Here is a 72089-nt window from a genome sequence, read left to right on the forward strand (position 1 = left end):
TAACATAAGATAATCGTTTAGCATACAATCCTGCACACAGAAAAGTGCTTAATAGTTCATAATAACCATTACTAATAGTATTTCTACAATGAAAATAAGCAGATATTATGGTTTATTGTCTCAGGAATAAAGTTAGATATGAATTTTAATATTGTCTCTTAGTTGTCTATATAGCTTTAATATAATTACTGACTAGATCAAATTACAAATCTACCTACTAGAGAGATTTCACTTCATAGAATCAAATTATAAGGTAAAGCACTTCATAAATACAAAAATGTTATATAGATGATCTCATTTTATTTCTATAACAGCTTTGTGAGGCCAAAACTTTATCATCCATCTTTTATAGATGAGAAAGCAAATGTTCAGAGAAAGTAAGTAGATTTGCCCAAAGTTAACAGTAGGTGAGGGTACTCAAACTTCAATCACTCAGCTACGGGCAGTGCTCTTTCCACTATCCATGAAGAAAAGAGGTTTGATTCAGAGAAAACATTTGCATAATTCAGAGAAGCCATTTTCATTCTGAGGATCTTTAAATTTTGTCTCTTGATTCATCTTTTTCAAGAATTCATCTCTGATTATTTTATCCAGTACTTTTTCTGTATGCCTTAAGCACTTCTGTATGTAACTTGTAAAACAATTTATACAATTGTAAAATACACTTACTACCATTATCTGTATGGGACATTTTATTCCTAATTCTTAACTATAATTGCAAGGGCAAACAGTTATCTGGGGCTTTTCAAGGCAAAAGTATTAAGGATGATAAAAGTTTCAGTAATTAAAAAATTTTTCAACTGTTTAGCACAAAATGTGTATGCTAGTCATTCAGTTGTGTCTGACTCTTTTCACCCCATAGACTGTAGCCCACCAGGCTCCTCTGTCTATGGAATTCTCCAAGCAAGAATACTGAAGTGGATAGCCATTCCCTTCTCCAGGGGATCTTCCTGATCCAGGAATTGAATCCAGGTCTCCTGCATTGTAGGTGGATTCTTTACCATTTGAGCAATCACATAGGACAAAGTATTTTCCTATGTAAAATACTTTGGATTGTATTGTATTCTATCCAGTACACAGGGCAAAGTATTTCTCTGTATAGTTTGATGCATTCCTTACTGGCAAGTGAAGCTGAACTTCTTTATGCAGGTCAAAGATTAGGATTCAAACTCTTCCAAAGTAAATTTACAAGCGTAGGTTGTTGGTGAGCCAGGGAGTCAATGTATATGTTGTTCTCAGTCACTAAAAATCATTTCATTTTTAATTGCACTGAAACTTCCAACCTAATTTAGAAACTAGAAACTGAGTCATTCTCACTTGACTAAATAGAATGTTATTCTTTTAAAGTTGATCTGTATATATTATATTAAAAGGTTCATTTAGGAATTTTAGACATCAAATCTAAAATGCTAACTCCTTGCTTGTATCTTTAGCCTCAAAAATTAATTTATCCATTTAATACTTAAAGTGTTTTCATACCAAAGAGAATTTCTGATGTGGGAGTGGGCAGTGTGAGATCAGAGAGAGAGAGACTGAGAGAGAGGGACAATATGATTATGAAGGAAAACAATTGGGAGAAAGGAACTGTAGGTCTAAGCATAATAGAAAATCAAATGGGAGTCAATAATGTGGTAAGAAAAAATATCCATGAACTATACTCAAGAAATATTAATATTTTCCTCTGCTATATTTAACATCACTTGGTGGCTCAGATGGTAAAGCGTCTGTCTACAATGAGGGAGACCCAGGTTCGATCCCTGGGTCGAGAAGATCCCCTGGAGAAGGAAATGGCAATCCACTCAAGTACTATTGCCTGGAAAATCCCATGGACAGAGGAGCCTGGTAGGCTACAGTCCATGGGGTCGCAAAAAGTCCGATACTACTGAGGGACTTCAATTTCACTTTCTTTCACTTTCAAATGTTTTCAGAAGGCTGCTCCTGTTAGGCTTTACTCGCTTACAATGGTTTATAACATTTATTTTTGCAGAGAACCAGAGCCACTCAACCAGTTCTGCCTGGATCTCCATGGAAGTAGTCAACAATGTTACCGAGTTTATATTTTTAGGACTTTCCCAAGATCCTGGAATGCAACTGATACTCTTTGCTCTATTCCTCCTCTTCTACATGGTGATCCTGGGGGGAAACCTGCTCATTTTGCTCATGGTTTTTTCTGATCCCCGGCTTCACACACCCATGTATTTCTTCCTCAGTAACTTGTCCTTTGTGGACATTGCCTATTCCTCAGCCACAGCACCCAAGATGATTGCAGACTTTGTTTCTGAGAAAAAGATTATTTCCTATTGGGGCTGTGTAACTCAGATGTTTACCTTCCACTTTTTTGGTTGTGCTGAGATTTTTGTTTTGACCGTCATGGCTTTTGACCGTTATGCCGCCATCTGCCAACCGCTCCGTTATACCACCATCATGAGTACCACCGCTTGCACCCTGCTGGCATCACTGTCCTGGCTGGGAGCCCTGGCTCACTCCTCTGTTCAGACCCTCCTGACCTTTCAGTTACCCTTCTGCAGCTCTCAGATCATTGACCACTATTTTTGCGATGTCCACCCAGTTCTAAAACTTGCCTGCGCTGACACAACCCTAGTAAACATGTTGGTGATTGCCAACAGTGGTCTCATCTCCCTGGGGTGTTTCCTCATTCTTCTTGCCTCCTACACAGTCATTTTAGTCAGTCTTCGGAAGCAGTCTGCTGAGGGCCGGCACAAGGCTCTCTCTACCTGTGGATCTCACTTCACTGTAGTAACTTTCTTCTTTGTCCCTTGTATCTTTATTTACCTCCGTTCATCCACCACTTTCCCACTGGATAAGGCTGTGTCTGTGTTCTATACCACCATCACCCCAATGCTAAACCCACTCATCTACACTCTGAGGAATAAGGATGTAAAGAATGCCATGAATCGGGTGTGGAATCACAAAATCTCCTTGAAGGAAAAGCAGAAGGCATAGTTTGTTAGAATTACAAAATTAAAATTAGTTCATACCTTCCAAGGCCCTTAACTTATTAATAATTTTAAGGAATAGTCTCTAACATTCAACTATGTCATGGGGAGGGAAGAGGGAGGAGGGTTCAGGATGGGGAACACATGTATACCTGTGGTGGATTCATTTTGATATTTGGCAAATCTAATACAGTTATGTAAAGTTTAAAAATAAAATAAAATTAAAAAAAACAAAAAAAACAAAAAACAAAAAAAAAAAAAAAAAAAAATAAAAGGGAATAATTTGAGGCTATTTCCTCTTTCTGCTTCTAGGTGAGCAAAACTTAAACCTTTCCATACTGGCTAGGCTTATCCTCGCTTATTTCTAGAGTGGAAGAGTAAACACTTCCACTCATATCTCATTTAAGTACCTTAGATCCCTCAGTTCAAATCCAACACTCTTAAGATATAATTCAATAGTTTAGAATGGAGTTACAAGAAAAAGTTACCTCTGAGGAACTGGATAATTTCTCCTTAAAAAAGTCCATCTTCCTAGGAGCTGCCTTCCTTATCCCCTTCTCTCTCTCCCTCCTCCTTCCCTGCTGTTTTCCCTTCCCTCCTGCCTTCCTTTATCTGACCCTCCTTTGTTTCCCAAAATCAGGCAGTAAACCTCCCATGTGGAGGTAGGACAACCTTACTGCCAGAGATGGGAATCCAGGTGAGAAACCTGTGTAAACAAACCTGATTACTTTAATTGAGTATCCCAAGTCCAGACTAAATTTAGATATTTCACTAACTAAACACCCAGAGTCTATATATATATATATATATATATATATATATATTTGTCCTGTTAATTCCTCATGAATGTGTTTCTTTGTTCAAAAAGTATAAAGGATGCTGGCCTTGGCCACTTTTTTAGGTTCCATTTCTATGAGACCTCCATGTGCATGAATTAAAATGTTTCTTTTTCTCCTGTTAATCTGTCTTGTGTCAATTTTATTATTAGTCCAGCCACAAGAATTTAAGACAGGTAGAAGGGTAAAGGGGGAAATATCCCCCTTTCTGACAATTTGTCATTGAGTTGCTAAGTCATGTCTGACTCTTTGCAACCCCATGGGCTGTCCCTCACAATATTTAGGATTAACTTTAACCATGAAAGATCTGTACACTGCAAAGTATATGACATTAGTGAAAGATATTGAAGAAGATACAATTAAATGGAAAAATAATTCCATATTCATAGATCAGAAGACTAAAATGTCTTTACCATATTGTTAAGATATCCATATTACCCAAAGTGATCTACAGATTCAACACAATCCCTATCAAAATTCCAGTGGCATTTTTTTTTTTTTTTACAGAAATAGAAAACACAAGTCTAAAATGCTTTTGGAATCTTGAGAGAGAGTGAATAGTTAAAAAACCTCCAGAAAGAAGAAACTGGCAGCCTCATACTTCCTGATTGCAAACTATATACCAAACTATGGTAATCATAACAATATGATATTGATACAAAAACAGAAACAGATCAATGGAATAGAACAGAAAGCCCAGAAACAAACCCATGTATATATGATTAATGGATTTTTGAAAAAGCACCAAGAATATATAATGAAAAAAGAATAGTGTCTTCAGTAAATGGTGCTGGGAAAACCTGGATAATCCACATTTAAAGGAATGAAACTGGGCCCCTGTTTTATAAAACTTAGAGTTTAGTGTTTAAGCTCTTAGGTGAAGCTACCAATGGTGCACTGTATTATCAGTATTAGGGGTTCTGGAGTCAAGGGGAATTATACTTTTAGTTGTGAAATTGTGGTTTATAATGGAAAATATATATTTGGTCTTTGTCTTTACTTCTGACACAGAGCTCCTAAAACCCTTGGAATTTCCTGGTTTTGAAAGCTATAAAAGTGTTTTTGTTATGCTAATGAAATATGATGATATAACATTTAATGAGCTGATTTTTGTAAAGCACCCATGGACAGGATGGGGCTGATTGCCAGGAGAACCAACCTTGTGATGAAAGGGCTGGAACTTTCATGTCTTACTCCTTGGCCTCGGATAGGGGAGAGGTCTGGAGGCTGACTCAGTCAACAATGGTCAATTATTTAATAAATCATGACTATGTAATGAAGCCTCCATAAAAGCCCAAAAGGATTAGATTCAGAGAGCTTATAGGTTGGTGAACATGCAGCGGTGCTGGAAGAGGGGCTCTCTGTGGAGGCCATGAAAAGTCTGCTTCCTTTCCCCCTAGCCTATCATATGTATCTCTCCTATCTGGTTGCTCCTAAGTTATAACTTTTATAAATAAGCCATAAACCAGTGTCAGTAAAGTCAGTTTTTTTGAGTACTGTGGGTCACTCCAGCAAATTAACTGAAACCAGGGAGGGGGTCAAGGGAACCTTTAATTTCTTGCTGGTTGGTCAGAAGCACAGGTTACACTCAATTGACATCTGAGCTGTGTGTGTGTGGGAAGATCAGCCTTGTTAAGACAAAACCCTTAACCTGTGGGATATGCCTTCTCAGGGTAAATAGTGTCTGAACTGAGTTAAATTGTAGGGACACTCAGCTGGTTTTCAGAGCACTGTGTGTTGAATATGTAGGGGTGAACCTCCTCCACACACAAATATCAGAATTTGGTGATCAGGACAGCAAAAGAGTAATGCTGTATGTTGTCACCTTCCTTCCAATTAGATTTTATGTCCTTGAATAATTAAATCAGGTGTATGTGCATGCTCAGTTGTGTCCAACTCTTTGTGACCCCACAGACTGTAGCTGGCCACTCTCCTCTGTCCTTGGAATTTTTCAAATACTGGAGTGGGTTGCCATTTCCTACTCCAGGGGATTTTCCTGACCCAGGAATTGAACCCTCAGTCTCCTGCGTCTCCAACTTTGCGGGCAGATTCTTTTACAGCTGAGCCACCAAGGAAGCCTAATAAAATTAGAAGCATAAGCTAAACCTCAGTGTATGTATGTATGGTATGTCTACTTAAGCTTTAGCCTACTTGAAATGTTTGTAGTTTCTCAACACATTTTTAAAAATTTTGAGTTTGTCTTTTTTTAGTGCTTTAAAGTGCTTCTTTAACTTAATAAAATATAACTCTTTTAAAATTTATGTAGGTATAAGGTATAAAGGGCTTCCCCTGTGGCTCAGCAGTAAAGAATCTGCCTGCAGTGCAGAAGCCTCAGGTTCCATCCCTGGGTGGGGAAGATCCCCTGGAGGAGGGCATGGCAGCATACTGCAGTATTCTTGCCTGGAGAATTCCGTGGACAGAGAAACCTAGTGGGCTACAGTCCATAGGGTCACAGAGTTGGGCAAGACTAAAGTGACTGAGCAGGGACACATAAGGCACAAAATCTAATTTTACTTTTTCAAAAGTAGTCAGCAAGTTGTTTCAAGTTATTAAATTATTTATTATCTCCAACTTAATTTGAGGCCAAAATCTATTGTGCTGACTACTGAATTTTATTATTTCTCAGATATGTTACTGTATTTATTCCTTTAATAGTTCTTTTTACTTGGATGACAATGCCACATGATGGTTTATTTTTGGCATATTACAAAATATCTTGATTTTTTAGTATATTTTTTTTCAGATTTGAAATTTGGAATAATTCTTTTAGTATCCCCAAAATATGTTCAATATGCTTTGTACTAAGTTTATATATTAAGAAAAATTATTATTTTTCAGTATTATTTTTGTCTATTCAAGACTATGTTATCTCTTTCTATTTATGGGAATTATTCATGTATTCTAGCAGAAATTGTCATTTAGTCATATAAGTCCTTTGTGCTTTTTAAATTGGGCATACATTTTGTTTATTAATTTTCATGCTAAAGTTGGCTAAAATATTGCAAATTTTAGAGTCTACAAATATAATTAGAAATGAAAATGGATATCTACTCTCATGTTTGTCAGTCAAACTTTGTATGAATATTTAGCCAAAGCAATAACTTAAAAGATACTATTTGCAAAAGCAGGAATTAAATTATTTGTATAATGATGTAAACCTAAAGCTTTCTTTTTAATAAAAAAATTGTTTAGAGCATTTTTCCACATGTATTGTCTTTTGTTTAAACTTTCACACTTTTCCTTTCCATTGTTTCTAATTGCTTTTCTATTAATCTCATACTACTTATTTTATTTTAATTCAATCTCAAACAAGGACTTAAGTACTTAGACTCTATATCCTGCTTGGATGTCTCTATAATCTCTTCAAAAATATACCTGAAGAACAAATTTTAGCAACTAGTCCAGTTTCCAGGGACTGACATGATTTAAATTTGCGCACTCCTACTTTGTTATTGATCTTTCTCTTACCTTAACTGCTGAACTCATTGCTAAGCAAATCTGACACAAGAACGATGAGTCTTCCAGCCTGCCTTCCTGTCACAATCCTTCCTCCCTCAACTTGCATTTATGGCACCATACCTGTACAGACTAGGTATGATCTACCTCTGCTGCTGCTGCTGCTAAGTTGCTTCAGTCGTGTCCGACTGTGCAACCCCATAGACGGCAGCCCACCAGGCTCCCCCGTCCCTGGGATTCTCCAGGCAAGAACACTGGAGTGGGTTGCCATTTCCTTCTCCAATGCATGAAAGTGAAAAGTGAAAGTGAAGTTGCTCAGTCGAGTCGGACTCTTAGCAACCCCATGGACTGCAGCCTACCACGCTCCTCTGCCCATGGGATTTTCCAGGCAAGAGTACTGGAGTGGGGTGCCATTGCCTTCTCCGGATCTACCTCTAACTTTTCCTAATTTGTCACTAGAATTACATCGCTGTGACTGTTTTTCCTTCAAAGAACATTTGGAAGGGAAAGAGGATGGTGATTCAGGTTCTCTGGTCCAGGGCAACTGCCATGAACTCTTCAACTGGTCTCTATTTCATGAAGCAGTCCTAGGGCATGCCACATGCTAAAATTTAGGTAGATTTTTAACACAGTCAATTTGGCAATGTTTTCTTGTTCATCAATGTTTATTCTCACTTGAATTGGGATACATTATCTATTAGTCTTATTGACACTCTCATTATTTCTTTTGTTTTTTCATTGTCATGGTTACAATTTATGCCTCTAATGTGCACCAGACTCTGTGCTGGACTGGTCACATATGGCTTTTCAATTTTACTTCATAGCAATTTTATATGTTCTTAGCATCTCTAGTTCCCAGATAAGAAAAATTAAGTTCTAAGAGATAGTAACTTGCCCAATGAAATGGAGTTAGGAAGTCTTCTAAAAAAAAAAAAAAAAAAAGATGGTAAGAAGCATGTTATTTTTTCTACTATTTTAGTGGTCATTTATTTTTGTCAGAATTTATAGGTAACCTGACACTTGTATTATTTCGTATCTTCATGTACCTTTACTAAAAACTTGGAAGAAAGTGAAGTGGTTTTCAACTATTTAAAACAAAGTTTTTGAAAATTTCTGTGTTTAACCTCGGACACGACTGAGCGACTTCACTTTCACTTTTCACTTTCATGCACTGGAGAAGGAAATGGCAACCCACTCCAGTGTTCTTGCCTGGAGAATTCCAGGGATGGGGGAGCCTGGTGGGCTGCCGTCTATGGGGTCACACAGAGCTGGACACGACTGAAGTGACTTAGCAGCAATAATGGTTTGGACAGGTCCCTGTTTTCCTAATGATCCAGTATCTCTAAGTGATATAGTTCTATAGGATAGTAAAATTAGAAATGAATGTCATACTCTAGAAGGCATATCACACATCACAACATTTTCCACCTCTGATCCTTAGCCATTTTACTTGGTGTGGGCAATTCAGAAGTTGTGTTTCCATGCTCTTTGGGTGAAATACACATCAACTTTTAAATTGTTCCCTCAGGGTTTTGATTCCTAGCTGGCTGGCCCTGGCCTCCTGAGAATCAGTTTTCTTAGTCACAACCTGCAGTGATAGTTAGCTCATTGTTACATCAGGGAAGGAACTGACATACACCAAAATATAGAAGACAAAGCTTTCTGTTGTGGATGGGAAAAGAGGCACCTTCTCCCCCATCTGTAGTTCCTGACTACACCAAGACTGGCATCTCTGATTGGTAGGTAGAAAAATGGTGCTGGAATAATTGCATAAACCACTATATTTTTGAGACACTGGGGTGAATATATTGGTGGGGATGATTAAGTAAAATACTCAGAGAACAGTGGTAAGAAGCAGAAAGCCTCAGATAATGAAATATCTTAGGGAAAACATGGTGGTCATATAGACTAGATCTTAAGCATGGACTTGGGCAAACAATGTCTTTTGCTTGATCTCCATAACTAAAGGCTCAGTGGGGCACTGAGAAGACACTTTGGTCATCTCCTACCTACAGGATCAATCATTCTTACTTTCAGAGAAGATTCTCAGAGATGAATTCTTTTGAGATTCTTAATCTCAAAAGAAGACTCCAGGAAACAAAGCCAGGAATCATGAAGCAGAATCAAAAAACACCAAATGAGTTAATAAAACAATTAGATTTGGAAGTATTTGACAATTTTTCTTAATAAGTCATTGATGTATTCACTTAAAATTGATTTAATCATTCATTTATTTATTCAATAAACATTTATTAAAGACCTTAGTGTGCTAGGAGTAATCTAAAGCACTAGAGAGATGTATAATGAGACACGCTTCATGACCTCAAGAGGATCAGAGTTTCTGTTTACTTTGGCCAAAATACAAGTTGAAAATTACAAGGCAATGGATAAATTGTTATTAGAGATATGAACAGAGTACTCCTATAGAAGCCCAAATTTCTATGGTGCTTCTTAGAAATTATTCATGCAAACTTCCAGGTGTTTTGGAAAGAAGGCCTTCTGAGAATAGCTGGTAGATTTAGTAGTAGTGATGTATCAACAGTCACATAGGACTGTAGTCTGGGGAAAGCAGGAGGAGATGGTAGCGTCTAGAAATCGGATGGTCTTGTCCTCCTCTCTAAGCTATTTCCTAGACTTGATCTTAGTCTTCCAGGCCCAAGGATGGTAGCTGGCAATAGAGAAGTATAAACAGATGTTAAGGATAATACTTCAGGAATCATACATTAGGAGGATAATTTCTCTACTGAACTTGCTATTTTTCTAGGGAAATATAACAATGACAGCAACAGCAATAATGATAATAATTTGAGAAAGTGTGAGCTATTTGCCTGACATTTTTCTGAGTTTTGTATACATTAGCTCATTAATCCCTACAATAATACTTATGAGCAAGATATGATTATTATCTCCATTGCACCATTGGGCATTTCAGGCAGAGTGAAGTGAGTCATTCAGGATCACAGGAGCTACAGGAGCTAGTAAGTGGTCAGCTGTGTTTCAAACCAGGGCACTGATGCTCCGTATCTAAGTCTATTATACGAGAAATGCTCAAGCAGCAAATAATCCTCAAAACACTCATACTGAGATCAGCCATTCTCTGATTCTAAGGCTTTCTTCTTCCTTAGTTTACTGTGGGCAACAGAGTATATAGGAAATAGAGAGAAGTACATCTTGTTATTTTCTGCTACTGGTTTAATTATGAGACTCAGGGAACTTGGTCTCCACATACCCATTCTATGGGGAAATTTTTTCATATACTACCTCTTCACTATCTTATAGAAGAAGATAGTTGAGCTTGATATCTGGGAAATAGGAGAAATCAATTCAGATTTCTTTTATATGTGGATATGTTCAGAAAGATTACATTACTGTCCCTCCAAAGTGCCAACCACAAAAAGTTGTTAATTAACTTTTCTGGGACCTTTACTTTCAATCTACTTTTATTTTCAGAGAATCTTAAGATTATAGAGCTAGAAGATTTCTTAAAATTCTACTGTTAAAATCCATTATGTTGTTAGGAAGAAACTGACATAGTGGGAGGTCAATGACCTTTCCAACATCACACAGATTTTGGTGGCTGATCTCTAATGAGAAGCCAAGTCTCTCAATTATTGCTCAGTGCTCTTTACAGCTGCTTTTCAAACTGGAGTGAGTGTCAGTTAAGACCCTACACATTTGTATAAGAGGCTCTACTACTACTACTACTACTAAGTCGCTTCAGTCGTGTCCGATTCTGTGTGACCCCATAGACGGCAGCCCACCAGGCTCCCCTGTCCCTGGGATTCTCCAGGCAAGAACACTGGAGTGGGTTGCCATTTCCTTCTCCAGTGCATGAATGTGAAAAGTGAAAGTGAAGTTGCTCAGTCGTGTCCAACTCTTAGCGACCCCATGGACTGCAGCCTACCAGGCTCCTCTGTCCATGGGATTTTCCAGGCAAAAGTACTGAAGTGGGGTGCCATTGCCTTCTCCGATAAGAGGCTCTAGGTTATGGCAAAAACCAACACAACATTGTAAAGCAATTTTCCTCCAATTAAAAAAAAATTAAATCAAAAAAAGATCCTACACTTTCTAAAATGTGATTCTTTGTGAAGATTTTGGAGAATTTTAAAAAAAATATTGAACTTGTATGCAGCATTAGAAGAGTTATAAAGATAAAAGCCTTTAAATAATGACTTGATTCCTCATTCCATTGTTATAAAAAATGTATTTTTTGAATGTTGTGCTCTGACACAGATCTTACTCAGGTGGAATACGCTCTAAAAATAAACATCCTATATCTTTAAAGTTTCTAAATATCTAGTACCTTCCTGCTGTACCTACCTTCATGCCCTCCACACCCCCTAGTCTCCATTTCTGTGTTTTCTTTGCTCTTCTTGCCCATAGCTCAGTAAAGTGAAAGCTCTACTCCACAACCTGTACCATATTCCCCTAATCAGCAAGTTTGAGAGGCTTTTTTTTTTTTCCAGTTTTTTTTTAAATTTTATTTTATTTAACTTTACAATATTGTATTGGTTTTGCCATATATCAAAATGAATCTGCCACAGGTATACATGTGTTCACCATCCTGAACCCTCCTCCCTCCTCCCTCCCCACACCATCCCTCTGGGTCGTCCCAGTGCACCAGCCCCAAGCATCCAGTATTGTGCATCGAACCTGGACTGGCGACTCGTTTCATATATGATATTATACATGTTTCAATGCCATTCTCCCAAATCATCCCACACTCTCCCTCTCCCACAGAGTCCAAAAGACTGTTCTATACATCAGTGTCTCTTTTGCTGTCTCGTATACAGGGTTATTGTTACCATCTTTCTAAATTCCATATATATGTGTTAGTATACTGTATTGGTGTTTTTCTTTCTGGCTTACTTCACTCTGTATAATAGGCGCCAGTTTCATCCACCTCATTAGAACTGATTCAAATGTATTCTTTTTAATGGCTGAGTAATACTCCATTGTGTATATGTACCACAGCTTTCTTATCCCTTCATCTGCTGATGGACATCTAGGTTGCTTCCATGTCCTGGCTATTATAAACAGTGCTGCGATGAACATTGGGGTACACGTGTCTCTTTCCCTTCTGGTTTCCTCAGTGTGTATGCCCAGCAGTGGGATTGCTGGATCATAAGGCAGTTCTATTTCCAGTTTTTTTAAGGAATCTCCACCCTGTTCTCCATAGTGGCTGTACTAGTACCTTTTTTCTCTATAAAATGGTTTTCAATTAATCATAACTTGAAATTTTATAAATAGTTTTCTTTTTTAAAATTGTTTTGTTTCTTTTTAATGAACATTCCACTGGTGGCAGTGTAAGCCATAAAGATGTGCTGTTTTCATCTGCAGAAGAAATACAGGATAATAAGTTCCTCTTTCTTTTACAGCTTCCTTTCATCTCATCAATATAACCTTTCCTTCTCTTCCATTTTCACCCATTTCTCAGTGACAGCATAATCCTTCTACTCAATGTTATTGAAGTACAATCTGAAAGCATTTCTTTCAGTTGTGAGTTTTTTGTTTTTGGTTACCAAGATGGACTAGGATAGGTAACTTTTACTCACAGAGATACTACTTTCTTCATTCACATCCTCATCTAAGCAAAGAGAATGGACAATGATTGTACATGATAGCTAATTGCATTTAGGCCTCTAGTATGAGTGTAACTTAGTTATTAAATCTTTTGCTATTTCAAGATCTATGTGAAAGCCTCCCTAAGTTACTTAAATTGACAAGACAGCTATTCTCCATGTGGCTATAGAGAGCTTGGCTAGGTACATGAATGAACATTATATTGTTAGTAACAAAGAAATTCTTCACAGATGATTGTTTTTCCCCAAAGCATTTGCTCCCTTGAGGAGAGTTCACAGTTCACCCACTGATAGGGAGGGCCTCTGTACCCCTAGGTATCTCCAAAGTCATCCTCCAGATACTTCATCCCTGCAGAGTAAACACAGAATGGAAATTCACAAGATACTGTTAAAGGAGGAGCAGACTTTTTAAAGATTCTACAGATAAGATTATGCAATCTTTTTTTCTGTGTTTCTCTGGCTTATGTTCTTTAGCATAACATCCTCCAGTTTCATCCTTTTTTTTTTTTTTTTTTTGCAAAATAAATGGTAGGATCTCCTTTTTTTAACACTGAATAATATGTGTGTATAGATGTATATGCACAAATCATAATTTCTTTATCCATTTAAAAATAGTATGGTAGTTATCAGAGGTAGGCAGGTGGGGGAAATAGGGAGATACTGGTCAAAATGTACAAAGTTGCAGTTATGTAGAATGAATAAATAAGTCTAGAGATCCAATGTACAAGATGATTATAGTTAATACTGCTATATTGGGGTATTGGAAATTTGCTAACATAATAGATTTCAGGTGCTCCCATCATAGGAAAAAATGCTAACTATGTGGAAGTGATTATGTATTTAATAGCTTGAAAATAGTTATCATTTCACTGTGTATATGTATATCAAATCATCATGTAGGACACCTTAATGTATCAAATTTTTATCTTAAAAAAAGCCCCTCCCCCCACCCCAACCCCCCAGAAAAAACAAGCAGGCTTGCATCCAGAAGCTTAGGAGGTACAGGTGGGTGAACGCAGAATGAAATAAAACCCTCTTGACCAACTGCTCTGAGTAAGAACTTCTTGGCTTGGAATTATTAACCCCTCTTAAATGGTGGCTTTAGAAAGAAATGTCCTTACTCAATCTCCATGGATTACCCTAAGAATTTCCCTTCAAGAATTCCCCACAAACATAATTCCTTGTTCTGGGTTTTATTGGCACAATCCCAAGATTTTTTAGAGTGTGACACAACACTTCTAAGTATTTTTGGCAGACAGTCAAATTTTATTAAGAACCTAGAATGTGCTAGATGAATCTCATTTCAGACATAAAAGACATAAAGATACATTTATTTATTTTATTTTATTTTTTTGTTCTTCAATTTTATTTTATTTTTAAACTTTACATAATTGTAAAAAAGTTTGTCATTATGGTGCTCACATTCTAGTTGACTTTGGTGGTGTGGCAATAACATACAATTGAACATTAAATCCTGCCAGTTGCCTATCCTAAATATTTTCTGAAGAGGCAATTCATTTCTCTAAATAGCTGTTGAAGATTAAAGTTAGAGATTAAACCACAACGTTTCTCCTGCATGTAATTCCACTTCAATTTACTCACATAGCAATCAGCCATTCTCTAGATTTTACTCTAAAATATATTGGAAGCTGCTCAAATCCAATTCCTTAACAAGGGCTCAAATGCTTGGTCTTTGTCTAGTCTCTTTATTCTGTTTGTACTCCGATCAGTCACAGGTCTTCTAGAGTCCATAGAAACTCTTTTTTTTTTGCCACATTCTTTATACGTGTTGTTCTCTATCCCTAAAATACTTTTCTCCTGAATTTCAAATTTAATTGAAATGCCACCAATTCAGAGAATCTTTCCTAAAGAAAGCCACCACTACACCTTACCACATGCCTCCATCATTTATTTAACCACAATTCCCCTTTTTATTTACTTCTTTTATCAATAGTGATATTTTATTTTTACTTATTTATATTTCTTTCATTTACTCATTGTTCACTAATTTATCTGTATATATTTCTAAAATGGAAGCTCAATGAGTCAGAAAGGCTCCTTTGTTCACTGTTGTCTTCTCATTTGTTAACAAGTAGTCAGATCAGATCAGTCGCTCAGTCGTGTCCGACTCTTTGCGACCCATGAATCGCAGCACGCCAGGCTTCCCTGTCCACCACCAACTCCCGGATTTCACTCAGACTCACGTCCATCGAGTCAGTGATGCCATCCAGCCATCTCATCCTCTGTCGTCCCCTTCTCCTCCTGCCCCCAATCCCTCCCAGCATCAGAGTCTTTTCCAATGAGTCAACTCTTCGCATGAGGTGGCCAAAGTACTGGAGTTTCAGCCTCAGCATCATTCAGTATTCCCTAAATATTTGTTGGGTAAACAAGTGAACACTTTATAGAAATGACAGAGAAGTTACACATTTTGAGACAGAGCTTTCAATGTCATGTGTGAAGTTTTGCTTTGATACACATTAAATTACAAATGTGGGCTTCCCTGATGGCTCAGGAGGTAAAGAATCCACTTGTAATGCAGGAGATGCAGGAGACATGGGTTTGATCCCTGAGTTGGGATGCTCCCCTGCAGGAGAGCATGGCAAACCACTCCAGTATTCTTGCCTGGAGAATCCCATGGACAGAGGAGCCTGGCGGGTACAGTACATAGAGTCACAAAGCTGGACACAACAGTACCGACTGAGCACACAGCACAAATCACAAATACAGACCAGGGTCAGAATTGTTGTGGGTTTTATAATATTTAGGCCATGGCCATGATCATGTAGGGTATATATATATATATATATATATATATATATATATATATATTGGTTTGTCCTTGATAGAGTGCTGCATGTGTGTATGTGTTTTATGAGTAGCAGCTGAGTGCTGGCTTGGGGAGTAGGGAGTTTGGTAACTTGCTGGTTGTAAGTAGTGGAAGAGATAGGCATTCACCAAGGAGGCAGGAAGGATGAAATGCTTTGTTATTTTTTTCCCCCAAGGAATAAGTCAGGTAAGTTATCTTCATGAGGTGTATATTATTAGTTTCTAATTTTATGTCATATATCAAACATTGAGGTACAAAAATAAATCTCTTTAACACTATTTTTTTCTGGTGAAATAATCCTTTCTATTTCATAACACCTGAAGTATGTTTGCCTTTCCAGTACATCAACACACATTCACCCAGATTCTTTCTAGATTAGTGCCATTTTCTCTTCTTTTTGATGGGATAGGTACAGAGTATGACAGAGGAGGAAAGTGTGACCTGTGTGACAATACTCAGAATTATCATATCAGTGTCCCCTTGAAAACTAAAAATACTTAGTGTCTTGTAATAGTATTTACTGCATTGAAATATTCATTTACTTTTAGTAACAAAAAGGCAGTTATTTTATGAAGAGCAAACAATCATTCCACATGTTTGAAAATGGTGTAACATAATAGCAAAATATCCAAGTAAACTAAGTAATCATAAGGTTCTGGATGCTTTTGATAGAGACACTTTTGATTGTTGGAAACTCATAGCTGACTTATCAGTGAGTGCAAATAAATAGCATGCTGTGAATTTACAATTATTTATTTTTTCTGCTTTTAGTATGGAGGCTATGGGGCACCTTTTCCAAGTAAGTACAGTAACACTGTGGCTTTCAAAAATCCTAGGAAATATGTCTTTCTGAATAACCATTCTTTTAAGAAAGTTGAGGATTGAAAACTGGCAGCATCATCTATATTTCTTTTGATTAAAATATTTCTAAACTGAATTTTAAATGTTCCTATCTTATTTAACATAATTAATTAACTCACTGAGGACCCATACTGCGCTATTCACGAATGTCAGAATATTTCCCCTTTGCTAAGTACTAAATAATTCCACTGACCTTCCTTGGTGTTTTTGTTTTTCTGCCTCTTGTGTCAAATTCCTTGCAAACACTGTTTTTTGAGGGAATGTGGGGAAAGAGGTGTTCACTTGTAATGAACCATCCCTTCATTATAATAAAATGCTTTTATAACACATTTGGAAGTCTGTGTTTGTTAAAATTATGCACGAGTTGAGGCTGTAGGTTCCATGGTAGAAACATTGAATTTCTTTGGTTAATATTATACACAAGCTTTAGTGCACAGACATTGTGGTATCTATTTGGTTTTCTAGAACCCTAACCTTTGTATATATGTACTTCCTGAGGACAGGCAATACTATAAAACAGCACATCAGTAGAATAGAAGCAACTCTTTGGCACTGGTTGTTGTTCACAAGAAATTGTTACTTTGGTGTGGCAGTTTTTACATTACTTAAAAGAGGAAGCATATTTGGTAAAGTAAATGATTGTCTTAGTTTTATTTGGTGGTTTTGTTAGATCTAATAGAAACAGGTTCAACGTTAGGCCTTAAGAAAAATTTTATCAATAATCTTATTCCCACTTCCAGCTTGAAATGACAGAATGGGTCGGCTTGGGTGGCAAGCATATCCATTGCTTAATTACTTCATCTTCTTCTTAACTACCTGAAACGGGGTAAAATGCATGGCCAATGGAGTAATCCGCATAAAGAATTTTTATATAGGGCCCTGTATTGTTGTATTTTGTGGTTGTTTACATATAACCAAGGGTTAAGTTCTCTAAGTTTTGGTTAAAGGAAAAAAAAATATCCATTCATTAAACTTGAAGCCCTGGCATCTCTTTGATGGTTTATAACTAAAATATCATTAGATCAGCACACCCAATATTAGACTATAAGCCCCAGTTTTCAAATTGATTGGATTTCACGTCATCATTAACAGCAACAACAACCACAAAAATCTAGAAAGAACAGGTTGCATCTTTTATTACCAGTCTAAAATTTGGCTGAACTTGGAAGCAGCTGCACATATCGCTTACTATAGTAGATATTTAGGGGAAGGATTAGTGCATTTCTGAGTTTCATAAAAAATAGAAATAACACTAAGAAGTTGATATTTTGGTGTCAGATATATGACATATTTCGTATGGTTTCAATGTTTCCAATTTTCAGATCATCACTTATTCTTTCTTTATCTTGGTTTATACAATACAAAATCAGGCAACCAAATCTATGCTAGTACAATCTCTTAATGGCAGACCAGATTTGATGATTTTTAAAGTGTTGATGTAACTCCAGTTAAATGCTATTTGGAGTAATAACAATTTCTTTATTTTTCATAGCCATATTATGAAAAAAAAAAGTGAAGAAATGGAAACTGCAAATTACACCAGGGTGACAGAATTTGTTCTCACTGGCCTATCCCAGGCTCGGGAGGTGCAACTAGTACTATTTGTTATATTTCTGTCCTTCTACTTGTTCATTATTCCAGTAAATATTCTTATTATTTGCACCATCAGGCTTGACCCACATCTGACTTCACCCATGTATTTCCTGTTGGCTAATCTGGCCTTCCTTGACATTTGGTACTCTTCCATCACAGCCCCTAAAATGCTTGTAGACTTCTTTGTGGAAAGGAAGGTCATTTCCTTTGGTGGGTGCATTGCTCAGCTCTTCTTCTTGCACTTTGTTGGGGCCTCAGAGATGTTTCTGCTCACGGTGATGGCCTTTGACCGATATGCTGCTATCTGCCGCCCCCTCCACTATGCTACCATCATGAATCGACGTCTCTGCTGTATTCTGGTGGCTTTCTCCTGGATGGGGGGCTTCATTCACTCTACAATACAGGTAGCTCTCATTGTTCGACTTCCCTTCTGTGGGCCTAATGAGTTAGATAGTTACTTCTGTGACATCACACAGGTTGTCCGGATTGCCTGTGCCAACACCTTCCCGGAGGAGTTAGTGATGATCTTTAGCAGTGGTCTGATCTCTGTAGTGTGTTTCATTGCTCTTCTCACGTCCTATGCCTTCCTCCTGGTGATGCTCAAGAAACACTCAGGTTCAGGTGAGAGCACCAGTCGGGCCATGTCCACCTGCTATTCCCACATCACCATTGTGGTACTAATGTTTGGGCCATCCATCTATATTTATGCTCGCCCATTTGACTCTTTTTCCCTAGATAAAGTGGTGTCTGTGTTCCATACTGTGATATTCCCTCTACTTAATCCCATCATCTACACACTGCGAAACAAGGAAGTAAAAATGGCCATGAGGAAGCTGGTCAACCGATACATTTTATGCAAAGAGAAGTGAAAGATAAATGGCATTTTCTATAGTCCTTCTGAGGGTTTTTGTCCTAAAGAAGGAAGTATTTATAGTAGTATTGCTGCTTTCGCTACCTCCTTTTGTCTGAGGTCTTAAATCCCACTAGGTTTTCCCTCTAATTGGTGAAAAAACAAAGAAATTATGATGGAAATAAATTTACTCACACTCTCCCTGAAATTTCTGGCAGATCACTATCAGAATTTAAGATATAATAATGATCTGCTAAAACACACATTTTCACTAATTGTTGATTGAGGCTTTTCTGGACAGGGTTTGGCTCTGAGGAGAATGTATGTTGAGAAATAATAAAACTAATAAGACCTGTGAGATGTGTCCACTATGAATACAAAGAAGTAAGTGGCTAGTATATGAATATGAGTAGTTTCAAGAGATTATGTTTTTGTTTAGTTGCTAAGTCATGTCCCACTCTTTTGTGACCCCAGGGACTATATCCCGCCAGGCTCCTCTGTCCGTGGGATTTTCCAAGCAAGAATACTGGAGTGGGTTGCCATTTTCTTCTCCAAGTGACCTAATTAAATATTATTATCATGTTTCAGTCTTAGTCCAGTGGGATGATGTTTGGTAAACCATCTTCCTGGGACTGGAAAAATAGATTATTTACTTCTTTATCTTCTTCCTCTTTCCAGAATGGAAAGTGAGGGTTTATTCATATAAGCCATTTCAACTCATGCTAGGTGGTAACCACTCAACAGTATTGGTGACAGGAGTCAAGATTTTGTCACACGTTGGAAACAAATTTTATAAATTCATAGCTGAGTGTAGTTTGATTACTGTGTGAGACTCTTCTCTCAGAGGAAGTTGCTAGTCAGCTAGTAGTTTTTAGTCAGTCTCCTTACACCCTCCAATGTGAAAACAGACTTGGAGGAAAGGGATTCTAGGTTGATTGGAATTGATAGACAACCAGCTGTGTGATTTTTTTAAAGATCACCTCTTTTGTCAGTCTTTATGTCCTCTGTATTTGCTTATTCTGCCATTTATGTTAAAGTTAAATTAGTAGTGTGTTGCTTTTGTTAGCACTATAATTAAGAGTTCTTTACTATTAAATCAAATTTTATATTTCTTTTTAAGATATAAATGGAAGAGACCTATAATTTCCATAATTTTCTTTAACTCTCTAGTGAGAATTCTTTAGTGAATTATTTGTTAGTGATCAATTAATTCCCTAATACTCAGAACCCAATTACTGACCATCCTTCAGAATGTAAAAGATTGTAATGTTTGTGTTTATGCAACTTTTTAAATTTAAATGAACTTTTCAATTTCAAAACTAGAGGATCATTTCATCCAAGGGCAAGAGCATTTTGAGAGCTTTGAGCTTTAGTCATATGTTTTTGATAACATACTATGATTAGATTTTGAGGGAAGTAGGTTCTTGTCAGTATCAGGAATGAATGTGTGTAAATAAATGATTAAAATAATCCCAGGGTTATTCTTTATCTGGATTCTATTTATTGAGGAGGTAATCTGTGCCAAATCCAGTGCACCTCAGGCACATAGGAAGGAATAATGATATACTTAACGTCTGTTCTTTGCTTTGGGAAGCTTTCCCTATGATGTCACAGTGGGGTTCCCAGCCCCCACATTTGTGTGGAAGCTTTCGCACACAAATAAGCAATTCCTGGACTTCAGGAGGGTGTCCAAGAATTCAGCTCAAATCTGACACCATCTCCTTGGAAACAGAATCTGATTCCACAGGTCAACTGCTCAGTTCCACAGGAACAACCTCCACTTGAGATGCCAGCTGCAAGCCCAGGTTGTCATCTGTGCTTCTGCCTGGTTGGCTATAAATCAGAGGTTCCCACAATCCCTTTCTGGGGTTCAGTTTGTTAGAACAGCTCACAGAACATGGGGAAACCTATTTACTCACCATTAGCAACTTGTTACCAAGGATTTCAAAGGATATGCATCAACAGCCAGATGAAGAGATATATGGGATAAAGTTCTTAACAAAGGAGCTTGGAGCCTGGTACAGGAGCATGTGGAGGTAGTCTGTTTCTGGGATATGGAAATTCTCCAAAAAGGACCAAAGATCTATCCTTCTGGGTTTTTATGGAGGCTTCATTACATAAGCATGATTGGCTCATTAAAAAGCTATACTAACCAAGAGAGTATGGTATTGATGTAAAGACAGACTGATGGCCCAAAATAGAGTAGGCAGAAGGAGACTCACACAAATTGTAAACTGATTTTTGTCAAAGATACACAAAGATACATATACAATTCACTAAGAAAGGAAAGTTTTAAACAAATAACGCTAGAGCAACTGAATACATGTATGGAAAACAATGAACTTGGACATCAAGCTCACTGCACACACAAAATTAATTTGGAGCTGGATCATAGATCTAAATGTAGCAGTTAGAACTATAAAGCTCCTAGGAGAAAACATAGATGAGTGTTTTCTTTTTTTCATATTTGGGACAAGCAATGATTTCTTAAATAGCACAAAAGAAGCTGTAATCACAAAATTGATAAATTAAACCTTAAGAAATAAAAAATTACTGTTCATCAAAATATACCATTATGAAATTAATAAGAAAATTATACTCTGGGAGGGAAATTTTGAATTTCATAACCACTCCTAATCACTTTCCTTGTGAAAAACAAGTAAAAAGATTTAAATGGGGATTTCCCTGGTAGTCCAGTGGTTAGGACTCCTACTGAAGGGGGCCCCGGTTGGATCCCTGGTTGGGGCACTAAGATCCTGCAAGCCGCTAAGCACAACCCCTCACCCCAAAAAGATTGGAACAGACACTTCAGAAAAGAAATACACAAATGATCGTTATGTTCATGAGAAGATGCACGTCATTAGTCATCTGGGAAATGGCTCAAGACATGTGACTATGTGTTCAGACAGAGCACACTCTCACCACTCTGCAGAACAGGCATAAATTTGCCTCAGTAAAACTCAGAAGGCAACAAAAATGTAGTTTATCAAGTGCCCCCGGGTGTATATAACATCCTAGATACCAGACACTTTCATAATAAGTGACTAGGTTGCCCAGTGGATCAGAACTGTGAGAGCCTGACAAAGGAAGCAATTGAAATACTGGTTTCTAAATTGGTTGATTTGTGTATGAAAGGTGGCTTTGCAGGTGGGTTATTCATTATCTGTATGAATGGGAGAACTCTGGGAGGCACAGACTCTCTGGGGTTGGCAGGGCCCAAGGTATCCAAGCATCAGAAATACAAAAAATAAAAAGGCACAATTAACACACTACAGCAAACGTAGGTCAACTGATGAAGGAACTTGAACTCTCTCATATGTTGATTGTTTACATCTACCTTAGGATCCGGAGATTCTACTCGTAAGTGGTTAGCCAAGAGAAATGGAAACTTGTGGACAAAATGATTTACATTAGAATGTTCATGGAAATGCCCATAAATGAAGAAAAGTAATAAAACCTTTGGATTCTATACACACAGTGGAACATTATTTGGTAATTAAAAGGAACAGCTGCAGACAATGCAACATGCATGAACATTAAAATCTTAATACTGAGTTAGGGAAAGGAAGATGAAGGGAGCAAAGCTGCCCGCCGCGGGACCGTCTAGGTGAACAGGAAAATGACCGAAGAAACACACCCAGACTAGAGTTGAAGTGCTGGATCATAAGAGAGAAGAAATACAGCTCCATCCACCAGAACATCGTCACAAGCTTCCCTAACCAGGAAACTGTGACAAGCCACCTGTACAAACCCACACACAGCGAGGAAACGCCACAATAAAGAGAACTCCACAAACTGCCAGAATACAGAAAGGACACCCCAAACTCAGTAATTTAAACAAGATGAAGAGACAGAGGAATAGCCAGCAGATAAAGGAACAGGATAAATGCCCACCAAACCAAACAAAAGAGGAAGAGATAGGGAATCTACCTGATAAAGAATTCCGAATAATGATAGTGAAATTGATCCAAAATCTTGAAATTAAAATGGAATCACAGATAAATAGCCTGGAGGCAAGGATTGAGAAGATGCAAGAAAGGTTTAACAAGGACTTAGAAGAAATAAAAAAGAGTCAATATATAATGAATAATGCAATAAGTGAAATTAAAAACACTTGGAGGCAACAAATAGTAGAATAACAGAGGCAGAAGATAGGATTAGTGAAGTAGAAGATAGAATGGTAGAAATAAATGAATCAGAGAGGATAAAAGAAAAACGAATTAAAAGAAATGAGGACAATCTCAGAGACCTCCAAGACAATGTTAAATGCTACAACATTTGAATCATAGGGGTCCCAGAAGAAGACAAAAAGAAAGACCATGAGAAAATACTTGAGGAGATAATAGTTGAAAACTTCCCTAAAATGGGGAAGGAAATAATCACCCAAGTCCAAGAAACCCAGAGAGTCCCAAACAGGATAAACCCAAGGCAAAACACCCCAAGACACATATTAATCAAATTAACAAAGATCAAACACAAAGAACAAATATTAAAAGCAGCAAGGGAAAAACAACAAATAACACACAAGGGAATACCCATAAGGATAACAGCTGATCTTTCAATAGAAACTCTTCAAGCCAGGAGGGAATGGCAAGACATACTTAAAATGATGAAAGAAAATAACCTACAGCCCAGATTATTGTACCCAGCAAGGATCTCATTCAAGTATGAAGGAGAAATCAAAAGCTTTTCAGACAAGCAAAAGCTGAGAGAATTCTGCACCACCAAACCAGCTCTCCAACAAATACTAAAGGATATTCTCTAGACAGGAAACACAAAAAAGGTGTATAAATTCGAACCCAAAACAATAAAGTAAATGGCAACGGGATCATACTTATCAGTAATTACCTTAAACGTAAATGGGTTGAATGCCCCAACCAAAAGACAAAGACTGGCTGAATGGATACAAAAACAAGACCCCTACATATGTTGTCTACAAGAGACCCACCTCAAAACAAGGGACACATACAGACTGAAAGTGAAGGGCTGGAAAAAGATTTTCCATGCGAATAGGGACCAAAAGAAAGCAGGAGTAGCAATACTCATATCAGATAAAATAGACTTTAAAACAAAGACTGTGAAAAGAGACAAAGATGGTCACTACATAATGATCAAAGGATCAATCCAAGAAGAAGATATAACAATTATAAATATATATGCACCCAACACGGGAGCACCGCAGTACATAAGACAAATGCTAACAAGTATGAAAGGAGAAATTAACAATAACACAATAATAGTGGGAGACTTTAATACCCCACTCACACCTATGGATAGATCAACTAAACAGAAAATTAACAAGGAAACACAAACTTTAAACGATACAATAGACCAGTTAGACCTAATTGATATCTATAGGACATTTCATCCCAAAACAATGAATTTCACCTTTTTCTCAAGTGCACATGGAACCTTCTCCAGGATAGATCACATCCTGGGCCATAAAGCTAGCCTTGGTAAATTCAAAAAAATAGAAATCATTCCAAGCATCTTTTCTGGCCACAATGCAGTAAGATTAGATCTCAATTACAAGAGAAAAACCATTAAAAATTCCAACATATGGAGGCTGAACAACACGCTGCTGAATAACCAACAAATCACAGAAGAAATCAAAATTTGCATAGAAACGAATGAAAATGAAAACACAACAACCCAAAACCTGTGGGACACGGTAAAAGCAGTCCTAAGGGGAAAGTTCATAGCAATACAGGCACACCTCAAGAAACAAGAAAAAAGTCAAATAAATAACCTAACTCTACACCTAAAGCAACTAGAAAAGGAAGAAATGAAGAACCCCAGGGTTAGTAGAAGGAAAGAAATCTTAAAACTTAGAGCAGAAATAAATGCAAAAGAAACAAAAGAGACCATAGCAAAAATCAACAAAACCAAAAGCTGGTTTTTTGAAAGGATAAATAAAATTGACAAACCATTAGCCAGACTCATCAAGAAACAAAGGGAGAAAAATCAAATCAATAAAATTAGAAATGAAAATGGAGAGATCACAACAGACAACACAGAAATACAAAGGGTCATAAGAGAGTACTATCAACAATTATATGCCAATAAAATGGACAACGTGGAAGAAATGGACAAATTCTTAGAAAAGTACAACTTTCCAAAACTCGATCAGGAAGAAATAGAAAATCTTAACAGACCCATCACAAGCACGGAAATTGAAACTGTAATCAAAAATCTTCCAGCAAACAAAAGCCCAGGTCCAGACGGTTTCACAGCTGAATTCTACCAAAAATTTAGAGAGGAGCTAACACCTATCCTGCTCAAACTCTTCCAGAAAATTGCAGAGGATGGTAAACTTCCAAACTCATTCTATGAGGCCACCATCACCCTAATACCAAAACCTGACAAAGATCCCACAAAAAAAGAAAACTACAGGCCAATATCACTGATGAACATAGATGCAAAAATCCTTAACAAAATTCTAGCAATCAGAATCCAACAACACATTAAAAGATCATACACCATGACCAAGTGGGCTTTATCCCAGGGATGCAAGGATTCTTCAATATCCACAAATCAATCAATGTAATACACCACATTAACAAATTGAAAAATAAAAACCATATGATTATCTCAATAGATGCAGAGAAAGCCTTTGACAAAATTTAACATCCATTTCTGATAAAAACTCTCCACAAATCAGGAATAGAAGGAACATATCTCAACATAATAAAAGCTATATATGACAAACCCACAGCAAACATTATCCTCAATGGTGAAAAATTGAAAGCATTTCCTCTAAAGTCAGGAACAAGACAAGGGTGCCCACTTTCACCATTACTATTCAACATAGTTTTGGAAGTTTTGGCCACAGCAATCAGAGTAGAAAAAGAAATAAAAGGAATCCAAATTGGAAAAGAAGAAGTAAAACTCTCACTGTTTGCAGATGACATGATCCTCTACATAGAAAACCCTAAAGACCCCACCAGAAAATTACTAGAACTAATCAATGACTATAGTAAAGTTGCAGGATATAAAATCAACACACAGAAATCCCTTGCATTCCTATACACTAATAATGAGAAAACAGAGAAATTAAGGAAACAATTCCATTCACCATTGCAACGGAAAGAATAAAATACTTAGGAATATATCTACCTAAAGAATCTAAAGACCTATATATAGAAAACTATAAAACACTGGTGAAAGAAATCAAAGAGGACACTAACAGATGGAGAAATATACCATGTTCATGGATTGGAAGAATCAATATAGTGAAAATGAGTATACTACCCAAAGCAATGTATAGATTCAATGCAATCCCTATCAAGCTACCAACAGCATTCTTCACAGAGCTAGAACAAATAATTTCACAATTTGTATGGAAATACAAAAAACCTCGAATAGCCAAAGCAATCTTGAGAAAGAAGAATGGAACTGGAGGAATCAACCTACCTGACTTCAGGCTCTACTACAAAGCCACAGTTATCAAGACAGTATGGTACTGGCACAAAGACAGAAATATAGATCAATGGAACAAAATAGAAAGCCCAGAGATAAATCCACGCACATATGGACACCTTATCTTTGACAAAGGAGGCAAGAATATACAATGGATTAAAGGCAATCTCTTTAACAAGTGGTGCTGGGAACTCTGGTCAACCACTTGTAAAAGAAAGAAACTAGAACACTTTCTAACACCATACACAAAAATAAACTCAAAATGGATTAAAGATCTAAACGTAAGACCAGAAACTATAAAACTCCTAGAGGAGAACATAGGCAAAACACTCTCTGACATACATCACAGCAGGATCCTCTATGACCCACCTCCCAGAATATTGGAAATAAAAGCAAAAATAAACAAATGGGACCTAATTAACCTTAAAAGCTTCTGCACATCAAAGGAAACTATTAGCAAGGTGAAAAGACAGCCTTCAGAATGGGAGAAGATAATAGCAAATGAAGCAACTGACAAACAACTAATCTCGAGAATATACAAGCAACTCCTACAGCTCAACTCCAGAAAAATAAATGACCCAATCAAAAAATGGGCCAAAGAACTAAATAGACATTTCTCCAAAGAAGACATCCAGATGGCTAACAAACACATGAAAAGATGCTCAACATCACTCATTATCAGAGAAATGCAAATCAAAACCACTATGAGGTACCATTTCACACCAGTCAGAATGGCTGCGATCCAAAAGTCTACAAGTAATAAATGCTGGAGAGTGTGTGGAGAAAAGGGAACCCTCTTACACTGTTGGTGGGAATGAAATCTAGTACAGCCACTATGGAGAACAGTGTGGAGATTCCTTAAAAAACTGGAAAGAGAACTGCCTTATGACCCAGCAATCCCACTGCTGGGCATACACACTGAGGAAACCAGAAGGGAAAGAGACACGTGTACCCCAATGTTCATCGCAGCACTGTTTATAATAGCCAGGACATGGAAGCAACCTAGATGTCCATCAGCAGATGAAGGGATAAGCAAGCAGTGGTACATATACACAATGGAGTATTACTCAGCCATTAAAAAGAATACATTTGAATCAGTTCTAATGAGGTGGATGAAACTGGAGCCTATTATACAGAGTGAAGTAAGCCAGAAAGAAAAACACCGATACAGTATACTAATGCATATATATGGAATTTAGAAAGATGGTAACAATAACCCTGTGTACGAGACAGCAAAAGAGACACTGATGTATAGAACAGTCTTATGGACTCTGTGAGAGAGGGAGAGGGTGGGAAGATTTGGGAGAATGGCATTGAAACATGTAAAATATCATGTATGAAACGAGTTGCCAGTCCAGGTTCGATGCACGATACTGGATGCTTGGGGCTGGTGCACTGGGACGACCCAGAGGGATGGAATGGGGAGGGAGGAGGGAGGAGGGTTCAGGATGGGGAACACATGTATACCTGTGGCAGATTCATTTTGATATTTGGCAAAACTAATACAGTTATGTCAAGTTTAAAAATAAAATAAAATTAAAAAAAATCTTAATACTGAGTTAAAAGCCAGATTAAAAAAATACATGTCATGTGATTCCATTTTGATAAAACCTAAGGTAAAGCAAAACTAGTCTATGATGTTAGAAATTAGGAAGTAGTTGCTAACTATGGTAGTATTTGCAGAGGAGAATGACAAAGATCACAAAGAGATTTTCTGGAATGAATGAAGGAAACATTCTACATCTTGTTTGGAATAGTGGTTCCTTGAGTGCTAACATTTGACACAAATATGCAAGTCCACACTTGCCTGTGCATTTTCATGCTTATAAATTATATCTAAGGAAATATAATCAAGAACTTATTTTTATGCTTTCTTGTAAATGCATGCAATTTTTGAAGGACACAACAGAAATTAATATTAATTTTCTGCTGTGAGATGTGAGGAGAAATGGACACAGGAGATTAAGGTGGGAAGGAGATCTCCTCACTGTACAGATTATTTTTAAATAATTAATTTTAAAATGAATGAATGTATTATTTATTAACATTTCATGCAAAGATGGGTACAATAAAGGACAGAAGTGGTATGGACCCAACAAAAGCAGAAGATATTAAAAAGAGGTGGCAAGAATACACAGAAGATCTAGACAAAAAACATCTTCATGACCCAGAAAACCACAAGGGTGTGATCACTCACCTAGAGCCAGACATCCTGGAATGCAAAGTCAAGTGGTCCTTAGGAAGCATCACTATGAACAAAGCTAGTGGAGGTGATGGAATTCCAGTTGAGCTACTTCAAATCCTAAAAGATGATGCTATGAAAGTGCTGTACTCAATATGCCATCAAATTTGGAAAACTCAGCACTGGCCACAGGACTGGAAAATGTCAGTTTTCATTCTAATCCCAAAGAAAGGCAATGGCAAAGAATGTTCAAACTGTCGCACAATTGTACTCATCTCACACGCCAGCAAAATAATGCTCAAAATTCCTCAAGTCAAGCTTCAACTGTGTGTGAACCATGAACTTCCAGTTCAAGCTGGATTTAGAAAAGGCAGAGGAACCAGAGACTAAATTGCCAACATCCGTTGGATCATTGAAAAAGCAAGAGAGTGTCAGAAAAACATCTACTTCTGCTTTATTGACTATGCCAAAGCCTTTGACTGTGTGGATCACAACAAACTGTGGAAAATTAGAGATGAGAATAACAGACCACCTGATCTGGCTCCTGATGCAGCAGGTCAAGAAGCAACAAGAACTGGACATGGAACAACAGGCTGGTGCCAAATTGGGAAAGGAGTACGTCAGGGCTATATATTGTCACCCTGCTTATTTAACTTATATGAGGAGTACATCAAGTGAAATGCTGGGCTGGATGAAGCACAAGCTGGAATCAAGATTGCCTGGAGAAATATCAATAACCTCAGATACACAGAAGACACTACCCTTATGGCAGAAAGCAAAAAGGAACTAAAGAGCCTCTTGACAAAAGTGAAAGAGGAGAGTGAAAAAGTTGGCTTAAAACTCAATATTCAAAAAACTGAGATCATGGCATCTGGTCCCATCACTTCATGGCAAACAGATGGAGAAACAGTGCAAACAGTGAGAGACTTTATTTTCTTGGGCTCCAAAATCACTGTAGATGGTGACTGCAGCTGTGAAATTAAAAGATGCTTGCTCCTTGGAAGAAAAGCTATGACCAACTTAGACAGCATCTTAAAAAGCAGAGGCATTGCATTGCAACAAAGGTCTGTCTAGTCAAGCTATGGTTTTCCAGTAGTCATGTATGGATGTGAGAAAATCACTGCAGATGGTGACTGCAGCCATGAAATTAAAAGACGCTTACTCCTTGGAAGAAAAGTTATGACCAACCTAGATAGCATATTGAAATGCAGAGACATTACTTTGCCAACAAAGGTCCGTCTAGTCAAGGCTATGGCTTTTCCAGTGGTCAAGTATGGATGCGAGAGTTGGACTGTGAAGAAAGCTGAGCACCAAAGAATTGATGCTTTTGAACTGTGGTGTTGGAGAAGACTCTTGAGAGTCCCTTGGACTGCAAGGAGATCCAACCAGTCCATTCTGAAGGAGATCAGCCCTGGGATTTCTTTGGAAGGAATGATGCTAAAGCTGAAACTCCTGTACTTTGGCCACCTCATGTGAAGAGTTGACTCATTGGAAAAGACTCTGATGCTGGGAGGGATTGTGGGCAGGAGGAAAAGCAGATGACAGAGGATGAGATGGCTCGATGGCATCACTGACTCAATGGACGTGAGTCTGAGTGAACTCCGGGAGTTGGTGATGGACAGGGAGGCCTGTTGTGCTGTGATTCATGGGGTAGCAAACAGTCGGACACAACTGAGCAACTGAACTGAACACTAAAATACAGCATGGTTCATGACTTTAATTACTAAGATTGTCTAAAATTATCAATTTTTACCAGCAGTAATATGAAGTCTCTGTTATGAGGACTAGTTAGATAATCTAGTTAATTTTAAGTATTGTGGCAAACATTAGGAAGCAAGGTCCCTGATTATGTCTATAGTCATGAAAAAATAATATTTAAAAAAGTCTTTGGTGGCAATAGAGATTGTAATGTACCCCAAGACAGGAATTTTTCTTCTCACGTGTTTTTGTGCATATTTTAATTTTTTTTTAAAGAAAACTTTCTTTTATCCTTTGTCTACTTGAATATGTGATTTTCAGAATATACATTTTTATACCTCTCTATCCTTTCATATTCATTTATTTTCCTAATACAGTCTTTTCATGTATTCAGTTCAGTTAAGTCGCTCAGTCGTTTCTGACTCTTTGCAACCCCATGAACCACAGCACACCAGGCCTCCCTGTCCATCACCAATTCCTGGAGTCCACCCAAACCCATGTCCATCAAGTTGGTGATGCCATCCAACCATTTCATCCTCTGTTGTTCCCTCCTCTTCTGCCCTCAATCTTTCCCAGCATCAGGGTCTTTTCAAATGAATCAGCTCTTCGCATCAGGTGGCCAAAGTATTGGAGCTTCAGCTTCAACATCAGTCCTTCCAATGAACACCCAGGACTGATCTCCTTTAGAATGGACTGGTTGGATCTCCTTTCAGTCCAAGGGACTCTCAAGAGTCTTCTCCAACACCACAGTTCAAAAGCATCAGTTCTTTGGTGTTCAGCTTTCTTTATAGTCCAACTCTCACATCAGTACATGACCACTGGAAAAACCATAGCCTTGACTAGATGGACCTTTATTGGCAAAGTAATGTCTCTGTTTTTTAATATGCTTTCTAGGTTGGTCATAACTTTCCTTCCAAGGAGTAAGCGTCTTTTAATTTCATAGCTGCATTTGCATGTATTGGTATCCTTAATTTCCCCTTCCTCTTTATCTATTATTTTTATCTTCATAGCTTTGTATGTCTCTTTATTACTTTACTTTTCCCTTTTGTCATTCCTCCTACCTCTTTTTTTCTGAACTGATTATAAATTAGAACGAAATATGTTTGATTATGCATTGTTTTTATTTTTAAAATATGTGGTTAGTATTTTAATTTTTTAAATAGAAAATCTGTGTCTTTAAAACAAAATCAAATCTACTAAAGTTTAAATTATGTTGTCTTCTGCATGATTCCTAATTATTTTTCTTCTGCTTAATAACATTAAATTGAAAAATAAATAGCTCTGCATCATTGATGTGCATGCTCACTCAGTTATGTCTGACTGTGTGGTCCCATGGGCTGTAGCCCACCATGCTCCTCTGTCCATGGAATTTTCCAGGCAAGAATACTGGAGTGGGTTCCCATTTACTCCTCCAGGGCATCTTCCCGACCCAGGAATTGAACCCGTGTCCTCTGCATAGGTGGGGATTCTTTACCATTGTGCCACCTGGGAAACCCCATCATTGCTTTAGCAAAACTTAAAATGAAAAACAGCAAATATGAAGACCAAATTGGTTCTGTATGGAGGACATCTCCTCTGAGCTTTTAATCAGTCCTACAACATGCAGTTCTTTTTCTTTAGAAGGATTATTCAGAGGAGGCTTTGTGACCATCATTTATTTTCTCCTTGCCTATCCCTTTGTCACCAGAAGTTATGCTGAATCTAACATAGTTACTATCTACTTGACCACATTTATTTTCTTTCTTGATATACCTTGGATTTTCTGTCAGTTACACTACTTTTCTCTTTTTTGAATTACAGTATAAAATATAAACCTCCCTTGACTTTCTATTCATTCAGACCTAATAAATATTCTCATCATTCCATCATTTCTGTCACTTATGAAATGTTAATTTTAGACTCCAATAGAAAGGCCATGTCTCTTTAACTGATATTTGAATATTTGCACCTAGCATATCTCTACTCTAATATTTCAATCTTGTTGGCATTCTAAAAATTCCCTTTAAAAGAGTTCTACAGTTTGGTTAGCCTTAGAATTCCCAGAGTGTATTCGCTGTTGCATCACAAATTGGTTGTTGTTTTCAAATGTTAAGAGGTCTGGCTTCAAGAGAAGAGATATTTAATAACAAAGGTGGAAATAAAAAGTTATTGTCCCTTCTGTTAAGAGGTGGAGCTTGCTGTGTGAGGGCAATGTTGGATTGCTAGAGAGGTAAATATATTTGTCAATCGTCATATTATAAGGAACAGGAAGAAGGAATAAATGGAAACATTTTATAGCTTTTATGGTGGGACATCCACTGTCTCATAATGCAATGGTGAGCTGTTATAGCAGAAGCAAACTTTTTTAATTATTTGAAATCTGAATTCAGTAATACAGTAACATCTTTTATCTGTTCTTAATGATATCACTCTTGTTCCTCTGAATATTTAGAATTACTTTATTGAGAATACATAAAACTTTTATTAAGATACCAGTTTTCTTGGTCTTAAATTTATATATCATATTACTAGAGAAAGAAGTGAGGGATGTTAGATGGTAATCAGTACGATCTGTTAAGGAGTCAATAGAAGATCATAAGTGCATGATAGGAAATCCAAGCACAGTGGAAAAATCTGGAACCCTTAACCTTTAATACTTAAAGTTTTCTCTTATGTCCTAAAGACAGTCTTGATATCTGAAACAGTATGAAATAACCAATTGTATAATAGAGTGCAAGGTGCACATAACTTAGGAATAAGGACAGAGAGATTCCTGACTTACTTTTCTAGCAGCAGGTTTTATTATACACAGAAAAAAAAAGATAAATATTTAAGCCAATGAATGCTAGGAAAAAAGGAAGGAAGGAAGGAAAGGAAGGAAAGAGGAAGGGAGAAAGGAAAAAAGAAAGGAAGGAAAGAACAGAATGGAAAGGTTAATTTGGATTGTGCCATTTGTAAATGTTTGTGCTTCAGTTTTGCTTGGGAAACAATTCATGTGCTTGTGCATGTGTGCGTGTGCATATGTGCATTTGTATACATATCCATGTGTCTATGTGATGTAAACTGCCTCTTTAATAATTCCAGATTTTAGCCATATATACGGAGAAGGCAATGGCACCCCACTCCAGTACTCTTGCCTGGACAATCCCATGGACGGAGGAGCCTGGTGGGCTGCAGTCCATGGGATCACTAAGAGTCGGACACGACTGAGCGACTTCTCTTTCACTTTCACTTTCATGCATTGGAGAAGGAAATGGCAACCCACTCCAGTGTTCTTGCCTGGAGAATCCCAGGGACAGGGGAGCCTGGTGGGCTGCTGTCTATGAGGTCGCACAGAGTTGGACACGACTGAAGCGACTTAGCAGCAGCAGCAGCCATATATAAAAACATCTGCTATTAGTTAATCTGTTTGGGTTTAGACACACAAAATCAGATATTTTTACATTTTGAATGGATATACTTATATATTACAGTGCAGTATTATCATCTAGTTCAAGTCTTCAAGTTCTGAAAATGTTTCATCCTAAAATAAACAACTTTTTAGCATGTATAAGCAACATGTGTATTTTATTTGTACATTTTTATATTCATTTTCATTATGACACTTTCAAAAGTAGAATTACAAAGAATGGGATATAATCATATATACATAGAAATTCTACCGTTATTGTTTTTGTGTAGGATGGGGAAATTTCTTCTCTACCCATCTTGACTTCTTGTGGTTGGACTAATAATAAAATTTATGCAAGGCAATTTAATCACAAGCATAGAGGTCTTACAGAAATGAGATTTAAACAACTGGCCAAAGTAGGTGCTTTAATACTTTCTAGATGAAAAAACAGGAACTTTGTAACAGATAGGACAAAGAAATTTAGGCTTTAGATGGTCAATTAGTAAAGAACCTAAATAGAGTCTGGGTTTGGGGTAGAAAAATAAAAAATAACAAGATTTGTTTATATGAGCTTCTCGCTTAAATTCCCTGTCTCTAGGGACAAGGGTGTCCTTTTACCCCAAGATGCAGGTGGTGCCATGAAGAGATTTTTTCCTGCTTTCAGGGAGACAGAAAGAAGGATCAGAGTGTCTCCCTTGCATTGACCATTTCTTAACTAACTTTAATTCAAAATAATCAGTATGCCATTGAGCCACATTTGAGGTGGCCTACACTGGGTCTTCAAATTTTCATCCCAATAAATTATCCTGTACACTGGATAAGTACACTGCCAATTTAGAGACAACTGTACAGATAAGCCATAGATCTCAATTTCTCCAGAACAACCAGGGTTCTTTTTATTTAGACCAGGATGATGGGTTAATATTCTATAGAGAAAAAGGAAATATTTTAAGAAAGCAGGTTTTTAAAAATGTTTTAGGCAAACATTCCCTAAGGTATAATTTACATACAGTAAATGTATTAATTTTTGTATAGTTTAATAGTTCAATAAATTTTGAAAAAAGAAAAGACACTTGTAACCATTACAGATGAGATATGGAATGTTTCTTGCCTTAAAAAACTCTGCCATTCCTTTTTGCTGTCAATTTCCATCTTATCACCTCCCCCCCATTCAAATAAAAATTTGAAGAATTTAAAAAAGTTCATATGCCTCATGCGAATCATAAACAAATGCAGGGCAGGACAGAGTGCTGCATGAGAGAGCAGTTAACAGGAGCACAGGACAGAAGCAGAACAGTGTGGCTTCAAGATTTGGGTGTTGGCACTTAATGATTTATAGAAGAATAGAGGGTGGAAGTGGCTTCCCCAGTGGCTCATGGGTGAAGAATCCACCTGCAGTGCAGGAGACGTGGGTTCAATCCCTGGGTCAGGGAAGAGTCCCTGGAGTACGGCATGGCAATCCACTCCAGCATTCTTGCCTGGAGAATCACACGGACAGAGGAGCCTGGCAGGCTACAGTCCATAGGTTACAAAGAGTTAGACATGACTGAAGCAGTAGCATGCGCTCAGGTAAAGAGTAGAAGAGATTTCTTCATTTGTGGGAGAGTAATGGTATAACATTGGAGAAGGCAATGGCAGCCCACTCCAGTACTCTTGCCTGGAGGATCCCAGAGATGGGGGAGCCCGGTGGGCTGCTGTCTATGCGATCGCACAGAGTCGGACACGACTGAAGTGACTTAGCAGCAGCAACAGCAGCAATGGTATAACATAGATGTAGAATTCACAGTTTTTAGTTGGAGAAGAACTGGAAATAAATTCTCTACTCTCCCATGCACTACAGGCACAGGAGATGAAGATAGAAAATAGCACAGTGGTGACAGAATTCATTCTCCTTGGTCTGACCCAGTCTCAAAATATACAGCTCCTGGTCTTTGCCCTGATCTTAGTTTTCTATATCATCATCCTCCCTGGAAACTTCCTCATCATCCTCACCATCAGGTCAGACCCCGGTCTCACAGCCCCCCTCTACTTCTTCCTGGGCAACCTGGCCTTCCTGGATGCATCCTACTCCTTCATTGTGGCTCCCAGGATGCTGGTGGACTTCCTCTCTGAGAAGAAGGTGATCTCCTACAGAGGCTGCATCACTCAGCTCTTCTTCTTGCATTTCCTTGGAGGAGGGGAGGGATTACTCCTTGTCGTGATGGCCTTTGACCGCTACATTGCCATCTGTCGTCCTTTACGCTATTTGACTGTCATGAACCCTAGAACCTGCTATGCCTTGCTGTTGGCTCTGTGGCTTGGAGGCTTTGTTCATTCCATTATCCAAGTGGCCCTCATCCTCCGCTTGCCCTTCTGTGGTCCAAACCGACTGGACAACTTCTTCTGTGATGTGCCACAGGTCATCAAGCTGGCCTGCACTGACACCTTTGTGGTGGAGCTCCTGATGGTGTTCAACAGTGGCCTGCTCACCCTGCTGTGCTTTCTGGGCCTTCTGGCCTCCTATGCAGTCATCCTCTGCCGTGTAAGTGGGTCTGCTTCTGAAGGGAAGAGCAAGGCGCTGTCCACATGCACCACTCACGTCATTATTATACTTCTCATGTTTGGGCCTGCCATCTTTATCTACACTCGTCCCTTCACAGCCTTATCAGCAGACAAAGTGGTTTCCTTTTTCCATACAGTGATCTTTCCTTTGATGAATCCTGTGATTTATACCCTTCGCAACCAGGAAGTGAAAGCTTCCATGAGGAGGATATTGAGCCGGCATGTGTTTTTCTGAATAGGTTTCATAATATGAAGTCATGAACCAGAAATTCTGGCTGCAAATCTTTCATTCATTTAACAAATACTGCTTTTCATTGAGTGCCTTTCATTTTTAATGTACTACTATAACTACTGGGACTTCCCTGGTGGCTCAGATGGTAAAAGCGTCTGCCTACAATGCGGGAGACCCGGGTTTGATCCCTGAGTTGGGAAGATCCCCTGGAGAAGGAAGTAGCAACCCACTCCAGTACTCTTGCCTGGAAAATCCCATGGATGGAGGAGCCTGGTAGTCTACAGTTCACAGGGTTGCAAAGAGTCGGACACAACTGAGAGACTTCACTTCACTTTATTGTAACTAGTGGGGGAAAATTATGCATAACAAGAAAATACACTTTGTGTGTTTAAGAACATAAAAGAAACACCAGAATGGTTGCAGTATAATGAATAAGTGTGAGAGATTTTAGGTGTTAATTTATATGTAAGGGTCAAATAACTAAGGTCTCTTGGGCTGAGATAAGTTTTATTTTATTCTAATTGCAGTAAGAATTTATATTTAGTACTTTAAGCAAGAGAGTTGTTGACTTATCTGAAATTGTTTCTTCTATGATTTAGAGGAATATCATCAGGATTCTAGGCAGAGATCAATAACCAGCAAAACATCATTAAAAGCCAAATGTTATGCTGCGGACTTGTTTTGAGCAGCTTAAAAAGTTTGAAAATTCTTGAAAACATATATATTCTTCCTCCCTCAAAGTTGGTGGATATATGAAAGGAAAATGGTTTTATGGAAAAAATATCATGCAAATATCTCACTTGATTGTTTTTCAGAGCTTCATGATCATTACTAATGAGCTATTACAAATCCTCCCTGGATGTTAAAATCTGTTTTCAACTGATTTCAATCTGATTATGATAATGATACTTATTGGTACTTAGATTGTGTTGGAGGTTACATAAACCACTCTAGTTATTTTCAGTATAGTGGGGTTTAATGTGGGAAATTAGGTACTTATAAAATTTTTTATGGAGTGGGAGACCATTATATGTGCTGGACTATAGGCGTTTAAACATATATTAATAAAGAAGTAGAGAATCCAACAGCTTATATTGAGATTAATTTTTTAAAAATTGACAGTATATGTGAGCTGCTGTCAGTAGAGATGGGCTTCCCTGGGGGCTCAGATGGCAAGGAATCTGCCTGCAATGCAGGAGACCCGGGTTTAATCCCTGGGTTGGAAAGATCCCCTGGAGGAGGGTATGGCAACCCATTCCAGTATTTTTGCCTGGAAAATCCCATGGACAGAGGAGCCTGGTGGGCTACAGTCTTTGGGGTCTCAAAGGGTTGGACACAAATGAGCGACTAAGGCTTACAGGATATTTGAACAACGCGATCTACAAATTTGACTTAGTTGCTATTTATAGACTACTGCGCTCAACAATGACAAGCAAATGTTCTTCTCAAGTGCACCAGTCATTCTTAAAGATAGATCATAGGTGAGCCCATAAAAGTCTCACTGTATTTCATATAGAATACATGCTCTGACCACAATGAGCCTGAATTGGAAACGACTGAGAAATATGTGCAAATATATTCACATGCTTTTAATAACTTAATGTACACCAGAAGTATTACAGGGGATATTAAAGATATTTTTCCTTTAATAATCTATCTTCTGAGAGTTTGATTATTTCTTATTTGATTATATCTTGAATAACTGTTTGGCAGATACATCAGATGAGCAACTGGGTCTGAAGCTTCCTTTGTGGGAAGATTTTAAAGTACAAATTAAATTTCTTTAGTAAATATACAGCAATTCAAGTTATCTGTTTGTTCTTGAGTTAGTTTTGGTAATTAATGGTTTTAGGATTTTGTGCATTCAAGCTAAGTTATCAAATTTATTGGCATGAAATTGCTCAGAATGTTCTATTAGCATTCTTTAAATTTATGTAATAATCATAATAATTGTTTTTTTAACTCCTGATATTATTAGTTTGTGTAATCTCTTTTTCCCCTTGAAAATGTGGCTAAATTTTTCTGAATTTTATTGTTCTTTACAAGGAACTAGCTTTTGGGTTCATTTATTTTTCTCTATTTAAGAAATTTATATATTTCTTCCTTTACCTATATTATTTAGTTTCTTCTTTCTTTGGATTTAATTTTATATTTTTTTCCTAAACTTGGAGATTAAATTATTGATTTAAATTCTTTCTTATAAACCTTTTAAATAAGATCAGTTGCTGCTACAAATTTCCCTCTCAGCACTACTTTATCTACATATTGCATATTTTTTATGTTGTTCTCATTTGCATTCCATTAATAATATATTCTAATTTCAACTTTGATTTTCTTACTCATGGGTTATTCAGTGTGTTTTTTCCTAAAGTTTTGAGAATATGCCTAATACATTTCTAGTTTAATTCTATTGTAGTCTAAGAACATATTTGATATGATTCCAGTTTTTAAAAGTTTGAAATTTGTCCTATGTCCCAGAATAAATCTATCAGATTAATACCTGTCATGTTGAATGCCATCATGAGTTTTGAATTTAAAACATAAGAGTATACTTTTGAAAAATATTGAAAAATTCTCATGATATATCTACAGGACACAGCAATAATAGCTCAACATTGCTGCTGCTGCTGCTAAGTCATTTTAGTCACGTCTGATTCTGTGCGACCCCATAGACGGCAGCCCACCAGGCTCCGCCGTCCCTGGGATTCTCCAGACAAGAACACTGGAGTGGGTTGCCATGTTCTTCTCCAATGCATGAAAGTGAAAAGTGAAAGTGAAGTCGCCCAGTCGTGTCTGACTCTTAGTGACCCCAGGGACTGCAGCCTACCAGGCTCCTCTGTCCATGGGATTTTCCAGGCAAGAGTACTGGAGTGGGGTGCCATTGCCTTCTCCACAACATAGCTGAGAAGTTGTCAATTTTATCATCAGTTAGATATATCCTTTATGTGTAGTGTAAAACAGCAGTCTCATGGATTATCTCCTGAATTTCTTCCAATGAATTGTAAACTTAATAAAATATAATCTGTTAGAAATTACCCACTTTTCCAGTCTTGCCTCTTACTGTTTCAGCACAGGAAGGGAGTTTGATTCTTCAGTGACTTTGCACACTGTTCTCCTTTACCTTCTTTTTGATGACCACTTACTGGAATGGTTTCTTTTAGACCCTCAGCTTTTACTTTAATGAAACCTCCTCAGAAAGATCCTCTCTGACCATCCTTTCTAAAACACCAATCTCTTTCCCAAGCTCTCTCCAACTCACATTCTGCTATATTTCCTTTCTAACACTCATTACTATCTGATGTTTTCTTTCCTGCTTGTTTGCTCATTGTCTGTCTCCCTGAATTAGAACGTAAAATTCTAAAGAAAAGGACTTTTGTCTTGTCTGTACTGTACCGTTGACACAATACTGCCAGGCTCAGGGGAGACACCCAATAAGTTAATTGAGTTCAGTGCAAAATCTAAGGATGTGTCAAAAAACTCAGTACCAGAGATAAATAAAAGTTCCCATTTTAAAAAGCCTCTAAGAACTAGCTTAGATCTTCATATAAATTTTGTCTTACATATTGGGATGAAGGTTAAGAAGTGAGGAAAGCCTCAGATTATGTTTATAATTATGGAAAAAATCACAATTTTCAAAGACTTTTGAGGGGCAGAACTCTAACCTACTTCAAGGTGGGGCTCTTATTCCACTTAAGTGCATATCTAACCCTGTGTATTTTCTTTTTCTTTCTTTTTCCTATATACAGGCCTCTTTATCACTGGTTTCCTTTTGTAGTTTGTGGATTTGTGAAACGTGTATTACAGACCAATGTCTCTTTGTCTCTTGACCTTCGAAAATTTTATAATTGTCTTTCCATTTATGTCTCCATGAGTCTTTCTTTTCCTTGTTTTCTTGTTCTGTTTTGGTCATTCTAACCTTGTACTTCTTTATTTTTTCTCTCTTCTCTTTTTTTTATTTCTCATACTATGTCTTTGAGATGAAAACAGATTAGAACAAATACATATTTGATTATGAATTTTATTTAGTTTACAAAAATGTGTGTTTAGTGATTTGGTTTTGAAGTGACACACAAAGTCAGATTTCCTTTTAAAGCAAAACAATGAATACAACAACCAGATATAAAAAGACTAAATTAAGTTGCATTTAATTACTCTGAACTTTAATTAATTTTTTATTTTAGTAGTAGTCAGTGAAAAAAAAAATACCTCTCCACATCTTGTTTTAGCTGAGGAAAGAGAAAGTGAGTAAACAAGCTCTCTTGGTATACCAAGATCAGGATACATTTTTTCATATCCTATTTAGGAGGTCACTCACCTTTGAGGAAGTGATACATTTTACACCACACAGTTCTTTTTTCTAAGAAGCACTAGGCTTTGAATATCTTCATGAGCATTGTTCATATTCTGTCTGCTATGTCTACATCACCAGGAACCAGCAACATGCTGAATCTTACATACTCATTACTGACTTAACCACATTATTTGCTTTTAGGGTCAGAATGATGGTGAAGATAGAGGAATGAGTAATGCATATGCCTTGAGGGCAAAATCTAAGGGAGTGACAAAAATTTAGTAATAAACAATATTCTAATCAAATTTTTGAAGTGGGGTCAATTGACAGTATTTTATTAGTTTCAAGTGTATAGCATACTGATTCAGATACACACCATTAAAAGTTATTTCAAGATAATGGCTATAATTCCCTGTGCTATACCATATATCCTGTTGCTAATCTATTTTATACATATGAGTTTGTATCTTCTAATCCCATACCCCTAATCTGCCCTGTCCCTATGATATCCACTAGTTTGTGCTCTATATTTGTGAGTTTGTTTCTGTTTAGCATAAACATTCATTAGTAGTTAACATTCTACATATAAATTATATGATACAGTATTTGTCTGACATTTCACTAAGCATAGTATTCTCTAGGTCTACTTGATATTGTAAAAAAACAAACTTAATTTTACAAAACTGTGATAAACAAAATAAACACTAAATTTTAAATAAATGCTGGGTTAGTAATAGTGCCATTTTGAGCCATACTGGAACCTGAGATAAAAGGAAACATTTGTAATGTTGGTGTCTTTATTTTGAAAAATTGATATTCTTGTTCATAATTTTTACATTAACTCTGACTTTTAAACATTGCACTAAATTTTTATTTACCTTGATTACTAGGGTTTTAGTATCAGGGTAAATTTTGCACCTGAGGCAATAATTCACATGTCTCATCCTCAACCTGATTCTGCTTGCTTCCTTGGTATACATATCAACAATCTCTCATCATTTATTTACATTTTTTTCTCTTTTTGATATTATGTAAGATGTAAATAAACTTTTCTTAACTTTCTGTTTACTTTTGATCTAATAGACTTCCAAACAAGGTTGTACTATTTCAGTCACTGATAGGATTTTGGTATTAGAATTCAGGATTAACAGTAGATGACATATTCTAAAATATTTGCCCTTTACAAAGCTCTGGTATTTTCCTTGCCAAATTCAGTTGACAATCTAATCACTCCCTTTGGAAATAGTCAGCAGGGTTGTGGCAGTCTCAAATCTCCAAAGCACTTTCTCCATTGCATCATAAAGAGAGATTTCAAAATCTAATGTTCTCTATGTGATGACAAATATTTATGAACAATGACAAGGATGGTCAGTTAATGTTTTATGGGAATGGGGAGGAAGGCAACATTATGAGAGTTGTGTAAAACCTGGAGATTCAGATTTCTGAAGTTTGGGAGCTATTCATATTTTTGAGAAACAAGAAGGCGAGGACAATAGAAAAACACTGTAACTATCCTGCTGGTTCATTGGCTGCCTTGAAATGCAATGGACTAAAGGTCAGAGTTTGAGCAGGAATATTCAGAGGCTTAGGTCTAAATTCATGACTGTGGCATTTTCTACCCTCTCCCCAATAGATTTCCTTTTATTTTTGATAATTGAAAGAATTACTTTAATGGTGGACAAACACTTTCATTCTATTTCCATAATTATGTGAAATGATCATTCGCTTTCAGAGTTGACATTTCATTTAAAACCAAGAAGCATGTAAATGACTGATATATTTTCTTTTCTTTTTACAGTACAGATGAAGAAGATGCAAAGAGGGTAGGCCAAGGGTTCCAGAGAAAAGCTTCACAGATTTTATGTTTTGCAGAACATTAGCCCAGATCTTATTTTCCATACTCAACATATTTGAGAAATTCTTGTGTTGCCTGTGATTCTGTTATTTATCAAAACAGGGTTTTTGATGGTTAGATAGAAAGTTGTGAAACGGAGAATAGTTTCCTGTAAAAACAGGAATTTTATATGAAGTCTTTTTCACCTCCACAGTTTCTTATCTCTATTTAATCACTCAGATTTGTGCAGCTACCATCACCCAGAGTTCATCCTAAAGACATTTACAGAGGCTCCAGTGGCAATGTGTCCATTCATTAGAGGTACCATTTAATGTCTAAATATTTTCCAGGTTTTTAGCTCTTCTTTAAACTTACTTAAATGAGCTATTACTACCATCAACAGCTCAACTTGATCCTGATATAATCCCTGTCAGAGTCAACACATTATTCTATTTCTTGAATGAAAATTCAGATTTCTGAAATCTAAGTGACTTGTCCAGGGTCAAGAGTTAATGAATTGCTGAGCCGAGTCATCATAATCAGATAAAATGATTCAAAATCAAATTCAGTTAGGACATTGTCTAGAAAGTTAGCATTTGAAGGATATATATAGGTAATTTATAATCAATCTGTTCTATTGATGAGGGAATTCCTTATTGAAGGTGCATTCATTTGTTTGATGGTTTATATATTCATTATTAGCATAAGTATCAATTAAACATTTGATCATGTCGCCTAAGCGACATTTTTCAGAATATGTAAACTTGTTAATACATGTTTAAATAATTTACAAGCTTCAATTAATATGATGACAGATGTTGTACTCAAAGCTTTGGAAATATTGTTAAATATATTCATTTCATTAGAGAGATAGTAATGAGATTTATTTTTCTTAAGAAAGGTAATCAACTCATTTTATCAGGTTCATTTACACGCAGAAAAAAATGAGGAAATGGATAGCAGTTAATGAATGGTTCAGGTTTTGTAAATTGAAAAGAAATGTCTTCATTCAAGAGAAAATGGTTAGTTCAGTTCAGTCACTTAGTCATGTCCGACTCTTTGCGACCCCATGGACTGCAGCGTGCCAGTCTTCCCTGTCCATCACCAACTCCTGTGGTTTACTCAAACTCATGTCCATTTAGTCGGTGATGCCATCCAACCTTCTCATCCTCTGTCATCCCCTTCTCCTCCTGCCTTCGATCTTTCCCAGCATCAGGGTCTTTTCAAATGAGTCAGTTCTTTGCATCAGGTGGTCAAAGTATTGGAGTTTCAGCTTCAGCATCAGTCCTTCCAATGAGTATTCAGGAATGATCTCCTTCAGAATGGACTGGTTGGATCTCCTTGCAGTCCAAGGGACTCTCAAGAGTCTTCTCCAACACCACACTTCAAAAGCATCAATTCTTTGGCGCTCAGCTTTCTTCACAGTCCAACTCTCATATCCATACATGACTACTGGAAAAACTATAGCCTTGACTAGACAGACCTTTGTTGGCAAAGTAATGTCTCTGCTTTTGAATATGCCATCTAGGTTGGTCATAACGTTTCTTTCAAGGAGTAAGAGTCTTTTAATTTTATGGCTGGAGTCACCACCTGCAGTCATCTTGGAGCTAAAAAAAAAAATCTGCCACTGTTTCCCCTGTTTCCCCATCTATTTGCCATGAAGTGATGGGACAGGATTCCATGATCTTAGTTTTCTGAATGTTGAGCTTTAAGCCAACTTTTTCACTCTCCTTTTTCCACTTTCATCAAGAGGCTTTTTAGTTCTTTGCTTTCTGCCATAAGTGTGGTGCATATCTGAGGTTATTGATATTTCTCCCTGAAATCTGGGGAAATGGTTAGTACTCCATACTGAATTATTCTTTTGTAGACCAAATGTTTAGAATGGAAGATGATGGAAAGCATACACATTGCTCATTTTTGCTTGAAAGGAAACAACAGTGATGCTCTTTAAAATAAAATAGCAAGACAGACATGACACATAAAGGAGTAACAATGAACATGAGAAGTGGAGAGAGTGAAAACCTTTCAGCATGAAAGGATCTGAATAAAAGAATGGAAGAAAGAAGAGAAAATGATAAAGAGTGAGATTTAAAGAAAGCAAAATAAAAAGTCAAGAAAATTAGGAGCAAATGAGAGACAATAAATCAATAGGGGAAAAACAAACTGCAATTGAGCTTATAAAATAAACTAGGAAATGAAAGGCTTCTTGATGAATAAAAAGGGAGAGAAAGAGAAAAGAGAGAGAATGAGAAAGGAAGCATGAAGAAATGTTCAGAGATGGGGAACGTCTAGCTCCAGGAGCTGGTCTGACCACAGTTTGCCCTCAAGGCAGGTACAGCGTTGCCTGATGATGTTTGTGTCTCTGCCCAAAGAGTGAAGGAGGCTGTCTCCCTGGCCTTCCTATTCCTCTACTGTGTCATCACTGCCAGAGTCAGACACATCTCTTAATTAGCTGAAGGGCTAAAGATTAGGGATATAGTGATGAGAATTTAGATTTCTCTTTCAGCCTCTTCCTTTTTTATTTTTTAAAATATATATTTTTTCAAGATTCTTGTGCTCTTTTTTCAAAATAACTTTATTTATTTATTTATTTTTGGCTGTGTTAAGTCTTCATTGCTATGTGGGCTTTTCTCTAGCTTCAGCAAGCAGGGTCTACTCTGCTTGAATTGAGGGAGGTACATGGGCTTCTCACAATGGTGACTTCTCCTGTTGTGGAGTATAGGCTCTAGGGTATTTGGGCTTCAGTAGTCGTGGCGTGTAGGCTCAGTAGTTGTGGTACTTTTCTCTAGAGCACAGGCTCAGTAGTTGTACACGGGCTTAGATACACAGCAGCATGTTGAGCCAGAGATCAAACTCATGTCTCCTGCATTGGTACACAGATTCTTTACCAGTGAGCCACCAGGGACATCCTCAGCCTGGCAACAGTTTTCCCACTAATGTGGCTAACATATAATTTTTTATTCTGATGATGGTCATAATTTGTATGTATTTTTTTTGGAAATGTATTTTATTTTACTTAGAGAAATGTTCACCTGATACATAGTCTTTGGATTGATGCGAAGCACCATTTTGGAATCACAGTCAGGGAAATACATAGACAAGAACAGGATATGGGAAGAGAATGGATCAAATATGTCAGATAGCATGGAATCCTTTTGTTGGAAAATAGTGAAAAAGCAGAGATGACAAGAAATAGGCAGAGTGGGAGAGCCTATAACTCTCAATTATAAAAACATTCAGAAATCTTCTCATGTCTTAGGGATATCATCAAACGCTGACACATCATGAAATGACACATCACTCACATCAACTCTGAGTGAGCTTGTGGGATGCAGTGAACCTAAGAGGAAATAGAGGGAACTCTTCACCTACATTCCTGGGTTTCTTGGGTGTATTTTTATTTACAGGTGATGGAATGAATATTGAGATAAGGGTCTGTGGAAGTAGAGACAAGTTAAGAAGTAAGCAGAGAGGCTAACTGGAGGCCCTACAAGATATTTTTTTATTACAATTTTGTGTAAGTCTCACTTTGCCTCTGAGCGTGTGTGTGTGTGTGTGCATGCATGCATACATGCAGTGTTTCTATACATATATACGCTGATATTTTAAAGGAAGATTTTCAAAAATTCCATCTGTGGATGGTAGTACCTGTATATTAGTCATTCCATTCAGTTCTTGAGAGATGTAAAGCAGATATTTTTAATATTTCTTAAAATATATACCATAGCAAACCACTGTACATATTGTTTTGTTTGCTTGTTTTTTCCTATTACGTTCCTCTTATTTTTCCCTCATACTTCTCTCTTTGTGTCTTTCTTTCCTAGTGACTAAGTCACTAGCATTTTGTCAAGGTTTTTGTGTCTCTTTGTACATGTTCCAAAAAATTACTTAAGACATATTGTTTATAACTAACGTGGTGAGTTTGTCAGATATTTTTACCTAGAAAACAATCCAAGTCTAGATGTAAGAAAGTGTAATAACAATAAACTCTGCTTCTTTATGTACTTCAGGCAGAGACAATGGAGAGAGAGAACAGTACTGTGGTAACTGAATTTATCCTTGCTGGTCTGACTCAGTCTCAAAATATACAGCTCCTGGTCTTCACACTAGTCTTAATTTTCTACCTCATCATCCTCCCTGGAAATTTCCTCATCATCCTCACCATCAGGTCAGACCCTGGTCTCACAGCCCCCCTCTACTTCTTCCTGGGCAACCTGGCCTTCCTGGATGCATCCTACTCCTTCATTGTGGCTCCCAGGATGCTGGTGGACTTCCTCTCTGAGAAGAAGGTGATCTCCTATAGAGGCTGCATCACTCAGCTCTTCTTCTTGCACTTCCTTGGAGGAGGGGAGATGCTACTTCTTATTGTGATGGCCTTTGACCGCTACATTGCCATCTGTCGTCCTTTACACTATTCTACTGTCATGAACCCTAGAGCCTGCTATGCCTTGCTGTTGGCTCAGTGGCTTGGAGGCTTTGTTCATTCCATTATCCAAGTGGCCCTCATCCTCCGCTTGCCCTTCTGTGGTCCAAACCGACTGGACAACTTCTTCTGTGATGTGCCGCAGGTCATCAAGCTGGCCTGCACTGACACCTTTGTGGTGGAGCTCCTGATGGTCTTCAACAGTGGCCTGCTCACCCTGCTGTGCTTTCTGGGCCTTCTGGCCTCCTATGCAGTCATCCTCTGCCGTGTACATGGCTCCTCCTCTGAGGGGAAGAGTAAGGCTGTGTCCACATGCACCACCCACATCATCGTTATACTTCTCATGTTTGGGCCTGCCATCTTTATCTACACTCGTCCCTTCACAGCCTTATCAGCAGACAAAGTGGTTTCCTTTTTCCACACAGTGATCTTTCCTTTGATGAATCCTGTGATTTATACCCTTCGCAACCAGGAAGTAAAAGCTTCCATGAGGAAGATATTGAGTCAACACATGGTTTGTTGAATGGACTTTATAATAAGAAGTCTTGAAGGGGAAATTCTGGCTGAAAATCATTCACTTATTTAAAAAATATCCACATGTATACCTGTGGCGGATTCATGTTGATGTATGGCAAAACCAATACAATATTGTAAAGTTAAAAAATAAAATAAAATATTTAAAAAAAAGAAAAGTAAAAAAATATATATTGTTTTTCATTGAGTGCCTCCCATTGCCAGGTACCATTGTTCTCAATATGGGAAAGTTATAATAACAAGAAAACAAACATGCTATCTTATTCAAGAACATAAAGGAAATACCAGCCTGGTTTGAGTAAGGAATAAGTGTGATAGATTTAGTTCTTAAGTTATATATGGCTAGAGTGTCATATAAATAATGCTTTTTACACCAAAATAAAAAGTTTTATTCTATTCTATTTGAAGTAAGAATTCATCTTAATATTTTAAGCAGGTGAGTGATTCATTCACAATTGTTCTTTTATTATTTAGAACAACATTATCAAGATTCTGGGCAAAGACCAGTAAGGACAATGAATCTTCACAAGTCATATGTTATGTTACAGTCCTATTTTGAACAATTTAAAAATCCTGAAATTCTTGAAATACATATATTTTCATCCTTCACCCAAATTTGGTAGCAGGATAAGAAAACAAAATAACTGGTCTTATGGAAAAAAATGTCATGCAATTATTTCACTTGATTGTTTTCAGAGCTTCTTGATTATGATTAATGGAAAAAAATTGAAAAGAAAAACTGCTACATTTGACATGTTAACAAATATATGTGTGGCCAAAAGGCAAAGAGCTATGAAAATCTGCCCAATCCATGTGGATGTGTGAGTTTGTTTCTGTATAATTATAGAGGTTTCCTCCTTAACTGAGGATGGTATAAAGGACCATCCATGCATAAAATTAAAGTAAAAAAGCTGTTAAGGAAATTTATATAAATGAGAAATTAATTCATTAAACACATAAAAAATTAATAGGTGAATATGAAATAGAGGCCTGGTGTGCTGCAGTCCATGGGGTTGCAGAGTTGGACACGACTTGGAGACTGAACAACAAAAACAATGAAATAGATAAAGAAGAAGAAAATATGGACAACTGAAATGAATCTTCAGTTAACAGGGAGAAATGGAAAGAATTATAAACATAAAAATAATTTTATTCTCAAAAACAAACCATGAGAATAAAGACCACTGATTCTGGTTAGCTTGTAGAAGAATGTTGTTCATATGTTATCAACAATAAGAAAAGTAGAAAATAGAAAATTGCCAGTCCAGTTTTGATGCATGATACAGGATGCTTGGGGCTGATGCACTGGGATGACCCAGAGGCATGGTATGGGGAGGGTGTGGGAGGGGAGTTCAGGATGGGGAACACATGTACACCCGTGGTGGATTCATGTCAATGTATGGCAAAACCGATACAATATTGTAAAGTAATTAGCCTCCAATTAAAATAAATAAATTTATATTAAAAAATAAAAGTATACATGTGTTCCCCCTGTGGCGGATTCATTTTGATATTTGGCAAAACCAATACAATTATGTAAAGTTTAAAAATAAAATAAAATTAAAAAAAAATAAGTAGAAAATAATAATTACACTTTTCTATGAGGCCATCAGAGAGTGGATGAAGCAAATAAGCCTTTGTGTTGAGCTCCAGAGAAAGGCAGAGCCTGTGTAGAAGAGCAGAGAGCTATGGTAGCTCCATAACTGCAGGCAAGTACCTAGGACGGATATGGGGATATAGTGGTGTGATCCTGACATGGACTGAGATATTTTGTAGAGGCGAGAGGAAAAATAAGGTAACCCTTTTATGATATGTGGGATGTGGACAGATTAGCATCTGAGAAAGCTCCAAACACAAAAATAGATAGCTCACTCATGAATTTCTCCCCCACTGCCACTGACACCTATACCAATAATTTGCTCAGAAAAGGAGAAATGGAGGAAGAAATGAAAATCAATGCTTACTGCTGGCTTCACTAATAGCTCAGTTGGTAAAGAATCCACCTGCAATGCTGGAGACATGGGTTCGATCCCTGGGTTGGGAAGATCCCCTTGAGAAGGAAAAGGCTACCCACTCCAGTATTCTGGCTTGGAGAATTCCATGGACTGTATAGTCAGTGGGGTCATAGAGTCAGATACGACTGAGGGACTTTCACTTCACATTGGCTGATGCATATTCTCAGCCATCATTATAGTATTTGATGTTGATACCTAGAGAATTGCCATCAGATCAGATCAGATCAGTCGCCCAGTTGTGTCTGACTCCTTGCGACCCCATGAAACCCAGCACACCAGGCCTCCCTGTCCATCACCAACTCCCGGAGTTCACTCAGACTCACGTCCATTGAGTCAGTGATGCCATCCAGCCATCTCATCCTCTGTCGTCCCCTTCTCCTCCTGCCCCCAATCCCTCCCAGCATCAGAGTCTTTGCCAATGAGTCAACTCTTCTCATGAGGTGGCCAAAGTACTGGAGTTTCAGCTTTAGCATCATTCCTTCCAAAGAAATCCCAAGGCTGATCTCCTTCAGAATGGACTGGTTGGATCTCCTTGCAGTCCAAGGGACTCTCAAGAATCTTCTCCAACACCACAGTTTAAAAGCATCAATTCTTCAGCACTCAGCCTTCTTCACAGTCCAACTCTCACATCCATACATGACCACAGAAAAAACCATAGCCTTGACTTGAACCTTTGTTGGCAAAGTAATGTCTCTGCTTTTCATATGCTATCTAGGTTAGTCATAACTTTCCTTCCAAGGAGTAAGTGTCTTTTAATTTCATGGCTGAAGTCACCATCTGTAGTGATTTTGGAGCCCAGAAAAATAAAGTCTGACACTGTTTCCACTGTTTCCCCATCTATTTCCCATGAAGTGGTGGGACTGGTTGCCATGATCTTCGTTTTCTGAATGTTGAGCTTTAAGCCAACTTTTTCACTCTCCACTTTCACTGTCATCAAGAGGCTTTTGAGTTCCTCTTCACTTTCTGCCATAAGGGTGGTGTCATTTGCATATCTGAGGTTATTGATATTTCTCCCGGCAATCTTGCTTCCAGCCTGTGCTTCTTCCAGCCCAGCGTTTCTCATGATGTACTCTGCATATAAATTAAATAAACAGGGTGACAATATACAGCCTTGACGAACTCTTTTTCCTATTTGGAACCAGTCTGTTGTTCCATGTCCAGTTCTAACTGTTGCTTCCTGACCTGCATACAGGTTTCTCAAGAGGCAGATCAGGTGTTCTGGTATTCTCATCTCTTTCAGAATTTTCCAGTTTATTGTGATCCACACAGTCAAAGGCTTTGGCATAGTCAATAAAGCAGAAATAGATGTTTTTCTGGAACTCTCTTGTTTTTTCCATGATTCAGTGGATGTTGGCAATTTGATCTCTGGTTCCTCTGCCTTTTCTAAAACCAGCTTGAATATCAGAATTGCCATAAGGGCAACAAAACTATAAGAATTATGGCTCAAAATCATTTCAGTTCTGACAAAATTGAAGATATAGGTTCTTTGGTAGCAGTGGCAAGACACTGAAGGTAAAACTACTCTTGACTAAATTCCATATAATTAAAGATGATTTCAAGCTCCACTTCAATTACCCTTTGAAAGAATCTGAAAGATTAGATCCTCATTCTACCTGTTATATAGAGGAAAAGGATTTAACTCTCTAAAACACTAGGCAAAGTATAGTTCAGTTCAGTTCAGTCGCTCAGTCGTGTCCAACTCTTTGCGACCTTATGAATCCCAGCACACCAGGCCTCCCTGTCCATCACCAACTTCTGGAATTCACTCAGACTCACGTCCATCGAGTCAGTGATGCCATCCAACCATCTCATCCTCTGTCGTCCCCTTTTCTTCCTGCTCCCAATCCCTCCCAGCAGCAGAGTCTTTTCCAATGAGTCAACTCTTCGCATGAGGTAGCCAAAGTACTGGAGTGTCAGCTTTAGCATCATAGTTAGATATTATTATTTATCTTCTCTCTATATTTTTTATATTGTAGAAGAGTTCACTTGCAATGTTATTTAGTTTCAGGTATGTAGCATAGTGATTCAGTGTCTTTATAGATTTGTTGTTCAGTCGCTAAGCTGTGTCTAACTCTTCATGACCCCATAAACTGCAGCAGGCTAGACTTCCCTGTCCTTCACTATCTCCTGGAGTGTGCTCAAACTCATGTCCATTGAGTGAATGATGCCATCCAACCAATTCTTCCTCTGTTGCCCCCTTCTCCTCCTGCCCTCAATATTTCCCAGCATCATGTTATTTTCCAATGAGTTCGTTCTTTGTTCAGTTCAGTTCAGTCGCTCAGTTGTGTCCGACTCTTTGTGACCCCATGAATCGCAGCACAACAGGCCTCCCTGTCCATCACCAGCTCCCGGAGTTCACTTAGACTCATGTCCATTGAGTCAGTGATGCCATCCAGCCATCTCATCCTCTGTCGTCCCCTTCTCCTCCTGCCCCCAATCCCTCCCAGCATCAGAGTCTTTGCCAATGAGTCAACTCTTCTCATGAGGTGGCCAAAGTACTGGAGTTTCAGCTTTAGCATCATTCCTTCCAAAGAAATCCCAAGGCTGATCTCCTTCAGAATGGACTGGTTGGATCTCCTTGCAGTCCAAGGGACTCTCAAGAATCTTCTCCAACACCACAGTTCAAAAGCATCAATTCTTCCGTGCTCAGCCTTCTTCACAGTCCAACTCTCACATCCATACATGACCACTGGAAAAACCATAGCCTTGACTAGATGGACCTTTGTTGGCAAAGTCATGTCTCTGCTTTTGAATATGCTATCTAGGTTGGTCATAACTTTCCTTCCAAGGAGTAAGTGTCTTTTAATTTCATGGCTGCAGTCACCATCTGCAGTGATTTTGGAGCCCAGAAAAATAAAGTCTGACACTGTTTCCACTGTTTCCCCATCTATTTCCCATGAAGTGATGGGACCAGATGCCATGATCTTCGTTTTTTGAATGTTGAGCTTTAAGCCAACTTTTTCACTCTCCACTTTCACTTTCATCAAGAGACTCTTTAGATCTTCCTCAGTTTCTGCCATAAAGGTGGTGTCATCTGCATATCTGAGGTTATTGATATTTCTCCTGGCAATCTTGATTCCAGCTTGTGCTTCTTCCAGCCCAACGTTTCTCATAATGTACTCTGCATATAAGTTAAATAATCAGGGAGACAATATACAGCCTTGGCGTACTCCTTTTCCTATTTGGAAACAGTCTGTTGTTCCATGTCCAGTTCTAACTGTTGCTTCCTGATCTGTATCAGGTGGCAAATTATTGGAGCTTCAGCTTCACCATCAGTCCTTCTATTGAATATTCAGTTGATTTCCTTTATAAATTATACTCTATTAACAGTTATTTTAATATAATGGCTATAATTCCTTGTGCTGTATTATATATTCTTATTGCTTATCTATTTTATACATAATAGTTTGTATCTCTTAATCCATACTACTAATGTGCCTTTTCTCTTTCCTCTTGCCTTTGGTGAGCACTAGTTTATATTCTATATCTTAAGTCTATCTCTGTTTGGCATATACATTAATTTGTAATACTTTTTTACATATCATATAATATTTGTCTTTCTTTGTCCGACTCATTAAGAATAATGTTTTTGGGTCTATTCAATATTTTAAAAAATAAAAAATAATTTAAAAACCATGATAAAATAAATACTAAATTTAGATAAAGTCTGAATTAGTAATAGCATCATTTTGGGCCATACTGGAATCTGAGGCAAAAGGAAAAATCTGTAATGTTGATGTCTTTATTGTGAAAAAGTGATATCCTGTTCATAACTTACACTATGGCTTTTAAATATTGCATTAAAATAGCATTCATCTTGATTACTAAGGCATTTGGTATCAGGATAAATTTTGTGCCAGAGGCAATACCTCACCTGCTTCATCCTCATCTTGACTCTTACTTGCCTTCTCAGTATATATAGCAACAATCTCTCATCATTTATTTACACTTTTTCTCTTTTTGATTTTATTTTAAGATGTAAATAAACTTTTCTTTACTTTCTATTTACTTTTGACCTAACTAATAGGCTTCCAACAGAGTTGTATTATCTCAACTCACTGATAGGATCTTGGTGTTAGAATTCAGGATTAACCCCCTGGGGCATTAGATGACATATTCTAAAATATTTACCCTTTACAAAGCTTTGGTATTTTCTTTGCCAAATTCAGTTGACATAATAACTCGCTTTGGAAATAGTCAGCAGGGTTGTGGTAGTCTCAAATCTCCAAAGCACTTTCTCCATTTCATCATAAAGAGTTCACGGAGATTTCAAATTCTAATCTTCTCTATGTGATTGCAAATATTTATGAACAATGACAAGAATGGTCAGTTAATGTTTTATGGAATGTGGAGGTTGGCAACATTGTGAGAGCAACATAAAACTTGGAGTTTCAAATTTCTGGAGTTTGGGAGCTACTCATGTTTGTGAGAAATGAGAAGAGGACAATAGAAAAAATACTGTAACTATTCTACTGGTTCATCAGCTGCCTTGGAATGAAATGGAGTAGAGGTCAGAGTTTGAGCAGGAATAGTCAGAGGCTTAGGTCTGATTCGTGAGTGTGACATTTTCTACCCTCTCCCCAATAGACTTCCATCTCTTCTTGATGCTTAGAAATACTTTAATGGTGGACACTTTTATTCAATTACCATAATTGAAATGATCAATAGCTTTCAGAGAGTTGGCGTGTGATTTAAAACCAAGGAACATTTTAAAAATTGATAACCAACAAGATCTTATGGTATGGTGCAGGGAACTCTGTTCAATGTTATGTGGTAGGCTGGATGGGAGGGCAGTTTGGGGGTAAATGGGTGCACTGACTCGATGGACGTGAGTCTCAGTGAACTCCGGGAGTTGGTGATGGACAGGGAGGCCTGGCGTGCTGCAATTCATGGGGTCGCAAAGAGTCAGACACGACTGAGCGACTGATCTGATCTGATCTGATGTATATATCTATGGCTGAGTTGCTTTGCTGTTCACCTGAAACTATCACAATATTGTCAATCAGCTATATGCAAATATAAAATCAAATGTTTTAAAAAGAAAAAAAAAACAATGAGCATGCAAATTACTGATATATTTTCTTTTCTTTTTAAACTTAGATGAAAGATAGAGAGATGAAAAGGCTAAGGCTCCAGAGAAATAATTAAAAGATTTTATGAGTTTCCAGAACATTAGCCCAGATCTCTTATTTTCCATACTCAACATATTTAATAGTTTCAACTGTTCCCTATTCTATTATTCATCAACATAGGACTTTGATGGTTAGATAGGAAGTTGTGAACCTGAGAAAATCTTGATACACAAACAGCTGACTGCATTGGGAAGTTTACATGAAAGCTATTTAATCTTTAGTTGTTTCGCCGAATGAGACATTTGGATTTGTATAACCACCATCACCCAGGGTTCATCCTAAAGACACTGACAAAGGCTCTAGTGCAATATATCCTTTCATTAGACACATTTATATAATAAATTATGTTTATTTTAATAAAATATTTGAAGGGCTAGTTTTGATTTGAACTTACTTGAATGAGTTATTATTACCATCATCACCTCAATTTTGAACCTCATATCACTGCTGTCCATTAGATATTTTATTAATGAATGTATTTCCTGGCTGAAGACCCACACACTTGTTTAGTGCTTTGTATATTCATCATCAGAATCAGTATCAATTACATATTTGGTGATGTTTTTGACCTAATTCACATTTTTTGTAATATGTAAAAAGTTAATTTGTATTTAATTTATAAGCTTTGACCAATATGCTTACAGACATTGCACTCAAAATTTTGGACACTTTATTAAATATATTCGTTCCACTGGAATGACAGCAATGAGATTCCCTTTTCAAAGGAGAGAGAAAGATAAAAGAGAGACAATAAGGAAGGAAACATGGAGAAACGTTTCAAAGAGATGGGGAAGTAAGTTCCTTGGGTCTCTATAGGCCTGGCTCCAGGAGCTGGTCTCACCACAGTTTGCTCTCCAGGCAGGCACAGCATTGCCTGATGATATTTGTGTCTCTGCCCTAAGAGTGAGGGAGGCTCTCCCCTTGGCCTTCCTATTCTTCTACTGTATCATCACTGCCAGAGTCAGACACATCTCTTAATTAGCTGAAGCGCCAAGGAAGATTAGGGATATAGTGGTGAGAATTTAGATTTCTTTCAGCCTTTTCTGACAACACTTTCCCCACTAATCTGGCTAACATAGACTATCTGATTCTGAAAAGGGCCATATTTTGTAGGATATTTTTCACAATTGTATTTTATCTTAGCTAGAAAAATGTTCATCTGAAACACTGTCTCTGGTTCTATGCCACAATTTCAGAATAATAGATCCAGAAATATATATATATATATATAAAAAGAGGACAAGGAAAGAAAATGGATGAAATATGTCAGGTACTGTGGAATCCTGTCTGTTGGGTAACAGAGAAAAAAGCAAGATGAATGAGAGGAAATAGGCAGAGTGGAAAAGCCTATAACCCTCAATCAAAAAACCGTCAGACATCCTCTAATGTCTTAAAGATATCATCAAACACAGACATATCATAAAATAACCAATTCTGAGTGAGTCGGTGGAATGCACAAAACCTAAGAATAAGTAGAAGGGGCTCTTTACTTATATTCCTGGTTTTCCTGGGTGTATTTTTATAGGCAGATGATGGAATGAATATTGAGATAATGTTTGTCTAAGGCGGAGAAAATTTAAGTAAGCTCAGAAGTAACCAAATATTTTTATTACAATTTTGAGATTCTGCAAAATATTATATTGTATTATAATTCTATGTGGGTCCCATTTTGCCACTGTGTGTGCATGTGTGAATGTGGATGTGTGCACATGTATGCGGTGTTTGTATACATATATATGCTGATATTTTAAAATAAGACTTTAATAAATTCCATCTATAGTCATAACACCTATATATTAGCCATTGTATTCAGCTCTAGAGAGACTTAAAACAGATATTTCTAATGTTCCTAAAATATGTACAATGCACTGTATAGACTTACTGTTTTTTCACTTTTCTTTTTTTTATTTACTCACACCTATCTTTCTTTTCTAAGTACTGAGTCACTAGCTTTGTCTTTCAAGGTTTTTATCCTCCTCTTTATATCCAATATTTCACAGAACTTAAGACAACTGTGCTTGTTAAATATTATGCAGAATATTAATATATACTACATTGTATTTTTCTGTAGATTAGCAATTTTCATATTTAAAAACATTTCATATCGACCACAAAATTTTTTTGAGCATATGCCTTAAATATGTGTATATATTTATAAAGTTTATATACCATTATATTAATATATATTACATATTAAATGCAGGATTTTGAAAAGATAGAATGAAAAACCAGTGATATGTGCATATATATGCATAATTATGTATATGTAATACATATTTACACTATTTTATTATCACTCTTCATTGGATCATCATATTGACCTTTCTGGAATGAGCCTACACCACTTAACAGACTGAGCATTAAAACTGGATTCCACTCTCCTGCAATGAGTAGTGTTCTTTTAATTATACAGTGTTAAGCCTCTAAGCTTATTTTTAGTTATTCAGGTATACCAAAAAGAGCATTCATTGATTAAATCTGTGCTAATAATTTCTTTATATATTTCAACTGAATAGTACATACTCACATTCTTCTGCTAATAGTAACAATAAAGAAAACTCATTCTAAACTTAAGTGCTGCTACCATATTAGCTTTAGTTCTCTTGTCTTGGAAGGGAATGGATTAGACTATAGGATCTTATTGCTCTTTACCTCTCCTGTATGCTATGATTTTTTGTGTTAATATAACTAATTTAAAAAATGTATCCTGGAAAATTTGTATTGTGACTTGTTGTTTGTTGACAGGCTCTCCCTTGGGCATCATGCTGGTATCAGAGAAAGAAGGAGATTGGGAGAATGTAGTAAGGAATTGGGAGCTACACAGGTGGCTTAGTAGTAAAGAATCCGCCTGCCAAGAAGGAGATGTGGGTTTGATCCCTAGGTTGGGAAGATACCCTGGAGAAGGAAATGGCAGGTTACAATCCATAGGGTTGCAAAAGAGACACGGCTTTGCGAAGAACAACAACAACAATAAGGAATTGAAACTGAGAGACTGTAATGAAGTTGTGTAGTTCAAGGAAGGAGTGGCTACGTAAGCAATGCTTCACCAGGGATACAGCTGGAACCTACCTCTAAATGATGGGGAAAGTAGAGTTATTGTTGGAAACTGGTGACCAGCTTGGAGTCAGAGCCATGCAAGGACACCAGGTCAGAGGAGGACAATAAGAGAAAACAGAGAGCAAGGCAGAGAGTTAGCAGGCAGAAAATGGAAATTCCACAAAAGTTTGTGTTGGAAGACGAGGAGAAAAGTGTGTAATTCCAAGCAAGCTGCTAAGTCTCAAGCACAGTACAACCACCAAAATACCAAGATCTTGATATTTGGAGTTATGTTGTATCTCAATCAGGAAATTTCTCCTATGACTCAAGAAGGCAGGAATCCCAAGAAGGTACAGGACACTAGCCTTTGAGAGTACACCGCAGTGCCGCAGAAGAACATGGCTGAATGGGAATAAGACTGTAGCATTGAGAAAGGTGATTTGTTTGTTTTAAATCTAGAGGGAAATGTTTAGTGTTTTCCCAGGATACTGGAAAGGGTTGAAACATTGTTTATAACTGAAGTGGTGAATATGTCAGATATTTGTAGGAAGACAGCAACATGGGTCTAGATCTGAGAAATAATAATAACAATAAACTCTGCGTCTTTATGTACTGCAGGCAGAGAGGATGGAGAATGAGAACAGTACGGAGGTGACAGAATTCATCCTTGCCGGTCTGACTCAGTCTCAAAATATTCAGCTCCTGGTGTTTGCCCTAGTCTTAATTTTCTACCTCATCATCCTCCCTGGAAATTTCCTCATCATCCTCACCATCAGGTCAGACCCCGGTCTCACAGCCCCCCTCTACTTCTTCCTGGGCAACCTGGTCTTCCTGGATGCATCCTACTCCTTCATTGTGGCTCCCAGGATGCTGGTGGACTTCCTCTCTGAGAAGAAGGTGATCTCCTATAGAGGCTGCATCACTCAGCTCTTCTTCTTGCATTTCCTTGGAGGAGGGGAGGGATTACTCCTTGTCGTGATGGCCTTTGACCGCTACATTGCCATCTGTCGTCCTTTACACTATTCTACTGTCATGAACCCTAGAGCCTGCTATGCCTTACTGTTGGCTCTGTGGCTTGGAGGCTTTGTTCATTCCATTATCCAAGTGGCCCTCATCCTCCGCTTGCCCTTCTGTGGTCCAAACCGACTGGACAACTTCTTCTGTGATGTGCCGCAGGTCATCAAGCTGGCCTGCACTGACACCTTTGCAGTGGAGCTCCTGATGGTCTTCAACAGTGGCCTGATGACCCTGCTTTGCTTCCTGGGCCTTCTGGCCTCCTATGCAGTCATCCTCTGCCGTGTACATGGTTCCTCCTCTGAGGGGAAGAGCAAGGCTGTGTCCACATGCACCACCCACATCATCGTTATATTTCTCATGTTTGGGCCTGGCATCTTTATCTACACCCGCCCCTTCAGAGCCTTCACAGCTGATAAGGTGGTTTCTCTCTTCCACACAGTGATCTTTCCTCTGTTAAACCCTGTGATTTATACTCTTCGCAACCAGGAAGTAAAAGCATCTGTGAAAAGGCTGTTTAGTCAGCACTTAGCCTGATAAAAAGTGGGAAAAATGAATATGAAAATAATGACTGGAGAATTTCATGTGAAATGAAGGTATTCACTTTCAAAACACTACTTTTATTGATCACATCCCATTTGTCGAGACTGTACTAGGCTCTGGGAGAAAGAGCTACTATTGAGGCAGGTAAAGTCACTGTCCTCTGAAGTTACAATCTAGTAGGAATAGGCAGCTAATAACGTAGAAAATAAACAGTATAGTTTCAAAAAGATATATATCCCTGAAGGTACTAAAAACAAAAGCAAAATATTCGATAGCAAGTGTGAGATGGGGGTAGTGAATTTACTTTTAGTCTTGAAGTAGGTCCTTTAAAGGAGGTGATGTTTTGGCTGATATCTGGATAAACTGAATATGCCAACTGTGCAAACACGGGCAGGGAGAGACTTCAAGGCAGATGGAACAGGTATGGCACAAATCTGAAGATAGTAATGAACTTGGTATATTTGATGATCACAGCAAAGGTCAAATTGACTGGGATATAATAAGCGACTGTATAAACAGTTAGCATTCATGTTGGAGATACTGACAATGTCCAGCACATAGACAGGGTCTATGAAGTGAATATAAAGAGCTTCATTTTATAATAACTATAATAAGAATCCATTATAAACAACAGAGTAATTTCTCTTGTATGGTTCAAAAGTGATTCAGGGCTGTAAACTCATGATTCTGAAGATATCAAAGAGTTGAAAATATTATTAAAAGGGAAATGTTATGCTTACATCTTCAAAAGAAATTAAACTAAATTTTTCTTCAATAATCACATAGAGGGAGGCAAATAAAGCAGGTCATTTTCATATGAAAAAAGTCATGGAAACATTTCACTGTCTTTTTTGCCATGACTTCATAATTAGTCCTATCAGATATTTATGACTCCTGTTTATTGATTTCATCCATAATTGACTTAACACTGAGTGTGACCCTGATGGTTCTTTGGTTTATCAATCAGGAATCTTTTGCATTCTCATTACTTAAAAATGATTTAATATAGAGAATTACATGCTTATGAAACAGTTTCAAAGCTTGGAAGAACAGATTATAGGCTGGATATCCAGAGATGACTCCCAGAACAGCACAGGAGACCTAGACTACAAAGAGAGCTGTTTTTGCTACAACCTTTGTTATCTGTTGTCTGAAAATACCACCGTTTTTAGCCTAGGACCAGGGTCAAGATGATAATCCACAGCCACTGTGTACTTATCAGAGCTCCCCTAGATAACAGAAGCTTCTCCTGGTCTGCCTCTCTGGCAATGGCTTAAACAACTGAATGGGTAGCATCCAAAACAAACCTAGAACCAAAATGCATGGGATTAATTTTTATATTTTATTTAAAAACAATCAAAATTAAAATGTTTATGATTTAATATAAATATAAATATGATTTAAAATAAATACAAATCACACACATGGTAAAATATGCATATTATGGAAAAGAGCATTTTTTTTCTGAAATATCTCCTTCTCAATCCTAGTCTCTATCAGGGCTTCCCTGATAGCTCAGTTGGTAAAGAATCTGCCTGCAATGCAGGAGATCCCGGTTCGATTCCTGGGTTGGGAAGATCCCCTGGAGAAGGGATAGGCTAACACTCCAGTACTCTTGGGATTCCCTTGTGGCTCAGCTGGTAAAGAATCTGCCCGCAATGCGGGAGACCTGGGTTCGATTCCTGGGTTGGGAAGATCCCCTGGAGTAGGGCATGGCAAAGCAAAGCCCTCCAGTAATTCTTCCCTGGGGAATCCCCATGGACAGAGGAGCTTGACGGGCTACAGTCCATGGAGTCACAAAGAATCACACAACACTGAGCGATTAAACACTCAGTGTTAAACACAGCACAGCTACCTTTATATCTACTCACATACCTCCATCTCTCCTGAGACTGGGTGACTGATGCTTTTCCTACAAAAGTTGATTCCTCCATCTGTGCATCAGATTCCATTCCCTCTTTCCTACAAAGGACCATTACTCCTTTCTCTCTTATGAACCATTAACTTTTTCCTCCCTATTGCATCCCCTTGGCATATGTTTCTTTGATCTTAAATAAAATCTTTTTGTCAGCTTTCTCCTTCCACATCTTATCTCATTTTTTCTTCCCCTTTAGAGCCAAGCTCGAGAGTGGTTTAGAAATATTTATAGACTTTTAAAGAGCAGCTTTATATTTTTAGTAAAGTTGAGCAGAAAATACAGAGTTTCTATATATCACCTGCTCCACATCATATATACATACTTTTTCCCATTAATATCTTGCATTACTGTGGTACATCTGCAACAACTGATGAACCAATACTGATACATTATTTAAAAATAAAATCCATAGTTTATATTAGAATTTGCATTTTCTCTGCAGTTCTATGAATTCTGACAAATACATTTCATCTGTTCATCCTTTACAGGATCATACAGAGTAGTTTCGCTGCCTTAAAAATCCCGTGTTCCACCTATTTGTCCCTGCCTCTCTTCCTTCTCCCGTCAAGCCCCTGACAACCACCGACCTTTTTACAATCTCTATAGTTTTGCTGAGTACAGAATGCCACTCAGTTGGAACCATACACTATGTAGTTTTAATCTTCTCAGGCTGGCTTGTTCATACTCTCTGCTTTCAATGCTTTTCCTTTTCAACTCACCCAGTCATGCCAATAAAATAACTTTTGCCATGATCACCAGTGATAGCAATGATTGTTAGTCAGGTCTCATTGTGTTTGACCTCTGAATATCATCTAACACGGTGGATCACTGCCTTCCCAGGCCCCCCCCCCCCCATTTTTCTTGTCTCCCCCAAACATCACCAGCTGTTCCTTCATTCTTCTTTGAGAGCTTCTTAGCTACCCAGCTTTCCTGGCTTTAAATCCCATCTATCTATCGATAATCTTTATACTTATCTTTCTCACAAATGCTATGCTCCTCTCCCCAGAAGCCTATGCCCCTGCCACAACTCTGCTTTCAAATCCTGTTTCACCTCATGCATGACATCCCAGACTGACTTCTGCTGTTCACCGCACCCCTCTTTCCACCCCACAACCCAATGGAATTCACTGTAATTCCATTTTCCAGTCTCTGGCCCCAAATCTAAGACTTGTAATATTTTAGAAATACTTTCTCTCATGTTCCACATCCAGTCTATTAACAAGCTTGGATTAGTGCTCTCATGAAACTGCCAGATGACATCATCTCTCCCTCAAATCTACCACCTACACTCAAACCACCATCATCTCTTGCCTATATGATAGTTGTAGCCTCTTTGTTGGTCTTCTGTTTTTGTCCCAGTTTATTTTATTGTCAGCAGAGTGTCCAGAATGATCTGGTTAAAACATAGTCACATCATCTCTGTCTTCTCAAAACCCTCGATGACTTCGCTGTTAAAGAGCTAAGTCTTTTCTTGTGATCTATAAATGTCCATAGGACCCTATCCATAAGCCCCAACTCCCACTCCTTTTTACTCTCTGACCCCTTATTCTAATGCATCCCATCTCAATCCTTCTGTTCAGTTGTCCTGGCCTCCTGATCCTGAGCTATGTCAGCCCATCCTTCCCAATCCCACCCCAGTAACTTCGACTTGATGTTTCCTCTGTCCAGAAGGTAATTTTCCAAGATACTGCCAAGCCTTACTATATAATTTCCTCATATTTGACTTGTCCTCAAAGGCCACCTTTTGTGTGACACCTTCTCTGAGCACCCACTCCCAGAACAGTCCCTGCCCATCTTTCCTGCATTGCTTTTGTTCATAGCACTTATTACCTTTTAACAGGACATATATTGCACTTGCTTATTTTATTGTCTGTCTTTTTCCATTGTGGTATGTAACATCCATCAAAGCAAAAATTGGTTTGTTTTGACTACTGACTAGCACAAAGAAGGTGCTTGTAAATATCAAATTAATAAATTAAAGAATAATATGAAAATTCATGTAACTCCATTATGCAGAAACATCTAATATTAAAATTTTGTCAGTTTTACATGTATAAACACATTATTATTTTTATAAAAATCGGGTCATATTAAACATATAGTTTATAATTTGTCCTTTTCTCTTAATATTATAGGCATGTTTTAAATAAGTAAATATAGATCACAATACTCAAATGACTGAATTATTCAATTACCATTTGTTATTATTTATTTAAATAATCTTCCACATTTTTTTAAAATTTTATTTTATTTTTAAACTTTACAAATTGTATTAGTTTTGCCAAATATCAAAATGAATCCACCACAGGTATACATGTGTTCCCCATCCTGAACCCTCCTCCCTCCCCATACCATCCTTCTGGGTCATCCCAGTGCACTAGCCCCAAGCATCCAGTATCGTGTATCGAACCTGGACTGGCAACTCGTTTCATACATGATATTATACATGTTTCAATGCCATTTTCCCAAATCGTTGCACCCTCTCCTTCTGCAACAGAGTCCATAAGACTGTTCTATACATCAGTGTCTCTTTTGCTGTCTAGTACACAGGGTTACTGTTACCATCTTTCTAAATTCCATATATATGCGTTAGTATACTATATTGGTGTTTTTCTTTCTGGCTTACTTCACTCTGTATAATAGGCTCCAGTTTCATCCACCTCATTAGAACTGATTCAAATGTATTCTTTTTAATGGCTGAGTAATACTCCATTGTGTATATGTACCACCACTTTCTTATCCATTTGTCTGCTGATGGACATCTAGGTTGCTTCCATGTCCTGGCTATTATAAACAGTGCTGCGATGAACATTGGGGTACACGTGTCTCTTTCCCTTCTGGTTTCCTCAGTGTGTATGCCCAGCAGTGGGATTGCTGGATCATAAGGCAATTCTCTTTCCAGTTTTTTAAGGAATCTCCACACTGTTCTCCATAGTGGCTGTACTAGTTTGCATTCCCACCAAGAGTGTAAGAGGGTTCCCTTTTCTCCACACCCTCTCCAGCATTTATTGCTTGTAGACTTTTGGATCGCAGCCATTCTGTCTGGTGTGAAATGGTACCTCATAGTGGTTTTGATTTGCATTTCTCTGATAATGAGTGATGTTGAGCATCTTTTCATGTGTTTGTTAGCCATCTGTATGTCTTCTTTGGCGAAATGTCTATTTAGTTCTTTGGCTCATTTTTTGATTGGGTCATTTATTTTTCTGGAGTTGAGCTGTAGGAGTTGCTTGTATATTTTTGAGATGAGTTGTTTGTCAGTTGCTTCATTTGCTATTATTTTCTCCCATTCTGAAGGCTGCCTTTTCACCTTGCTATAGTAAAGTTGCAGGATATAAAACCAACACACAGAAATCCCTTGCATTCCTATACACTAATAATGAGAAAACAGAAAGAGAAATTAAGGAAACAATTCCATTCACCATTGCAATGGAAAGAATAAAATACTTAGGAATATATCTACCTAAAGAAACTAAAGACCTATATATACAAAACTATAAAACACTGCTGAAAGAAATCAAAGAGGACACTAACAGATGGAGAAATATACCATGTTCATGGATTGGAAGAATCAATATAGTGAAAATGAGTATACTACCCAAAGCAATCTATAGATTCAATGCAATCCCTATCAAGCTACCAACGGCATTCTTCACAGAGCTAGAACAAATAATTTCACAATTTGTATGGAAAAACAAAAAACCTCGAATAGCCAAAGCGATCTTGAGAAAGAAGAATGGAACTGGAGGAATCAACCTACCTGACTTCAGGCTCTACTACAAAGCCACAGTTATCAAGACAGTATGGTACTGGCACAAAGACAGAAATGTAGATCAATGGAACAAAATAGAAAGCCCAGAGATAAATCCACGCACATATGGACACCTTATCTTTGACAAAGGAGGCAAGAATATACAATGGATTAAAGACAATCTCTTTAACTAGTGGTGCTGAGAACTCTGGTCAACCACTTGTAAAAGAATGAAACTAGAACACTTTCTAACACCATACACAAAAACAAACTCATAATGGATTAAAGATCTAAACGTAAGACCAAAAACTATAAAACTCCTAGAGGAGAACATAGGCAAAACACTCTCTGACATACATCACAGCAGGATCCTCTATGACCCACCTCCCAGTATATTGGAAATAAAAGCAAAAATAAACAAATGGGACCTAATTAAACTTAAAAGCTTCTGCACATCAAAGGAAACTATTAGCAAGGTGAAAAGGCAGCCACATTTTTATATTTAGAATTTTTATTTTTATATTTTTATATTTATAATTTACTAGGTCACAAGGTATAAATTTGGATATATAGTGAAATTCTTTTGATTTAATTTTCTACCAACAAAATATGGAATTATTTCTTTGCTGTTTTTAAGAGTAGGACTCAGTTTCTTTTACAGATTTACTATTTGGAAAAAAAAATATCATATTTATTATAGCTTTCAATGTGTACTATTGCCATCAATGTCTATTAATTAAATGCATTTTTTCCTTAAAATGTTTTCTAAATATTGAGGTAAAATATAAAGTCCCTTTTTTCAAGAAAGGTTATAATACTGTAAAGATTATAATGTTATAAATTCTTATATATCTCCAGGTATATATAATATCTCTATTTTTAATACTCTCAGATCCTTTACATTAATTTGTTGTACTCCATGCTTTTTCTATATTATTTAAATACCATCATTTTATAGTACTTTGCATATTAGAAATACTATTTATACTTCCTCACTACTTTCACATGATTTACCTCTAGAAAAATTCTGAAAAATATTTTAAGTCAAAGAAACTTAGAGTTTATTGAAATTTATGTACTAAAGAGTGTTGAGTTTCTCCTTCCAATAACACAAGCTCTTGCAATAGAGATGAATTTCTGATTAATATTATTCCTATTTACCTTATATATCCTATTGTTCATCTAAATAGACTCTTTTTTAATGATATACTTTAACAAGTAATTGTTTTATAAGAAAGATATTGGTTTTATTTTGTAGCTAGTCACTGTACAGAATTATTTGGTTTTGTTTTTCAAAATTCTACTTTACAAATGATTTAAAGTAAAATTGGGTTTTGTTCCTTTTAGTATGCAGTTCTATGAGTTTTAACAGGTATAGATTCATGTAATCACCAAAACAACCAAGATACAGAAAACTTTCATTATGCCCCCAAACTCCAGTGCTCTTTCGGTATGCATGGTAAGACTCTTCAGTCGTGTCTGACTCTTTGCGACCCAATGAACTATAGCCTGCCAGGCTTCTCTGTCGATCAGATTCTCCAGGCAAGAATACTGGAGTGGGTTGCCGTATCCTTTCTCCAGGGGATCTTCCCGATCCAGGGATCGGACCCTTGTCTCTTACATCTCCTGCATTGGCAGATGGGTTTTTTACCACTAGTGCCATCTGGGAAGCCCTAAACTAACTTTTATTTCTATTATTTTTTTCTGTTAATCCTCTTATCTTTTCCAGGATAACGCCAGTAATAATTATATACACTTTTCTTTTGTTTTAAACCAGGGCAAACATTTGGGATTTACTGAATCTTTGCAATTGTTATGTTGGTTGGCTTTCTTTTTTTTTAAAGTCATTTTCTTTATTTCTTTTTACAGAACAGAAATAGAAAAACAAATCTTAAAAATAAAGTTTCTTTTTTTTTTTTTTTTTTTGTATTTCAAAGAGTGCAAAGAATGTGGTCAGCTAGGGAAGATTCTCTTGGGCTCTATTGCTTGTCTTATGAGGAATGTAGGCTAGCTATGGTAATTGTGAACAGTTCAAATCACTGAAGAAATTTGGAAAGAAGATTGTGTTTGGAGAGCAAACTACAGATGAATGATTGACCTTCAAGTAAATATAGCCAGACCCTCAGTTATAGTTTAGGGTCGAGATTCCACAGCTAGTATCATCCTGAATTCTATGTCATAAACATTTCAAAAAATCATGTTAATAATTATAATCACCTCTGCTATTCTTACCACCATATTTTATTCATCATTTTCTCTGTGCCAGGAATTCTGCTGAATGCTTTATGTTTATTTGTGTAATTTAACTCTTACACCATTCTTCTAGGTGATTGCAAGGTACTTGCCTTCACTTCTTCCAGTTACTTTGAGCTTTCCAACTTCTCCTTCCCCAGATTTTATCCACCTGAGTAGCAGCTATCATTATAATATTAGCCTGTACTAATTTTCGATGTCCTGTCCAAACTTTAATGCAGGATTCTTTCTTTATATGATTCTTCAAGTAAGCAAGAGAGTGCAGGTGACAAAGTGCCTTAGTTCAAAAGAGAGATTTTCCAACACTGGGATATTGAACACTGGGGCATAAAGGTGAGAATATTTCTGTAATTAAAGGAGCAATGAATTGCTCCTTAAATGACTGCTCAAAGGTCTTCTAAAGACCAGTCCCAGTTGTGCTTTTTCTCTAATGAAAACTGCTTCATCATGAATGTCAGCCCACACTTAATAGCAAAGATACACTTCACAACTTTTCTTGCAACATTGGGAAAAGTCAGCTCAACATATTAATAACTCCCACTGCAAGCAGATTGTAGTGCCTAATCTGTGATCATCCTAGATGTCTCTGACTTTTAGTGGCTTTTGTAGCAAGACTGGAGAAAATATATATACACACTTCTAGGCTTCTCATGCTTACTAAGGACTATGGTGATCAGTAGGTTTGTGAGTCTTGAAGGATATGATATTTTTGGTTTCTGATGCACAGCTGATAGATTAAAAGCCAGAAATAATATAAGGACCTTGAGAAGCAATTGTAATTTATTTTCCTCAGGTAGCAGATAATTTTCATTTAATAACTGTGTAAGTCAAAAATAATAGAGTAGTAAAGGAAATACACACACACACACACACATATATATATATGAAGACATAAAGATGGGTGATTCAATTAATCAGGTATTAGAGAGGCCTCTAGAGTTCCTTCTGAACATGAAAGGAGGAAAAAAACTGACAACTGTTTATTTACTTACAATGTGTATGTGTGTGTGTATTAGTCGCTTCAGTCATGTCCCACTCTTTGCAACCCCATGGACTATAGCCCATCAGGCTCCTCTGTCCGTGGGATTTCCCAGGCAATGAATACATAGCATATTCATTATATATGATATAAATATAAATTAAGTATAATAATTTTTGTGTTCTCATGACTAATTACATCATTAAATCAGGGAAATAGAAGAAATATTCAAATATCTGAGGCTGAGAAATTTTAGTCTTTAATATATCAAGATACTTAGATAATTTTTATAAGAAGTAATTTAACCTCAAAAAGATGAAATGATTTTGGAAGCCAATATCTTTTTCTAAATCACTGAACAGATACTAGGATAATGTTTTTACTGAAATTATTATTATTACTATTCATGAAATAAAACAAGCTGATTATTTCTGAGCAGTATTAAATTTTTAAGACTAGACAATTATTGAATGTTGCCCAGGACATATGCTTAATGCTTTATAAAGACTATCTAATTGAATTTTCATCGGTAAAGAGGTAAAATCTTAGACAGGCTACTAAGGTATGAGCAAAGTCACACAGCAGGTTAAGAACACTTTAACCCTCTTAATGACTTTCCCATAGTTCAGTTTTCAGATTTGTGCAATATTGTTCTCTGACAAATCTAAAATATTTATCAACACTGACAGGATAATTTGAATATTTGCAAGTAAATGAGGATGAAGCCAGAGTTTCTTCCAATATGGAAAAACAGAAGGTTACAGGAGATATTTGTAGAATTTGCAATCTGCTGTAAATCAAAAACTCAATTTTGAAAAATGAGTCTGAGTCTTTAAATAATCTTTTTTTTTTTTTTCTTTCAGTTAACTCTGGTGTCACTTTGACATACCATTATCAATGTGGTTTTTTTCCTTTGCTTGCGTTGTTTGACTTTGAGGATCTTACATGCTGGTACTACAAACACCTTGATACTCATCTTGTATCCATATATTTCCTGGATTTGGCCTAGAATTTTTCTTTCTTCTTTTTCTAGTCTAAAAAATTAGCTTTGTTTGAGTAACATGTGGAGAAATGGAGGAGGGATTTTCTCTTCATTAAAAAAAAATGTTTCTATGAGATCATAAGGTAAAAAACTTGAGAATAACTCATATGTTATAGGTATATGTTTTGATCATCTGTAATTTTACAGAATTAAGAAATTAATCATTTATACATTAATAGTTAAAATAATACTTATCAATCCTAGCAAAACAATTTGAAAATGTATGAATGAAATTAGAAAGAAAGTGGAATTTTTTGTAGCTGAGAAAACAGAAGTTTTCTTAAAGGAAAAATCATTTATCATCCTCATAGGATAAGAAATAGGCTTCCTGAAATCACTACATTAAACTGTTATTTAAATACAGTGTTTTAACAATAGTGAATCAAACATAAATTTCATTTTTTGGTTTAACAGAAAACTTTGAGAGTTTCACCCCCATTAAAATTTTTATTTACCTTACTTGTTAAGTAGAACACAATCACTTACTGTAATCTTCCTCTGTAGCTATGGATTATGTAACTCCTTAGCCAGTATTCAGAAAAGAATATTTTTGTATAGGTATGTGATGAGTATAATCCAGCATGTACTTGATGGTGATCAAATCAAGAAGTTTTCCATTTGTAGTGACATCTGACACAGATTGTGAAGAGCTTCCAAAAAGAAAAATATTTACTGAGATAGTTGGTAGTTAGATTTTAGGTAATCAATATTCTAGTTAATTATTAACTGATATTATAACTCCTTCAGGTGTAATGGTAGAAGTATTGCATTTTCTAACTGTCATTGTGTACCATTTTGTCATCATAGACCAGAGCCTGCAGATCAATGGAGGGAGTCAACCATTCCAGAGTGTCTGAATTTGTGTTACTTGGACTTACTGATTCTCCTCAGCTCCAGATTTTCCTTTTTGTGATGTTTTTTGTTTTCTACTTAATGACCATATTTGGCAATTGTCTGATTTTGCTCACAGTACTGTCCACCCCACACCTTCACTCCCCCATGTACTTCCTGCTCAGCAACCTGTCTCTCATCGACATGTGTCTGTCTTCCTTTGCCACTCCAAAGATGATCATGGACTTCTTTGCTCAGCACAAGACCATCTCCTTTGAGGGATGCATTTCTCAGATCTTCTTTTTGCACCTCTTCACTGGGACTGAAATTGTGCTGCTCATCTCCATGTCTTTTGACAGGTACATTGCCATATGCAAACCTCTCCATTATTCATCAATTATGAGCCAAAGAGTATGTGTTGGGCTTGTGGCAACTTCTTGGACAGTGGGCTTCTTGCATACAATGAGCCAGTTAGCTTTTACCCTCTATTTACCCTTTTGTGGTCCCAATGTTGTGGACAGTTTCTTCTGTGACCTTCCTTTGGTCATCCAGCTGGCATGTATAGACATATATGTTCTTGGAATCTTCATGATTTCAACCAGTGGTGTGATTGCTCTTGTAAGTTTTCTGTTTTTGCTGACTTCCTACATCACTGTTCTGGTCACTATCAAGGACCACTCCTCCACTGGATCAACTAAGGCTTTTTCTACCTGCACTGCACATTTCATAGTTGTGTTGATGTTCTTTGGGCCCTGCATATTTATCTATGTGTGGCCTTTCACAGACTTCCTGGTGGACAAAGTTCTCTCTGTTTTCTACACCATCTTTACCCCTTTTCTGAATCCACTTATCTATACTCTGAGAAACCAGGAAGTGAAAACAGCTGTGAAGAAGAAACTAAGTAACCAATATTTAAATCTTGGGAAAACTACTCCAATATATTCAGTACAATGAGCAGAGATCTCCTGAGATTTAATATCAGTTTTGTTCTCAGAACAATAGAAAATTAAAGTTAGAATCTTTCAAGTCATTTAGTCTAAATTCATGAAAATCAGAAGTTAAAATTGAGAGATGTGAAGCTTCATGCCTAAATGTTAGTGCAGCATTTGCAAGTCTTTTGCATTTATGGATCCATTTGAAAATCTGTTGAAATGTATAGGTTACCTTTATGGAAAAATGCACGTATTATCAAAATTGTGAACATAAATTCAGGAATTCATAGACTTCTGAATTCTATAAACATAGATCAAGGTTCTTAGATAAGCCTGAGATAAAATATTGCTCTTTTGTCTTTTAACCCAGAATATTCTCACTCAGTTTTAACATGTTGTGGTATTTTGACGTTGTCCACTTGCAGAACTTAAATTAAGAATGTTGGGCATGACAGGTCTATTCATAGCATTGGAATATTTTTATGGAAAATTTATATTATGAAGAAGTTTTTTTGAATATTGTTGAACAATCTTGACTCAGTGGATCCAACTGTTTGAGTTCTGAGTCAATTTTGAACAAAAGAGAACAGTTCAGAGAACACAAGATTTAATAATACCTTTTATTAGTAAGTATATAGATCACTATCACACTTGATATAGCAAATAATTAATCAAACATCAATTATAAAGTTTAAACCATGGAAAGTAAACTATTCAAATATGACTAGCTTTCAAAACCTGGCTTGCTAGCATAGATCCGATGAATTTACTAATATACCCCAGACTAAATGTTTGAAAAATTATAGACTATTAAATTCATGATAAATTTTTCATTTCCAAATAAATTATCCCCAATTATTATTAGTCTCAGTGTGAGTATACAATATAGGGTAGCCTGTGGGAAGAAAAGATGGCAATTATTTAAGAAATATATTGCACAATTCTTCCTAATTTGGTATATTAAATATTATGTTGAATATTTTTTTTTTATTACAAGAAAGTCTTTGAAAATCAGCTGGTCAATCAGTTTCCCTCACAGCTGAAGAACCTAAAGTCTAGAGAATCAATAAAGCTACAGGCCGAATCACCATTAAGGGGCAAAGCTCATTGCTCTAAACATACATGAGACTTAGAGTTAGATCTTGGATTTGTCATTTCCT

General features: G+C 37.1%; 6 protein-coding genes across 6 annotated transcripts; all 6 read left to right on the forward strand.

Moving 5' to 3' along the window:
* Nucleotides 1-2025: 2025 nt before the first annotated feature.
* On the forward strand, nucleotides 2026-2964 carry LOC129620505 (olfactory receptor 4S2-like). The gene has a single exon (XM_055536318.1). It carries the CDS (start codon nucleotides 2026-2028, stop codon nucleotides 2962-2964), a length of 939 nt encoding a protein of 312 aa, XP_055392293.1.
* Nucleotides 2965-18030: 15066 nt separating this feature from the next.
* LOC129620506 (olfactory receptor 4M1) lies at nucleotides 18031-18981 on the forward strand. Its single transcript, XM_055536319.1, has one exon. It carries the CDS (start codon nucleotides 18040-18042, stop codon nucleotides 18979-18981), a length of 942 nt encoding a protein of 313 aa, XP_055392294.1. The 5' UTR covers nucleotides 18031-18039.
* A 16493-nt stretch (nucleotides 18982-35474) lies between these two features.
* Nucleotides 35475-36407, forward strand: LOC129620507 (olfactory receptor 4N2-like). The gene has a single exon (XM_055536320.1). It carries the CDS (start codon nucleotides 35481-35483, stop codon nucleotides 36405-36407), a length of 927 nt encoding a protein of 308 aa, XP_055392295.1. The 5' UTR covers nucleotides 35475-35480.
* A 10129-nt stretch (nucleotides 36408-46536) lies between these two features.
* Nucleotides 46537-47475, forward strand: LOC129620508 (olfactory receptor 4N5-like). The gene has a single exon (XM_055536321.1). It carries the CDS (start codon nucleotides 46549-46551, stop codon nucleotides 47473-47475), a length of 927 nt encoding a protein of 308 aa, XP_055392296.1. The 5' UTR covers nucleotides 46537-46548.
* Nucleotides 47476-58284: 10809 nt separating this feature from the next.
* On the forward strand, nucleotides 58285-59220 carry LOC129620509 (olfactory receptor 4N2). Its single transcript, XM_055536322.1, has one exon. It carries the CDS (start codon nucleotides 58297-58299, stop codon nucleotides 59218-59220), a length of 924 nt encoding a protein of 307 aa, XP_055392297.1. The 5' UTR covers nucleotides 58285-58296.
* Nucleotides 59221-69991: 10771 nt separating this feature from the next.
* LOC129620510 (olfactory receptor 4K2-like) lies at nucleotides 69992-70951 on the forward strand. The gene has a single exon (XM_055536323.1). The coding sequence runs from the start codon at nucleotides 69992-69994 to the stop codon at nucleotides 70949-70951; it is 960 nt and encodes a 319-aa protein (XP_055392298.1).
* Nucleotides 70952-72089: the final 1138 nt, after the last annotated feature.

This window comes from Bubalus kerabau, chromosome 10 (genome assembly GCF_029407905.1).
Source record: "Bubalus kerabau isolate K-KA32 ecotype Philippines breed swamp buffalo chromosome 10, PCC_UOA_SB_1v2, whole genome shotgun sequence".
In the NCBI taxonomy this organism is placed as follows: Eukaryota; Metazoa; Chordata; class Mammalia; order Artiodactyla; family Bovidae; genus Bubalus; species Bubalus kerabau.

What these genes read in the sequence shown, in the direction of transcription:
- LOC129620505 (XM_055536318.1), top strand. Translation starts at nt 2,026, where the DNA reads ATGGAAGTAGTCAACAATGTTACCGAGTTTATATTTTTAGGACTTTCC.
- LOC129620506 (XM_055536319.1), top strand. Translation starts at nt 18,040, where the DNA reads ATGGAAACTGCAAATTACACCAGGGTGACAGAATTTGTTCTCACTGGC.
- LOC129620507 (XM_055536320.1), top strand. Translation starts at nt 35,481, where the DNA reads ATGAAGATAGAAAATAGCACAGTGGTGACAGAATTCATTCTCCTTGGT.
- LOC129620508 (XM_055536321.1), top strand. Translation starts at nt 46,549, where the DNA reads ATGGAGAGAGAGAACAGTACTGTGGTAACTGAATTTATCCTTGCTGGT.
- LOC129620509 (XM_055536322.1), top strand. Translation starts at nt 58,297, where the DNA reads ATGGAGAATGAGAACAGTACGGAGGTGACAGAATTCATCCTTGCCGGT.
- LOC129620510 (XM_055536323.1), top strand. Translation starts at nt 69,992, where the DNA reads ATGGAGGGAGTCAACCATTCCAGAGTGTCTGAATTTGTGTTACTTGGA.